Below are 72,089 nucleotides of genomic sequence, written 5' to 3'. Positions count from 1 at the left end.
AATTCACAATATACATGGCCAATGAGCAGCTATTTAAATTTCACTAGAACCTAACAATAAGAAGAGAATAATTACTTATCAAAGATGGCATCACTTTGATGCCCAAAACTCTAGGGATCTCTGCTGTGATTCTGCCAAAAGTGATTTACAAAAAAAAAAAAAAAAAAAAAAATTCCATATACTACATACTTTGAATATCACTGGGTTCACATAGTCATAAGAACCAAATGGTAATAAACTATACTAGAGCTTGATGCTACTGGAAAGATTTCCTTTGATCTGGCAGTCTCTTGCATGATAGAGTGATTATTCTGAGCCTCACTTTGAAATAGCATAGCCATTTCTCCTACATCTGATTAAATCTACCCAACTTGTTCCTTTTTATTAGTCGTATGGTGCATGGAGAGAACAGATGTCTTTTACTTTGAAAGAAATCTTTACAAGATTCCTTCCTACATCCACTAAAAGGTAAATGGAGTTGGAGGTCCCCATATCTCATAAATTTTATCTGTCTTCCTCTACCCCACACACAAAGGTACCAGAACATCTACTGATTCCCCAGTCCTTTCAACAGGGTGTTAGAAAACTAGTTTTTGTCTTGAATCTAAAGAGTTAACATGGCCCTAAGACAAGATGAGGAAAATGTATTGCTCTCCCTGTAAGGCAAAAGAAAATTGCTTCCCTTGTTCTCTTTATATTGGAATCAATAAAAATCAAGAGCTATATAGTAGATGCACATACTGTGTTAATTTGTTCCAATAAAGAGATAACATCTGGAACAGCAACTGAAAATTAGTCATTATCTGAATAAGCTGATGAAATCATGTCACATTTTTCAAGACCAATATGCCTTCTGAATGACCAAACAGGTAAGTTAAATGAGGATTCCACTGATTAGTATTGGCTTAAAGTGTTCAAGATATTGGACACAGTTACCCTATAAGTGAATGTAAATTTGGGGAAGGTTAATAAAAGATTTAAGTAAAGTCTTACATTATCACACCCTCCCTTCTTATTCAGCATTCCTGGTGCTCTGAAATGATTTTATTCTTGGAATTGAAGAATTCCTATGACTCTCCACTATGGTGGCCCTAGACAAGTCTCTTTTACCAGATCTAAAATCTGCACTGCATTTTTTTTAACCAAATAGTTCTTTTCAACTTTCTCATTTTGCTCATTTATATTTGACATTTCTGTATTTTAGGTTATTGCTTTATTTTCTTTTAAAGGGATTTGGAAATTTAGTTCACTATGTTGTTGTCACTCTTTTTTACTTATTAATATGGACACTTACAGTGATAAGTTCTCTTTAAATACTGTATTGTGGTACTTCATGTTTTATCAAATTCTCCGTGTTTTTATTTAAAAACTCCATTAGAAATAATATTATTAAATAAAAGTTCCACATGAGGGGGTGTGTTCATTTGTGTGTGTGTGTGTGTTTGTGTGTATAACCCCTAAGCTTTTTCAAGACACATAGTTAGAAAGCAGGCAAGCAAGGTATATTTGAAAAGATAACTTCAACATTTCTACTTATTTGATTTCTTTTATTCTACTTATTTGAATTTCTTTTCCTACATTATATCAAAGAATTTCTGTCATTTCAACTTCATTGAGCATAATTCACCAGTCCTGTGTTTCCTTCAACTAAGAAAGTAATTAGAGCTGTTCTCAAATGCTCACATTGTTCATTAAACCTAGAGCATATACGATAAGAGTTCAAGTGCAATAAATTCAACTTTATCTAAAATTGTTTTCTTTGCCTACTGCACCTCACACCTCCAGATTCCATTTCCACATATATTCTCCAGGGTTTTACTGTTATAGATTAGAAAAGATTCTAATTTTTTTTTTGGTGTGGAAGTTTTCTTTTTCTATGTTTAACATTAAAGATTATTCAGTGGGGCATACTGGGATAAATTCTAGCCATAACTGGAGGACTAAGATGGAGTGGCACAGGAAAGTGGACCTGACAAGGACACTGCTTTAGGTGAAGAGGTTCAATGTATTCAAGCAAAGGAAGAGAGCATTCTCATATAGAAGAGGGAGAACTGCTTCCACTCTCAAAAGAACATGGGTAGGATTAAGGATAAAAAATGCCCTGAACTGTCCAAAGCTCTCATATAGTCCAATTCCAACTCTCAAGTTCCCCTATGTCCAGTTCAAGACTGTAATTTTAATAAAAGAGAGACCTGATGAGGTCTCTGAACCTGATGAGGCTATGAATTCAATTATAATTCAGCAACCAAAATTGTTATTTTATAGTAAACTACTTCAGCCCTAGAATTCTAAGAGTTAAGATACTCTATTCATGCATTCATAGAAAGTAAATTGAGGTCTGACCACGATTCAACTGAAAATGTAGGACTTTGAGGAATGTTATTCTTTTCTTCAAATGCTGCAGCAGTCAGAACTCATCTCCATCATGTTAATATTCCATATACTCTTCATATTACTATTCAATATTAAGGCTCCAAAGCCTTGCTTTTAGTGGTTATTTTACTCAGAGAATCTTAAGTTCTAATTGTTTCACTGCTGCCAAAATATTGGATATTAAGTACTTGCTACCTGCCTTCTAGTTTAATCTTGTCAGATGTCCATTTACTTGATGACCTACTGTTTGTAACCACTCTTGAAACCAAATTTTGTATCACTCTACTTTCTTAATAGAAAATAATAGCATATACTCCATCTTGTTTAATCAGAACAGAATCAATCAAAGAATATCAGAGAGCTCACAAAATATTTGAAAAGTCCAATGTATTGCAGACTAAGGCAAGAGATTCGGCAGATAGGAAAAAAATCTTAATGATACTACCATAATGTTCTCAGACATAACACCAGCACTTCTGAACTCAGACTGCACATTTTGCACCAAAGTCATAGAGCCCAGGATCTATACCACTGTTGCTTCTAAAAGCTGGATATCGCTCCACCATAATCCACCATCAGCAGCAGCAGCAAGATGCATTACATGCTGAGCCATTTTTACATTCACTTTTTATTCAACTACACATAATAATCATAATACTCTCAGCTTATACTTGCCAGAGTCCCCAAGTACTACCTCCACTGTATAGCACTAAATGTACTGTTTGAGGCTCATTTGTAAGAAAAAGAATACAAAATTAGAAATACACAAGAGATATGAAAGTAACTAGCACTGGGAAAAGGAAGTAATTATGTCATGTACATTTTTAGGTTGGTTTAAATTACCTCTGGCAAGTTCCTTTCAAATACAAGATGTAGTCAATCTAGTCCTGCTTGTCTTGGTATCAGAAATACATGCTGTCTATTTGCTTATTTCTGAGGCAATGTAGAATACTAGTATTATATGTATTAACAATGTAATGATACTGATTGATTTGGAGGTAGGGGAAATTGAGATGGAGTAGTAACTTATTAATTAAAGGAAAATAATTTGTTCACAAAGACATTGATAAAGGGACACAAGGGAGACGAGGAAAGATAAAAGCCTAACTGCAGAGAGGCCAAGTCCAACTTAAAATTAATAGGCAATGCTGATAACACACTTCCGGGAGCAGTATAAATATAGAAGCCAAATTAAACCAATCTGAGACTCTGGACTCCATGTCTGTGAGTTCTCTGATGCCTTCTCCAGATTTGGCATCTGTTACCAGAGGCTCTGCTTGTACATGCATTCCTCTCTGCCATGAACTGATGTCAAAAGGGCAGTTCCAGACCCTGAAGTTCAACTCATGTGGGTCTCCCAAGCCACACCTAAGTGGTTCCTAGTCTTCCCCCTCTTAACTGCCAATGGAATTGTTATGCTTATATTATTGTAATGTGGATTTCCCTTAATAAAATCAATTGTGAATATATGTGATAGCATGAATCATAAAGTGAAACCTCTCCATCCATGTAGAAGTTAACATTTTTGAGATTCAAATCTGTTATTACAGAAAGCTAAAATGGTGAGCTGTAGGACTTGAAGGCTTGCATGCATTCTTTGCTGACCACTTAGACATCTGATTTAAGCCCTTTGTTAGAATTATTGGTATTTCTGTGGTTGCTATTTCTTGCACTTGCTACTTCCATGATTCCATGGTTACCAACAGATAAATTAGTTGAAGCATGTTAAGTAATTAGAACAGTACTGGAATAAGGTTAAGAATTCAATGTCAAATATTATTACTATATGTGTCCTTTGCTGCTTCTTCGTTTTCTCTTGATTTTTCATAATGATTTAAATACATGATTGTACATGGTACCCTATAAAAAGTGCCTTCAGAAATTTTATCTATCTTATTTAGTATCGCTGAATTATTTTCTTAATAAAAACGTGTGTTTTGTCCAACTTGAAATTATGGAGGCCCTGGAACACCAGAAGTCCTGTATTTCTAACTTACTCAATGTTTATATGTATAGTCAGAGTAAACAGCCAATTCTTCCAGAATTCATTGTTTTCCACTAAAATAGAGTTGTCTCTAAGAGATACACTAAAGAAGTCAATAAAGATAGTAGCTTTGAATAAAACCAATAGAATTCTAATCCTGGCTCACCCCTTGCTAACCACCATTCATTTAGCAATTTCCTTCCTTCCATCCTTCACACAGCAGCTTTATTCGTAATTATCAAAACTGGGAACAACCAAGATATCTTTAATAGGTGAAAGGATAAACATACTGAGGTATATCCATTCAATGGAAAATTATTTGTACCTAAAAAGAAATATTTTATTAAATCAGAAAAAGGCAGGATAGACCTGAAATACATACTGGAAGTGAAGGAATCAAGTCTGAAAATGATACATGCTTTATGATTCCAATGGTATGATATTCTGGAAAAGGTAGTGTCTTAGAACACACTCCAGGGAGTCTCCAAGTCCTACCTCCACTGTAGAGCAGCAAACTTATTTCTGCTTGATATTCAGCACCTATCACTAGAGACACCATAAGCCCTTTTCAGATTTCCATAAAAAGTCCCCACAGGAAAATTTTGCTCTGCACTCGGGTCTTTCCAGTAACCAATTTTATCAATTCACCACCACATGATAGCTAAAAGTTCTGTTATTTCTTTTATTTTTAGCATCAGCCCTCATTTGAATCAAACCAATGTCCACAGCTCTGCCCTTAATAGATAGATACCTTCAGGGGAAAAAATTACTTGCAGAGAGGCAAATTCCTTGAACCCTTTCAAATTTATCCTGTGAGGACTGAACCTTATTATATGTAAAATGTCTGGCAAAGAACTACTCAATAAATAGTAACTCTTAACACTATTAGTAGCAGTATTACTGATTTCAAAACAAAATCATTTTTGTTATTTATTACGCATGCAGTTATATTCAATGTCCTTAAAATGAATGATAAATAACCATAAGGGGAAGGTGAGACTAACAGCTTCAGAGTATTACATCCGATAGTTTTAGATCACAAATAAATGTGTTTTACTCCATAGCAGTAATTGATGAACTGTTTTTCACAAAGGCAGAAAACACATATTTCACTCACACTCTCTAACTCTGAGCTATACAAGCATTCGTTATTTTATGGGACTACCTCCCACTCCTCACTACCATTCATAAAGTGTTTTCTCACCTTATCCCCTGGACAATGTGAAAAGTGCAAATGCAGCTACTAAGTGTCACACAGAAATTAGAATAATGAGCTTTCTATGTCCAGACCACTGGATGGCTCCCCACACAGTCCCACTTTAGCTAGATAGAAGGTTTGACATAGGTGCTGCTTTTAAAAAGTCTCTTCGCTATGAAAGCTTCAGAAAGGAACTGCCTGTTGAAAAACACCGCTAGAAATTGAGCTTGCATCTATTTTACCAAAATTGTTAAATTCTCTCAGCAGTTTTTTGAATTCTATTCCAAAGTAATATTAAACCATTTAAAACAACACTGCATAATTCAAAAGAAAAGAATGTATATGCCGCAGGAAGGAAAATTGTATAATACTGTGGTTTAATGTAATGGAAGTCAGCATTATCTGAATCTTTCTAATCATAATTTCAGCCATTAAATCACCAGGGATTCCATCAGTACAGACACTATATTCTGACTCAATTACATAGTGCATTAAAAGTAGTGGTTTACAGCATCTATTAGACTTGCCATTACCCTTGTGCCATACTCGACTGACCAAAGGGGTGGGGGAAACCCTTTCTCTTAAGAGAGAAGAAAACTAAAAAGCAAATTCAATGGAAGGCATAATAGTTGCTCCCAGGGAGAATGCTTTAGGTTTCAGTTCATTTCATCTTAAGATGAACGTTTCCACCAAAAACATCAGGGTAAACATCACGCCTCATTACGTCTTCCATTGCTCATACAGCACGCACATAGGTGTGACGCTGATTAATGGGGGAAAATTACAATATTCAATGACTTTGAAGAAGCAATGGGGGAAGAAAACATTTGCTAGACTCCATGAATGAAAAAACTCTATTAACGCTTATACTGGAAGACAATGGCTTCAGCCAGCCCGGCAGGGGAGGGGCTGGGGGGACTTAATGGGTGTTGTTAGAAAGAACTCAACCCATACATCACTCTGAAATGACAACAAATGGAAAATGAGAAAATAAGCTCCTCACATACATAACACTTGATGGGTATTTAATAATCTCACAAAATATACATAAGAGCTCTAAGAGTAATTTTTATGGTCTGAAACTAAATACAGCCTTGATAAAAACTTTTCCTCTAGAAACCAAACTCACCATATTTCTGACAGAATAATTCCCTAATAGAATCAGTCTTGGTTTTTCAGCAATGCTTTTTCTAAACTAACAGTTATTATCATAGATTAAGTAATCATGAATGTTATAAACTAAATAGGTAAATTGCTCATGTGGATATTTTGCCAAAAACTGAATCTTAAAGAAAAAGGTGTCCTTCTGAGAGAGTAGGAAACAGAAGAAGGTTCATGTGAAAACATGGAACAGCCACCTAGGACCAAGAACAAAAGCCTCAGAAGGTGTCAAGCCCGTTAACACCTTGATCTCAAACTTCTGACTTCTAGAATCACAAGAAAAATGCCCAAATATAGATGACTGGATCAAAAAGATGTGGTACACATACACCATGGAATATTACTCAGCATTCAAAAAAGATAAACACATGCAATTTGCAGCAACATGGATGGAGCTGGAAGGGATCATGCTCAGCGAAATAAGCCAGAAAGAAAAAGAAAAATACCGGATGGTCTCACTCATAGCAGGAATTTAGAAAGCCTAAATAAGGGACCAGGAAAATGAATAACTATAAGAAAGTGAAAATCAAAATCAACAAAAAACTAGAGACACACTATGGGGGATGGGGGGCAGGAAGGGGAGGGATTGGGGTCAAAATAAGGGGGTTGCAATTGTATGGGGAATATAAAAATTTTTTTAAAAAATAAATAAATAAATAAATAAACTACACAGTCTATGGTGCCTTGTATGGTTGCCCAATACCTTAGCAGACTAATACAAGTACAGACAACCACCAATAGTTCAGTTACATTCTACACACCTATCAAAGGAGAATACAGACTGTACTTGAACATGTCCTGTAATATAAACTGACTCAAAGCACTAAATCCACTCTATCAACATTTTGTACTTACCATAAAAGAAAAACAGAAAATAGCCAGAACTCCCACAAATAACTGAATTCATTTGGAGTTCTATGATATTTGGATTCCAAACAAGAATCAATCTAATTTCTAATTCTATTAATAGAATCTACACATTCATTTAGTGGAAATGGATCACAAGTCTTGAGAACAAGAATATAACAGTCCTCTCTGCATTAAGAATGTTCTAGGTCAAGGGCTTAATGTTATATGAATATTGTTTCTGTCAGAATTCTTTTAAAGTGAGAAAAAAAATCTATTCCAATAATTTTAAGTACCAAAGAATTCTTTCAAAAATTCAGAAATTATAACTAGTCCAGCTCCTCTGGAAAATAATATGGAGCTTTCTCAATATGTTAAAAATAAACCTACTATATTTTCTAGCAATTCCATTCCTACAGATCTGCCCAATGAAAACAAAAGAACTAATTCAAAGGGATATATGCACTCCTATGTTCACTATAACACTATTTATAACAGTCAAGTTATAGAAACAATCTAAGTGCCCAAAGAGAGATGAGTGTAAAAGGAAGATGTGGTATATTTATGCAATGGATTGCTACTCAATATATATTGAAAAAAATGTACTCTTGCTATTTGTAAACATTATGGGTAGGACTGGAGGGGATAATCCTAAGGAAATAAGTCAGAAATAGTAAGACAAATATCAGATAGTATCACTACTATGGAATATAGAGAAATAAAATGAAGGGTCAGACAGAACTAAACCAAGAGCCAACCTTAGAAGTCTGACTGTAGAATTGGGCTATGCAAGGGATAGGGCTGAGGGTGAGGAAGAAAGGAAAGAGGCGGATCAATGGACTATGGCGGACTAAGGACGCCCTGGTGGTGGGTGTGGTAACACACATGTGAAGAGTTAGGATACTATGCCTCTGAATCATATAGTGTTGTAAACCAAAGTTACTTCCATAAAGTTTTCAAAAGGCATGGGGGTTGGGAAGTGCAATGTGGATTAGAAAAGCTGCAAGTAATCTAAATCTAGTGTGGGCGAAAGACTGAAGATGCAAGGGAATAGGAATGATTTGAAATGAAGCTAAGAAAGACATTTTGGATCAAAGACATATTTTAGAAAAATAACTATTTGGCAGATTGCTTGCAACAGAATTACTTTAGTTGGTAAAGAAAAAAAATACAGATATCTTAGCGTTCCAGTGTTTTGTTAGTCAGTTTACACCACTCACATGAGATGCCTGCTAAATTTTCATAAATTGTGTAAGCTGGTTGTTAAAGTCATTATTCAAAATTAAATTATTAAACTTACAATTATTATATTAAAATATAATAATGAAATATAAATATGTACAATTTAATGTATAGTATACACATCTCAACAGAGCTGCTTTTTAAAATTTATTTATAGAATTTGACTTTAAGTGGTGAAATTAACGTAGCATATACATGTTGAGTTTCAGTGACGTACACTTGAAGCTTATAAATGATCATAATTCAATGTTACTTTGCTAAAACTGAGCAATCTAGCAGTCTGAAAATTTTACATAAAGATACATGATTTAAAAATCATAAAACCATAACAATATTTGAAAAAACTACCAAAGACATTCAAAGTACCCCATATGATAAATCAATATGTAAGTAACAATACAGATTTAGAACTGCCTACATGAACAGTAGGAGTCTAACATTTTTGGTAAATTTGGGGCAGCCAAACATGCTTTAAAATTGCCTCAGGCTTGCATCAAAGGAACCAAAGTAAATCTGGAGGCTAAAAGAAGGGGTGTTAAGGGCCTCCCTGGTGGCGCAGCGGTTGAGCGCTGGGTTGCGAAGCTGCCGGTGACCTCTGCGGCGCCGGTTCGATTCCTGGCTGCTCTCCGGCCACCAGAGGAGGGTCCCACGTGGCGCGCAGACCTCTCCTGCTGCCCGCTGCTCCCCTCAGCGGTGTACTTCGGTCCTTCTGCCTGCTCTGCTCCCTGCTCTGGCTCTGGTGAATTCTCTCACCCTCCCGTGCTTCTGACTGTACCCAGTGCATGTACAAACAAAACAAACAAACAAATAAATAAATAAAACATGCCTCTATTAAAAAAAAAAAAAAAAAAGAGGTAGCCTGCTTTTAAAAAAAAAAAAAAAGAAGGGGTGTTAAGATCGAAGGGATCCCTTAAGGCTGACTGCTATGTAACCTCTCTGCTGTACAAGGAGCAGCATAATTAAACCATTAAGTCAGGATAGAGAAGTTTGAGTTCCATAATGGATGCATGGTGGTTCATTCCACAGTTCTATGTTGAAATTTTCCATAATAACAAGTATTTAAAAATAAATATATTTTAGTTGAGTCATTCATACAGTAGACTATTGTGTGACTTCCAATGTCATCTTTTCAGAGAGATTTAATAACCTGCAGTATAGCTCAAAATAAAATGTAAGGGCAAAATAAAATGAAGGATGTTATCATGACCCCAATTATTTGTAAATATGTCCATAAATAAGGAGTAAATCAAAATGTCTACAGTGGTGACCTCTGTGTGAGGGGATTATGAGTGATAATTGTTTTCTTCTTTTTACCTCTATTTTTAAAATTATCTCCAATAAGCAGATATTAAATCTGTATAACAAAATGTTTATGTATGTTTATAAAGTTTTGCTATTAATTGGCTGAGCAGTACTAGGTGTTTCTACCCAAAAAGTAAAAGTAGAGAATTTGAAATATGCCTATAATTTTATACTGTGCCTCAAATCTGGCCACATATTAGAATGACTTAAATTATGTTTTTTTTTAATTGGAGTAACACCGTTTTACAACATCAAATGATTTAGAGGTCTAAACAGCCATTCAGGGGCTGTTCCCACACCACACTCATCACCAGAACACCCTTAAGCCTCAGTCATAGCCCACAATGCTCCCCTCCTCATTTGTTCACTTCTTGTCCCTCCTCTTTGGCAGCTTCAGTTCTACAGTCAGATTTCTAGAATTTGTTGTTGGTTTGGCTTTATCTGACCTTTGATTGTTTCTCTACATCCCCCCATATCAGTGACACCAACAAGCATTTGTCTTTCTCTCTGACTTACTTCACTTAGCATAATTCCCTCTAGTTCCATCAATGTGGTTGCAAATGGTTAAGACTTTATCTTTTGTTATATCAGAGTTGTGAGTGTGTGTGTGTGTGTATGTGTGTGTGTATCACATTCTTGAGCCACACATCTGTCTTTGGACACTTAGGTGTTTCCATAGCTTAGCTATTAGAAACAGTACTGCAATGAAGACAAGAGTAAACACATCCTTCGAAGGAATGTTTTTGCATTCCAACACTTATTGCTTCTAGTCTTTTTGATAAGGGTCATTCTCATAGGTGTGAGGTGGTATCTCATTTTGTTTTTGATTTTCATTTCCCTGATGATAAATGATGATGAGCATTTTTTTTCATGTGCCTAGTGGCCAATTAATGTCTTCTTTGGAGAAGTGATTGTTTAGTTCTTCTGCCTAGTTATTTATTATCTTCTGTTGATTTGTAAGAGTTCTTCAAAAATCTTGGATGTCAGTCCCTTGTAGATGTATGATGTGCAAATATTTTCTTCCATTCAGTAGTGTGCCTTTTCATTTTAGTGATAGTTTCTTTTGCCGTGCAGAAGCTGGTCAGTTTGATGTAGACCCAATTATTTATCTTCACTTTTGTTTTTCTTGCTATTGGAGATGAATCCACAAAGACATCACTGAAGCCTATGCTGTGGAGTGTTTATTCTATGTCTTTCATGTTTTCAGGACTTACATCCAAGAATTTTATCCATTTTTAGTTAACTTTTGTGTATGGTATAAGACAGTGGTCTAGTTTCATTCTTCTGCATATGTTCAGTTTTCCCAACATGATTTATTGAAGAAGTTTTCCTTTCTCCAGTGTATATCATTGGCTCTTTTGTCATAAATTAACTGTCCATATAGGTATGGTCTTTGTGTCTGTTTTTGTTCCAGCATCATTGTTTTTATCATTACAGTTTCATAATATAGTTTGAGTGACTTAGGGTTTTTTTTTAATATTAATCTCTAGACTCTATTCAAAAAGCTTCTGGTATGTTAGAAGTGTGTGGTTCTATTAGCAATTGTGCCATTGTTAGTGACATACTATGAATATCCCTTTATGGAATGAAAATATCACATAACACAGAAGAAAGAAATAAGAAAAACAAGTCAAATTAAGTCTGTGTTGCTACTTCTATTCAACTAATATTTTACCAATGAGCAAAAAAAAAAAAACAGTTCACTTTGTTCTTGATTACTCAATCTAAAGAAACTATATTTTAACAAGCATTGCCTCATTTACTTCTTTATAATCCTCTGCTAATCTTTCAGTTTGGATTAATGACACTACCCACAAAGAACAACTCCAATTTTTGAGCCACAGTCATCCAACCCAATTCAAATCTTTGAAACCTTTTTCCTCTCAGCTGCTTCTGATTCAAAGTAGTTTCTCTAATTCTCAGATTAATCCTCATTAATGGAAGACTCCTCTTTAGGGAAACTAAAGTCCCTTTCCTAATCACGATGACACATTTAAGTGTGGCTAGTCTGTTTTCTTTAAAGAATTTTACAGAACTTTGCTAAGCTGAAATGATTTGCCAGTGACATTGCTGACACATCAGTGTTTTCATCTCTATAATCAATGCATATGTCTATGTGATAAATTTAGCTACAGGAGTTGTTGCAAATCAAAAAAAGATCAAAATTAATCACATGTGGCATTACATGCCAACACATGTTCGACTTTCTTTTCTTGTAAATATAAAATAATGGGTCTAGACCTAGCATATTGACATTGGAAAAATCAAGTCATTTGTGTCCTCATAAAAATTACCTCCATCACATTTTCAATGATTATTAACTGCAAAGTTTTCATTATAGTTTTTTAACTATAATGGGTTTGAGGTAAAGAAAGTCTGCATTATTTTCAAGTCTCTTACTATGGAGGAAGAGTCACTGAAATCATGACTTGGCTATAGCCAAACATTAGTCCCCAAATTCTGTACCAACTTTGCACACCAAGATATATAGACATGGTCCCAGATACCTTCAATTAGGGCAATCCCAATAAATACATTAGGTGCTCTAGATATATTTCCAGGCACATGGTCTCTGACAATGAAGTTCAAGATGCAGCAAGGTGAAGCAGCCCAGGTAGTTACCTTTCGTCAGTTTCCTCAGACTCTACCTTTGGGAAATCACGTTATCCTGTAAGTGAGAACGAAAGTACCCAAGTGCCCACTAGAATCCTAAAATCCTTATCACTTATCACTTTGCAATTTCCATAAAATATGTCTTCCTCTGCTTTTGATGCTTCAAAATTTACACACCACCATCATCAAACTTTATAATGGCATTCAATCTGTTCAGCATTTTCTTTTCTTTTTAAAGCTGTGGTGATTATGTGCATTTATACTGTGCCGTAATTTATTTACAGTGTTTCTCTCATAATAATCATATCATGAAATGATTGTTAAATCCTTTTAAAAAATGAGGAAAATAGGCTCAGATTGGTTGCCTCAAACAACCTTGTTCATAACTGACCCAGCCAAGATTCTAGACAGGTCTGTCAAATCCTGAATCTTCCACTATTCACATTGTGTCTTACGTGGATGTTGTAACATGCAAGCGCTCAAGCATTATAACAGAGCCTTAATTATCCATTAGTACATCTCCACCTGCACTGATAAAGTTCAAGGATCCACATTTGGGGCCAGTTGTTGCTTTCCCTGTGGCATCTGTCACCTCATCCCCACTTCTTCACGTGCTTAAAGTAGTAAAAATAAAAACCCTGAGATACGCTCTCAATTCACTGGAAATTAGAATCTATCAAGAGCCATTGTGGTGGGCCACTTAAAAATTAACTAGTTGCTGGCTGTCTAGTTCCTTCATAGTTCCCTGATCACTTTGGTGATCTTTAATCAGAAAAGTCACTGTCTTTTGCATTTAAAAATGATTTTGTCATTACTTTTTTAGCACTACTGAGCTTTGTAAATTGCATAGTGTATGGACACTACCAAAGAGTAATTTTTCAGGAATGTATTCAATGCTGGCAAGGAGATTGTAAGAAAGGCATTCTCATACACTTCAGGAAGCAACGCAACTTTTCTTTAAAAATTTGTCAATACATATCAGGACTTAAAACCTTAAAATATTTTTAACATAATCTTACTTCTATAAATTCATCATAAGGAAATCATCAGAAATATAAAGGAAAACACTGCTGAGTGGTATTTTTAACAGTGATAAAGTGGGGAAAATGAGGAAATGGTTAAATTATGACATTCATGCAACTGAATTTTATACAACCATTAAATATTACACTTGTGGTGAATTTTAAATGTTTTTAATTTTAAAAGTAGAGAGTAAAATTGCACAGCTATATGTATGTAGCAGTTTGGAAACACCAAAGTGGTAAGATTGAAAAATTAAAAAGAAAAAAATAAATTTTACCTTCTAAAGTTTACCACAGATGGCAAAAAATGTGATTATATAATGAATAGAAATTATGTTGAAAATTCCTCATGAACAATTTATGTACCAGAAAGCCTCTGAATGGTAGAAAGCTTTAAAATTCCTCATGATCGAGCTCAGGACTTAGTATAAGTGGGACATTATAAAATGTCACTTAGGACTTTTTTTCCCAGAGTACACTCAGATTTATTGTAATCAGATTTTACTGCATTCCATTAGCAAAAATATATGCCTAAGTATGTGTTCTCTGGTAATTAATAATCTGAACGTGGCCTAACACTTCTCCTTGCACCTAAGGTATGCACTAGTGGCTCTAAAACACATGCCCTAATGATCCTTACCATTAAGCAGGCAATAATAATCCAATCATTGGCCAAATTATAAGGACTCCAATAGTGGAATCATCAATATGGAAAGCTGTGTGAAGGTTCTTCAAACTGCTAAAAATGGAGCTTCCATATGATCCAGCAATTCCACTCCTAGGAATCTACCCAAATGACACAAAAACATTAATTCAAAAGGACACCTGCACCCCTATGGAAACAACCCAAATGCCCAAAAATAGAAGATGACTGGATCAAGAAGATGTGGTTGTTATCTCCTTTTAAAAAAAAATTACTGTTATCTCCTTCTAAAAATGAGGAAAATAAGGCTCAGATTGGTTGCCTCAAACAAGCTTGTTCATAAATGACCCAGCCAAGAGTCTAGACAGGTCTGTCAAATCCTGAATCTTCCACACAATGCAGCCACATGGATGGAACTAGAAGGGATCATGCTCAGTGAAATAAGCCAGAAGGAAAAAGAAAAATAACAGGTGGTTTCACTTATAGAAGGAATGTAGAGGGTCCAAATAAGGGATCATGGGGAAAAAAGTAATTATAATAAAGTCAAAATCAAAATTAACAGGCAACTATAAACAAGAGACATTCTTCAGGGTGGGGGAGAAGATAGTAGTATCAAAACGGGTGGGAAGAGCACAAGGGATTATGGTGATGGTACACGGGTGAATTGGTGGTGGGAATTTCACGGGGACTGTAACCCAAATGAGAAAGCATACATTGGACAAAAATGAAGAATGATATAAAAAATATATATAATTAAATTAAAAAAAGAAAAAGATAGTGTCCCTAAAACTATCAGTCAGGAATCCTCACCTCTCCCCAAAACAGAAACAATTTTTGAATGAGCTTTGTATCAGTTATGTTGGCCACAATAATACTATTAATAAACGAGCCCCTCCCACAAAAAAACCATTATTTAGCTCAGAGTCTGTGCATAGACAAGGGGGTCCTGCTGGTGCAGTTGGGCTAACTGGCCTCTATCAGTGGGGGAGCTCACCTACTTCACAAGTCTTTGTACTCTCAGGCATGTTCCCAGGGGAAAGGCAGAAGGTTCAAGAGTAGAAGCAATGTAGGTAGCACCCATTTAAGTGTCTATCTATAACATATCTGCAAATCACATGGCCAAACTCAGAATCTGGGAGTGGACAGAAACTTTGCCTCTTTAGTGAGAGGAAGTACAATGCCTCAAAACAAAGGTCATGGGTAAAATGAGGACACAGAATCGGAGTCATTGATGCAGTTAATCTACCGTGAAGGTGTATTTAGATTCCCATTATACTCAACTAATCTCCTTTTCAGCAAGAAACCTACATCAATGCCACCGTGGTTCACAAATGCCCCAGAGTTAGTGTCTTGAAAAAACCTAAAGTAAGTAAAATTGAGCAAAACATATTTGAAAATAAAATTCCTGCTACTCTTATCACATTGGACGCTGTTATACATCCCTCTGACAACCACTCACAGGTGAAGTCGGGTATGCTAACAGTTAATACTAACATACACACACACACACACATACACACACACACATATATATGCATATATAAAACCACATATACTATAAAAATTAAATAAAATTTAGACAAAAATTAGCTGATTAATTGATTACAATTAAAATAATTATATGAGGAAAATACATTAGTTTGTCAATTATTTTTGAGAGGAAAGAAAATTAAGTATATTAATAAAATGAAAGATTTTTCAACAGAATTTGCTAATCATTTACTTAAATAATCTTTTCCCCCTTACCCTGACTTAGTGCTAGACTTTTTGTGGTCCCCAAGCCACTAAGCCTCTATACTGATTGATTACCTGTCTTTACTTGTAGACCTGACTCAGGTATAAGAAATTCTCTGCTCCACTGCAAAAGAGCTATTGGAGGACATATAAACCTCCAGAACTGCAAAAATGTGAGAGCACCAGCTACAGACCCTCTGAAGGCTTAGACCCCGAAGTAACAGCATCATTCCCACTGCATTCTATTGCTCAGTTCAAGAAACGGGGCCAACCGATATTCAAGGGGTACAGAAACAAACTTGTCCATTGATTAGAGGGTGGTGAAGTTGCAATGCAAAAGGGATAAGAGGAATTGTTGAGGTCAGTTTTGCAAAGAACCTAACACAAATGGTGATAATCATATCTATTTCATAGTGTTAGCATGAGGATCTGAGAAATGAAATATTTTAAATATAAGTTATATATAATTATAATCAATATATTTTAAAAAATAAAAAGTCCATGAGAATTGAATCTGCAAATGATCTAAGAATAATCAGACTGATTAGGTCTGAGCTAGCAACCCTGAAACACATGTCCTAGTGATCTTCCCAATTCTTTCTCTCCAGAATTACCTTCTAAAGTACATGGGTGGTTGATAAGTTGGTTAAAATATATATCCAACTGTGAGGTATATATGTGTACATGTGTGATATATATATATGATATAAGAACATATATATGATATAAGAACCTTTCTCTATATTATAGTCAGAGATTCAGAAAATTTCCCTCCTGAAATGATAGCTGTGTATCTACTTGACTCCTGGAGTTTCTCTCCCGCATTTATCCTTTACCTTTTTTGAAATGAAGTAACACTCTTATTTCCTTCATTAAGTCTATGGAAAATATATACAATATATATAACTTCCCCCAAATGTGAGACATGGCTCATTGTTGTAGCTGCTGCAGCTCACCTAACTGAATGTCTCTCATCGAGCTGACAGCCCAGCGAAGAGCAGGATTTCAAGTCCCTGGGGAATCATCTAACCAGTCTGTGGAGAAATCTCATGCTTGCTTTATATGGTAAGTTAATGGTGGTGTCAAAAAACATATCCAGGGCCTCCCTGATGGCACAGGCGGTTGAGCACAGTGCTATGAAGCTGTCTGCAGCCTCTGCAGCGCCGGTTTGATCCCCGCTGGCCTTGGAGCAACCCACATGGTGAAAAGACCTCTCCTGTCTCGCCCGCTGCTCCCCTCAGCAATGTATTTCATCAGTCTGCCTGTTCTGTTCCCTACTCTGTCTCTGGTGAATCCTCTCACCCTCCCACGCATCTGTATAAATAAAATAAATATATTTGTTTCTTGTATAAAGAAAATAAATCTTTAAAAAAAAACATATCCAAGCCCTAACTCCAGTATCTATAAAAGTGACCTTATTTGGAAAAAGAGTCTGTACCTGTGACTAACCTAGGGATCCAGAGGTGAGATCCTTTTAGATTCAAGACAGGCGGTAAGTCCTTTGACAGGTATCAATGCATTTAAAAAAAAAAAAAAAAGAAAAAAGAAAACAAAAAGAGGATACAGAAAGACCAAGGAAAGAGGCATGTGAGAACAGAAACAGGCAGAATTTATGCTGCCATGAGCCCAGGAATGTCTGGAGCCACGCAAAGGTGGAAGAGACAAGAAAAGGTTCTTCCCTCAAGCATTCGGAGGGAGCAAGCCCTGCAGATACTTTGGTTTTGGACTTTTTAAAAACTAGGAGATAATATATAGCTCTGGTTTTAAGCCATTCTTGTTGCACCTGCCATCAGAGTCTTAGAAACTAAAACACTTTACTTGACCATTCCCAAGATCAATATAGAGACCAAGAGAAGGGTATTTGGACTAGAGCTATTTGCCCTTGATTGAGAAGACAACTTCTATATTCTAACTGAATGCCCCAGTTTCAAAACTCCGAATCATTCAACAATCTATTCCATTCCTCTAGGCAGGATATATCCTAAAGGAAGATTAGCATCTGGAGAGGAAGAGGAGGGGAGGGGCAGGAGAAAGGGAGAAAGAGGGGGCGATCTCATTGCTGTTATACAATTTCTACTTCATGGCTCTACTTCCTAAGCTGTTAACCCACAATTGTTTATCATGAATTAACTCTATTCCCCCTTCCTATCAGGAATGGAAAGTTAGGCATTCCCAAGGTTTACAAATGTAAGCAGTTAAGGATGTTGCATATATTTATGAATGTATGAGCATGTAAAGCTGCATGTAACTAAGATTCCAGATAGTTTTTATATTGGCGATTTACTGCTGTGTAACCAATTACTCCAAAACTTGGTGGTTATAACCAAAATTTATTATCTCACATTATCTGTAGATCAGGAATTCCAAACTAGTTTAAGTGACTAGTTCTAGTTCAAAGACTCTTATGAGTTTGCAACTGTGACTTCAAAACATAGTAATCAACAGTCATGACTCTCCAAAGGAAAATGGCTGGGTATATCAACCCCTTCCTTAAAACTAACTTCAGGGCCTCCCTGGTGGCGCAACAGTTGAGCGCTGGGTTGCAAAGCTGCCCGCAGCCTCTGCAGCACCAGTTTGATCCCTGGCTGCTGGGTGAGGGTCCCACATGGCGCGCAGGCCTCTCCTGCTGCCCGCTGCTCCCCTCAGCAGTGTATTTCGTCGGTCTGCCTGTTCTTCTCCCCACTCTGGCTCTGGTGAATTCTCCCACCCTCCCTTGCTTCTGACTGTACCCAATGCTTGTATAAATAAATAAATCTTTAAAAAAAAAATAGCTTCATAGTGCCTCCCTGGAGGCACAAGGGGTTAAGATGCAACCTATGAAGCTGTCTGCAGCCTCTGCAGCATGAGTTCTGCAGCAAATGGCGCAGCAGACCTCTCCTGACTCACCCCCTGCTCCCCTCAGCAGTCTATTTTAGTCAGTCTGCCTGTTCTGTTTCCCACTCTGTCTCTGGTGAATCCTCTCACCGCCGTCCTCCTACACCTCTGGCCTGTATCCCAGTTCTTGTATGCATAAATAAATAAATCTTAAAAAAAAACTACTTTTATAAAGGTATTCAGCATAATTTCACATATAGTGATGTAACTTCTGTGTTAGTTCACTTCTTCCAGCAATAATTTGCTCACAAAATTAAATATAAAAAGGAAGAAATGTTATTTGGTATGCATATTCAACCTCAAATTTTTTTTTCCAAATATAGAACTACAAAGTAATTGGTAACATCTGTCGTCATTGACTATTTTCATGATTTGTGTGGTACCTGAAAATTTATTATAACTTTAAAAAGAGCACATTAGCTTTATTCCTGCTCAGATAGTCATTCTAAGAATGCAGCAACAGCATCTGTGACTGTCACTAATCAGGAAGTCACTCTGCAGAAATATGGTACAATCACATGTGGCTGATACATTGAAAATTACAGCTAACCATAAAATGCTAATTGTTTTGTTTACAAGTCTCCAGGCCATAGCCAACTGGATTGCTGCAGAAACTAGAAATCTTGGATGGTCCATTGCAAAATTTCAAAAGAAATCAAATAAAAGAACTAGTTTCCACCCATGGAAATGGTCTGGAGTCAGGGCTTCCTTTAATATCAGACTCTGAAAGTAAATCCTCCTGCTGTAAAAAACTAGCCACTGTTGTTGAAATATGGTATCTTGAAATTATTTCATCGTGTATTGTAAGATAAATCTTTTATCTATGCAGGAGATGGTATTGTTTTGTATGAAAACAGAAAATTTGACTATTGTTTTGAGATTACTCATTCAGATCAACAATTATAAATATTTCTAATAAGGCCACAAGTACCCTTTTTTCATTGGTACCCTTGGTTATAGTTCGATAAAGGAGATAGTGACTTAACCCCTCTAGTGATGAAGAATGAATTAGATAAGGTCAATAAACTGATAAAACTAGCAAAAATTCTACTAAAGTTGTGTTAGATTCCTTAGTACTTTCAACAACATAGATTTATCCTTATAAGTATGCAATTTTTGTATGATCAGAATATAGTGTTGATATCTCAACGTCATTGCCTGAACTTCAATTTTTTTTCTCATATATATATGTATTCAGCACCTTCTATGAGCCTCTCCAACAGTGAACAAGACATTATCACTATTCTCAAGAAGATGAACGTTTCAGAGAGATAACAGGCAAGGAAACAGGTATTTACAATAGAGTATGATAAGCACGACAGGAGATATATACACAGTCGTGGTGGGAACACAAACAAGGAACTCACCCTGAGTTCAAAGCAGGAAAAGCTTCCCATAGAAGTCCATCTCAGAAGTAGACGCAGAACAATTCTAGTTTCAGGCAAAAATATTTGAGGGTTAGAGACAATCCATGTGTGCTAGGGGGTTGTTTGTACCTCTGTATGAACTGGAGCAGAGTAAAGATGGGTGTCCATGAAAGAATGGTGTCTAATAAGCAAGGTAAAAAAGGAAGAATCCAATTAGGCAACTAAAATATCTGTTGAACCAACCCTGCAGCAGAAATTAGCTGTAACTAATTAAAGGAGTAAACAGTTCCATCAATCAAAATCAAGGGGAGAAAAGCAGAAAGGCAAAAAAAAAATTAAAAAGGCAAAGATATATACAATATACATGCCATAGACACAAAGAAAGTAGAGCTGGAAAAACTTGGAAAAGGAATGGGGGTTCAGGGATGCTCAGCATATTTATCTGTGGCTTTCACTAAATCATTTCTGAGTCTCTATTCCACCTACAGTCAGACACAGGTGAATAGTTTGCAACTTCAGAAAGATGAGGATTAATTCTTGGAAGCACTATAAGGTTTGTAGTTTTCTTTTCCAAACCAATCTGGAACACAAATGTTTTCCATGCTGTAATTCTCAACTTCCTCTGGGAGTAAATTCCATAAATTCCCACTTTTTTAAAATGCTTATAAACAATTTTCTAATGAACTTTATAAAGATGAAGGCTTACTGTACCAGTAACTAACCAATTCTTACCACATTGTTGGTTGTCAGATACTTTTAACCAGACATTGGGGGTTGGGGGGGAGGTAATCTAATTTACTAAAGCATAAATTTTTTAAACTAAGAGCATAACTCTCATAAAAACAAAATTATACTGCTAGAGATTTTTACTCATGGATTAATGAGGAAATCAAAAAAGGTGTTCATGCTGGTTCAAAGGAGTATCGGAAACATATATAGGAAATCTGGACTGAGAAAATGAATTTCCTAATAAATGGAACTGTGTTAATAACTTAAAATACAATGTTTGAGGTGATCATTTCTATAGAATAAAAACAAAATGTAACTCAAAAGGACATAATTCACTTGTATTGTCGTGAATGAGAATCATTTGAGAACTATCAGTTTTTTACAACTGAATTTCTACCCTGACAGAGTTGTAAAATTATCACAAAAAGACAACCAAAGGTTCACAGACCTATAACATGCCTGTAATCCCTGAAGAAATTCCCCAGCACCTCTTTGAAAAGACAATCATCTCTTTTTTCCATTTCTAAAACTTTGACTTTTTTCTTGACAAATCTGATATTGATTATGTAACTATTCCCTTTTCCTGTTTAATTTCCCTACTGAAAATGAATATTTAATGGCCTACGAGGACCATTTCTTATGCATAAAGTTGGTAATAAAACCTTGACACATTCTTATAGCTAAATTGTCTGAAACATTTTCTTTGACATTATTTTTAGGAGTTCCAAATGTCTAAGGGGATCTGACCTAATAGCCTTGCAATTTTACACTGAATATCTAATTGATATTTTTAGTTTAAGGTAAAAAATAGAAGTAAATTAAGTCTGTGGACAGCCTATGAATTTCTAGACCCTATTTACAACATTTATAAGTTTGATTTGTCATATTTACAAAATCTGCTTAAAAATATTATTTTGAAAGTTTTAGGTAAAAGACATTTGCACAATGACATGAATATTTAATGTGACTGAATTATACACTTAATGGTACAAACGGTGATCTTTATTATACATATATATATAGCCATAATAAAAAACTTGTTTGTTGTCTAAAAGTATCTGAGATTGAGAAATTAAGAATCTTAATGTTATTTGAAACACTTAGGAGAATTTAAAATAATTTGTAAATAGAGTGAAGTTCTGGGAAAACACTAACCCACTAATTTCTGTATTGGTTAATAATTAAAAAAATTACTTGACAGTAATGATTCTTGCTAAAGAATATGATTAATGAAGTAGTAATTACAACCAATTTCTGTTGAGCACCTACTATGTGTCAGGAACTTAAAGTGCTTAATCTGTACTAACTCACTTTATCCTTCTATCAATGTGTTGAAATAAATTTCTACACCCAATTCAGAGTGGTTCTTGTCCAGGGTACTACATCAGCAAAACAAAACTTAAACTTTCCTGTCCCTATAAATGTTCCACTTGACCAGGAATGCAATATATTCCATTAACAAATCCCCACACACCAAGTCAATTCTGGGCCTCTGCACCCCAACTAAATGTCTGCTTCTGTGACCCCAACCAATTCAATATTTTCTATTTGTTTCTTTCTTGTTCCTTATTCTTTATCCTACAAAAGCTCCTGTCTCCCACCCCATTTTGCAATTCTCCAAAAGGCAAGTGGCTATGTCATTAAGTATTAAATAAAGTTTGTATGTATCACTTAAACTGCATCCTTTAATCATTTTATAACAAATGTTATAAGGTAGATACTATTATCTCACAGCAGAAGAATTTATCTTCTACACAGTATCACAGTCATGAGAAAATTCTAGTAATACATGATTTAGCAAATCCCTTATCGATTTGAGCAGGAAATCAGTTAATAATGTTAAAAGGTAGAGACAAATCCAAAAGTATAAGAGTCTAAACAAAAATTGATTCAAATTGGGTGATGCCAAATTGGAAGTGATTAGAGCATCTTCCCATAACCCCCTCAAAAGGTTAGGAAGAGTCTTTTATAGAGAAAAGGTAGAGGCAGAGTGAGGAAATTATTGATGACGATAGCTTAAAGTCACGTTGGCTGTTTGTGACTGTCCTTAGGTTTTAATTTCATAACCTTGAGGTATTTACAGACTTAGATTTTGGTTTGCTCATGGATGTCAATACAGCACTAAAGCCATACTGATTTAATGGTCTCCTTGTTTAGACAATTCAACAAAAACAAAACACAAAGCAAAATCAACTGTTTTACTGATGTGAAGTTCCAACTTCAAAAGAGAATGGGTATAATATGGTAATGATTTTTTCAAAATAGCAATTAGTTCTGTTTTAAACAACCAATTATTAACTTGCAAAGAAATCAAGTTCCAAACATACAAATAATTGATTTGGAATGGATGACTTTCTTGTGATAAGGTATTTGAGGGTAGAGTTAGTTATTGATTTATTTGTTTGTGCATGTGGCTGTTGTGGTGTTTTATCTCCCAAGAAATCTTGTTTCACTAAATGACTAAACAAATGAGAGTAACTTAAAAAATGGGAAAGGTTTTATATATGCCAAGAAACCTCACAGGTCATATTTTCAGTCTCAATGATAGCTTCAAATTGCTGACGATAAAACAAGAGCTAAATGGCTTATCTCTTGCAAAATGTGAGATCTTAAAATCTGCATCTGTAAAATGCTCAGCTGTTCAGATGCTTTATCTAAGCTTAAAAACTTGCAGGAGTCCAAGATTTTGCTGTCTTTAAGTACACTCATTGGACAACCTATCCCAAAACTTGCCTTGTTTAGTTGCATTTAAAAATGCCAGATAGAACCAAAAAGGCTTAATTTTCATGGGGGATGAGAGGGGAGAAGAGAAAGAGGGAGAGAGGGAATATGCCTGCCTTGGGGTGCTGCTTTGTCATTGGCAGTTTTAAAGAAACAGAAGATAAATGCAAATACAATGAATTGAAGTAAGAAAGAAATGTCTCTAAAAGGGCCTGAATAATGCCTTGAGCAACACACAACTGATCTGACTCCCTCTAGGTATGACTTTAAAAGAATGCTATTGTAAATCTCTACCAGGTTTTCCTTTAGTAATCTGCAAATTAGGCAGAAAGCCTTAAATGTGCAAGCCAAAAGCAATAACTGCTGCCTCATTACCAGTTGAACAGTCTGTTCCACAGACCAGTTCATGCCTTACAAACAGTCCCAATGATGGTCTATTATCTTGTGTTCATTTTCACCCATCCCTACAGTAGGGTTTGCATCAATTGATTTAAAGTGCTCATCTCCTTCCCTTAATTGAAATTCCCTAAAATATTCTCACTGGGAATAAATTATCAAACATTTTATGTATCCCCAGTGAGCATAATTTTAGAACATCCCATTTTACCATGTCCTCTTTAACAACGAAAATTAAAAAAAAAAATCCTTGAGGAAACAAGATCATGAATGTGATTTTAGAGTTTGGACATGATGCTGGCCCATGTGTTTGTTCTCTTAAGTAACTTTACTTCCAATTAACATCAGTGCTTACTACCTGATATTAAAGATAAATCAATTGTACTCTACAACAAAGTCTTAAAATATTCCAACCCATTAAAAATAAGGCAATAATCATCACAATAACCAAACTGCTCTAAAGGGACTAAGTAGTGAAAGTCTAATATGAAATGGAAAGCAGTATTATGTAAGGAAAACAACACAATTTTATTATTAACAGACTAAGAAGCTAACTTAAATCTCTGGGTCTTTTATCATTAACCAAAAGTGAACTATAATAACTACTTTGAAAGTCATCATGAAGTTTATTAACATATGTAAAATACCTGGCACATGACATGCAAATTGACATTCCCAGTATCAGGTTGCAAACCTGCAAGCCATGTAGAAGACACATTTGAGATACAACAGGAAACAAAAGAAAATTATCTTGTGCACTTCCCTTAAGAAATGAGTTGACTCCATTTAGCAAAGACTGCTGTACAATTAACTGTAGAAAAACAAATGTTTTCAGTGACTAATTACAGCTGCAAATGAAAAGTCATTCTTCCAGTAACAAAATGTGGACATAAAGAAAGCTGCCAGCCATGTTCATAGCAACATCATTTTTAGTTAGAAGAAACTATAAGATATATTATCTATGTGATATCAAGTGATAAACACATGAATAGTCAAATAATATCCATGATTTTGCAAAACATGTCCTTTTTCCAAGCACTTATTAAAGCTACCAAGTGATCCTAAAGATTCATGGGAAACCCTACATATTACTAAAACCTTTCCTAAAAATGCAAGCATATTCCCTTTAAGTCTTCAGTGAATGATGGCATGTCTATATGATAGTAGCAAGCTAAGATGTATTCAGTATTCATGCTATTTTCCCTATTCTAGACGTTTGTATTCATGCCATCATAATGCATAATTCAATGTGTTATATATAATTAGTATTCTGCAATTATAGAAAATAGCCACAGTGAACATAAATGCAATTCTTTAATCAAACAATGGTGATTTCACTTTGTAGAGCATGATACTATTGAAACATCCATATTGTACATGAGTTTTGATTTGGAGAGGATTATATAATACATGTGAGTCAAATAATCATAGGTTTCATGTTTTGCATATTTATTTCCAAGTCTATTTTACACCTTTTAACTGCAAAAATGTGGACTCATTTGACCACCTAATGACCCTTGAATTTCTCATATCAGTTACCCTCTAAAATGAAAAAAATTAGTATTTTATCACTGAAGTCATGATGCCATGAAACAGCTGTCACACAAACTTTCAATGACCTTATGTATGTATAAACACTAATGAATTGCAAAAGTTGAAACTGGCATTCCTTATTTTGGCACATAATGAACGACAGTGGGTCCCATGATGCATCACCCAGGAATGTGCACTGGAACCAACAGGGAATCAGAAGAGGCAGCTGCTTTCTTGGCAGCAGCAGTGATAGCATCTGGAGCATCTGTGTAGGCAGGCTGCACGGAGGTGCTGTGATTCTCCCCTGTGATGCTACTAAAACAACTTATCCTTGACTATCACATGAGAAGTGCCATGATTATTTCTACAAATAACAAAGGAATGGATAATGACATCCATTTATCAGCACACTCAAAGACCACCTTCCTAAAGATCTAACAACGAGGCCCTCCACGAAATCACTTAGCTTCAACAAACAGAAGTGTCCTCCTCACTTGAAGTCAGGAGGAGCAAGCAAGAGCTGATATGGTGGCTTCGTCATCCTTGAGGACTTGGACTGCTTTGAGTTCTACTTCATGATTACTTACTCGTAATCCAACATGGTGCTCCAACCATCCACCACCTCTGAGTTCTAACAGAAACCGAACAAAGGATCAAGAAAAAGACAAAACTTGCAAACTGACCACAGATCTGAGGCATTCTGAGGGGCAAGGGGAGGGAAAGGGGTCAAAACAGGGAAGGGAAGAGCATGTGGAACAGTGATGAGGGATCACAGGTGCTGTGGTAGTGGGAAAACTACAGGGACTACACCTGAAAGGAGAAGTAAAATATTGTTCAAAACTGAATAATGATGTCAGAAAATAAACTCAATTATTAAAAAAAAAAAAGAAATGCTATGGTGTTTGGTTGGCTAATGATCCATGAATCAATATAGCTTGAGTCTGGAGAGTTCTCCTACTACACCTCTGTAGTCCTCACATACTAGGAATTATTCTTAATGCCTAAAGTTTCACAACTCTACAATAGTCTCCACTCTACCACAGTAGCCAGAATCTCTTGTAGGACTCATTTTGGTCAGATATTCTTCTACTTGGTCAAAAAAAAAATGTTTACCTATCAGAATACCTTTGATAACCCACATTAAGGTTTATATATCAGGCTGTTGTCAAGAAGCAGAAAGTAGAGAAGGTTTGGACATGGAGACCTGGATGAGAAATTTTGAGGTAGGGACTGCCAGTAGTGGGTTGACACCTTGTCACCTCTCACTACTACTCCCCCCGCAAATCTCCATCATCCAAGTTCAGGTAAATTTTCATTGTACACTAGAATATCAACCAGCCAAGGAAAAGCTAACCTAAAAAAGCTAAACTCTGATCGCACCATGAGGAGAAACAAATGACTCTGTTTAGCAGCAGATGACAGTTTCAGTAATATAATAAACCAAATGAGAAGTACAGTTGACTCGCTGGGGTACTTGGCAAAAAACAGAAGAAACCCTGTAGGCAATTACTTATGTCATGTTTTTGAATGTTCACAGGCTACAGGCTTCTCCTTTTCTCTTTGAGGTAGGAGGTAATATGTTTTTGGAGGACAGGGTTTTCACATTGGAATCCCATACAAAAAGTTGGCAATGATTTTTACAGAGACATCTTTGTTGTCTTTTGTTTGCTTATAATTGATTTTGCTTTTTTAGTGAAAGGATATGATTGGTGGGTTGGTTTTTTTATCCCCTTTTTTAGCAATATTTGAGAGTTATTCCAACATAAAGTTACCCTACAGAGTAATCACAATGCATTCCTGCCTCCGTCTGCACTTCTTCATGTAATATAGTGATTCAACACCACAACCCAACAGCAAGTGTTCATGAGGACTTTCTAGTGAAAATATATTCTACCCATAGTTTACAAAATGAAAAGAAACTTCTCTTAATAGACTGTGGTAACCAGACTCCAAGATGGTTCCTAACAACAGAAATTACATGGCCTTTCCGAACACTTAATGAAGATACCAGTGGCCCAAAATATTCACCAGAAATCCTACACATTACTGATAACTGGTGCTAAAGTCCAGTATACTTCCTTCAAATCTTCAGTGATTTATGGCATATATGCTGAGATAGATCAGTGCTCTTTACTTAGACATTTGCCATCATAATGCATAATTCAAGTTTAGCAGATGTGCCTATCTGCCTTCACATGATAGGTTGTCAGTAGTATTGAAGTTTTGAGGTTTTTTAGATGGCTCATCATGGTGGAAACTGGGTAGTCAACCAGTCCTACAGAGAGAGGCCTGCATGGGGAGGAACTGACACAATATTTGGGGTATAGGTTGTTTTTAAGCCTTTAAATATGGGGCCACTGTGTTACACACTGTTATACACATGATCACAAATAACCTTCTTCTTTGTAGCTTTTAACCACTCACTAATTGCCTTAGGTGACTACAAAGGCCAGCAACTCCCTTCCAATGGTCCTTAAAAACACACATACACACACGCTCTCTCTCCCACACACACCTGTGTAATAAGACTCACCATTTGACAACAATATTGAATCATTCCAGTAAGGCTAGTATGAAGCTATTTTGGCCTGACTAATCCTATTCACAAGTCTTTCCCCTTTCTCAGCCATCTCAGAAAATACCCTATGATGTCATATTTTAAAATAGTCATGTTGGTTCCAATGAATCATGAAGACAATATAGGGTTTGCAGAGATGTAGCCTCCTCCAGCTGACTTTAGAGTTATCAGTCTGTGAAAAATGCCTCTCATTTGTTTAGATGTCTTCATGTGTCTGCCACATCTGAGCCACTTAGCTCCCTCTTATTTTGGAAAAGGTAATCAATCTTTTTAGCCAGGGATGTGCCCAGACTCTTAACTGTTGCTCACTACTGTCACCTCCTGGACATTTAAATATTTGGGGGGTCTTTTGGGTTTTTTTGGTTTTTGTTTTTTTGTTTTTTGTTTTTTTTTTTTTCAGTTTTTGAAGGTGTCCTTATTAAAGTCATGTTGGAAAGGCTTTCATTGCAATACAGTTCCGATTGCTTTGGATTATTTAAGCAATAAGCACTTAGCCTAACATATCATTAACCATGAGATTACAATATGACTCCACAAATAACAGCAGCAACAGAATGGAATTTCTACTCAAAATTTCTCTCAAAGTCCAATATTCTTTCTGGAACCAGAAAACTATGTGCCTTGGAACAGACCATCCAACTCTCCATGCCACCATTTCAAATATGTGCAGTGGTACTGATCCACTGACCTAAATTTTGGAGAAAATAGACAAAATTATTTTAATACAGCTAAATTATGTTAGCGTAAAAAATGCTCACCATGGTAGTTCAAGAGAAGTACACACACACCTTTGTGCTTTATATCCTGAAAGTTAAAAGCTCAACTAATAAAAATTATTCTTCATGAATTACAATCTTGATGTCATACTCCCATTCCATCTCTGAACTAACACTGTAACTCCTTTTCTTATCAAATGCATATCTAATTCAGAATACCTTTCTTAATGTGACTTCTCTCACTTTCAAATCTGTATATCCAATTATATTTGTAATTTACCTATGCCTTTTTTTATTTATGCATATAAGAACTGGGGTACAGGCCAGAGTTTTGGGGGATAAAAAGACTCACCAGAGGGAGTGAAAACTGATCCAACCACTATGGAAAGCTGTGTGGAGATTCCTCAACCTGCTAACGACAGAGCTTCCATATGACCCAGCAATTCCACTCCTAGGTATTTACCCAAAGGACACAGAAACATCAATTCCAAAGAGCACCTGCACCCCTATGTTTATAGAGCACAATTTACAATAGCTAAGCTTTGGAAACAACCCAAATGCCCAAAAATAGATGACTGGATCAAGAAGATGTGGTACATATATACCATGGAATATTACTCAGCAATCAAAAAAGATAAACTCATGCAATTTGCAGCAACATGGATGGCGCTGGAAGGGATCATGCTCAGCAAAATAAGCCAGAAAGAAAAAGAAAAATACCGGATGGTCTCACTCATAACAGGAATCTAGAAAACCTAAATAAGGGACCAGGAAAAAGAATAACTATAAGAAAGAAAAAAAATCAAAATCAACAAACAACTATGAACCAGAGACACTCTTTGTGGGGAGGTGGAGGAGGGATTGGGGTCAAAATCGGGGTTGCAATTGTATGGGGAATATAAAAAGAGGAAAAAAAGACTCATCAGAGACAGAGTGGGGAACAGACAGGCAGACTAACCGAAATACACTGCTGAGGGGAGGAGCCAGCGAGCCAGGAGAGGTCTTCTATGCCATGTGTGTTGCCTCCCTGGCCAGGGATCGAACTTGTGCTGCAGTGGCTGCAAATTGCTTCCTAGGTTGTGTATTAATCCCTTGCGCCACCAGGGAGGCCCAACCTATACTTTTGTTATACCTGAATCACTTCTCAAATGCATACTACAAATTTATTTATTTGTGACGGAACCCTTATCTGTGGATTCTAAAACAATTCCTAGAAATGGGGAGAGGGCTGATCTTGAGTTGTATTCCTCTCTAACAAGAATTTGTAAAAACTGCAATGGTATATTCAAAACTTCAATGAATGTCACTTGACTTCAGACTAGTGGATGATCCCTCTTCTCCTGCATACAGACCCTGAGTAAATGACAAAAGCCATGTTTCAAAAATGTCTGAATCTGGATTTTATATTTCTGAGTGACGATGCTGCCAGCTCTCTATTAAACATTTGTACAACCATTATCCTTTCAACAAACAGTCCGCCATCATGAATACCCTATTTATTTGGCATACTTTCTCCTCTGTCATAGCACAAAACAAATACACATGCACATACACACAAAGACATGTACAGAGAGAATTTTCCAAGTACGAGTTTTTGTAGTATGCAAATATTGGTAGTTGTTTAACTAGTCCTGTTGGAACAGTATTTTTCATTCTTCTGCTACTCATCAAATCTTCAAGAAAATCTGGTAGTTTGGACTATGTGATAGGGGAAATAGCATTCCTAGTGATTCCAGAGTTTGGCAATAGCTCTCAAAAACAATCTTTAGGGCTTCCCTGGTTGCACAAGGGATTAAGTCTCAGCACTATGAAGCCTCCAGCAGCCACTGCAACCAGAGTTTGATCCCCCTCCAGGGAGCTAACACACAGGGCACTGCAGACCTCTCCTGTCTTACCCACCACTCCCCTCAGCAGTATATTTCAGTAGATCTGCCTGTTCTGCTCCCCAATCTGTGGTAAATCCTCTCATATCCTGTACCTCTGGTCTACAGCCCAGCTCTTGTATGCATAAATAAATAAAATAAAACTTTAAAAAAAAAGATCTTTAACAAACTACCTCACAAACAATTGGGCTAAAAGGGATTGTGTATATAAATTTTCTGACACACATTTAAATCCCCAACTTCTCCTTAAATTCATTCTTATCTACCCTAGCATGCCCCTTCCTTGCCTGACCTGCAGGGTGAGTTTCACTGCTATAAAACTAAAATACAGTATGTGAACAAAGGAAAATCTCCAGAGTACTACATCCTTCATTCTATTTTTTTGTTTTGTTTTGTTTTGTTTTGGCTGCTATCCTTAGAACAAATTCTGCCTGAGCAAGTCAAATAGGCAATGTCCAGGCTTGGTTGACAGACAACATCTGAACAGACGCTCACCCAGGGTAAGGAGGGGCGTGTGGGCAGGACTGACAGGGAGCCAGATTGTGGGCCATATGCAGATGAAACAGCTTGAAGTCAAGTCTGCTGTTCCTCCCACTTGCCCATCCTCTTCAACTTGCAGCCAGGCTGTCAGCGCTGCCCAACTGCCTCAACCATGCCAACTCCAAAACACCAGCTAGATGGTCTGCACTATTTTTTTTCTTTCTGCCTCCCAGGGAGCCTTCACCTCTCCACTGTGCAAGCAGTAGGCACCCCGGGCATTTCACATTTAAAGTCATTATTCTGCCTTTTGCCATCCCATGCTGCTCATTTAATTTTAGCAGTGTGCATGTGAATTGTCCGTTTATATCCTTAAAAGACAAGCGAGGCCGTTCAGGGTTGTTCACATATTCGAATGTTCCTTTCCAGTAACAGTGTGAGCTGTCTGGGGTGATGGATTTTTGGAGCTTCGATCTTTGACATATAAAATGTCATAGAGAGCCTTTAAATCTTAGAACTGAATTATTTGGGAGTGAAAAAAAAAAAGAACCCCTTCTCAGTAGTTGTATTTCTTGATGATTAATGCTTATGAAAAATAATAGGTACTATGATATAGAAAAATCTTAGGTGACAAGAATGTAACTCTTCATAAGTATTGCAGGAATTTCATTTTTATCCTACCTGCCCCTCCTCTGATTTCTCCTCACTATTTCCCTACTCTACCAAGAAAACCTTGAGATGGTGAAAGGGGAGAAACCAAAATGAATCTTTCCTTTATTCAGTCCTGATATTCCCTATTTTCCACAATAGGGGATCAACACACAATAGGGGATCCACTCACAGAAAGATGCTTTCCTTTCTTGTTAAGGATGTATGTGAATAGCAGAGGAGAAGGAGAGCAGAAGAGAAAGGCATCTGAGGGCAGAGAGATGATGTTCTGCATCATTTCCAAAGAACACCCACTTCCTCTTGCTATTTTTCACTGCATTTTAAAAAAATAGGTTTTATTTTCACAGCAGTTTTAACTTCACAGCAAAAGTGAAGGGAAGATACAGAGAGTTCCCATGTCTCTCCTGTCCCCACATATGCAGAACCTCCCCAATATCAACACCCCTCATCAGAGTGGTGCATTTGTTAAAAGTGATGAACCTACATTGTCACATCACTATCATTAAAAGTCCATAATTTCCAGAAGGTACAAATCTTGGTGTTGTACCTTCTATGGGTTTTAACAATGTGTAATGATGTGATCAACCTCTATGTTATCATACAGATCAGACTCACTGCCACAGGAATCCTCTGTGCACCACCTGTTCAGACCTTACTCCCCCACCCCCTGGCAACACCAAGAGCTTTACCGTCTCCACAACTTTGTTTTTTCCAGAATGCCATGTGGTTGCAATCCTATGGGCATGTAGCCTTTTCCAGATGGCCCTCATTCACCTTAGGAATATGCACTTAAGTTTCTTTTATGTCTTCCATGGTTTTTCCACTGCTGTTCCATTGATTGTAGACATGGATACCAATCAAATCCAAGGGCACAGTTAAAGAGAACATAGGGACCAAGCAATAGATGACAAGAATTTCCCAAGAAAGAATAGTGTAAGCAGTGTCTTCCTCCAGCTTTGAAACCATTCTCTGTTTTAACAATTTCAAACAAAACATTAAAAACCAAGTATGAGAGGCTGAGCAGCTCCATGAAAAGAGCCAGAAAGACCCAGCTCTGAATCCTGACTCACTCCTGGGTATCTGAAGTTTCTGTTAAGTTTCTTAAGACTTCTGATCTTTGGTTTCTTCACCTATAAAAAATAAGGTGCATTTAGGATTTCCTTGAATACCAGTTCAGTATCAGCACATCGTACACATTCCAAAATCAACATAATAGCATAATGCAGACTTGTGGCAGCATAAGATGGTTAACATGACGTGTTCTCTTCCAGTGAACTTAAAACCAAAGAACCTCATTTTCTGAAAAAGAAAAATGCATACATGATGATACTATTAACCACTTGTGGCTTTTAACTAATAGAACTAAAGAATCTGAAAAGCTTAAAACTGAAATCAAAATGATTTGGTAAGCAAGAGCCATTTCGGTTGAATTGCAGCCTATCTAAAGAAGGACCAAAGAAACCAAAAGGGCTTTGAAGGTACATGAAAAAAAAAAAAAAAAACATTCTAAAGACTAGCTTCCAGCCTTCCCTGGGGAGGGGATGGGGAATCTGGAGCATATGGACTCCCCAGATCGCTCACCTGCTTATAGAACAGGTGTGATTCACTGTGCATCCCCTTGCTGGCATGAAATATCCCTTAAAATTTTCCCACCTTTCTTGCACTGATTAGATGCTTACTGAACAACTCTCTGATTATTTGTTTGTCTTCTAGGTATATTGATTCCAAAAGTGTAGAGTGTCCTGAATAGCAAGCAACATCATCCCATGCTAGATAACTGCATCGCCCATTGTATATTCATAAATTGTCAGTCTGGGTTAACTACTTCTCTTGAGTTTTATTGAAATCCTTTCTCCAAGCCCTGTAATGATGCTGGGATGCTGAATGTTTCAGAGGGGGTCTGAATCACAGTAAATTCACCAGTCACTGAGATCTTTGGTAGTCAACCCATCTCTCGGTAGCATAATCTCCCCCTCCCTACCTCCATGCCCTACCCCTTTTTACCTAGAATATTAATTGTTGTCAATTAAATAAAATAATTTTCAATTGAAGGTAGAAGGAATCTTTCAAGTGAAGACAATCCTCTCGCAAGAAGTGAAATGAAGGTTACTTTTCAGGTCAATGGTATAGAAAAGAAATTGCTCCAGTTGTTATTTCAGAGAGTGGCAGGGCATAAATCTCAAAGCAAAAAGCCTCAAACAAAATAAAAGGCAACAAACTTTAAAACAGGAAGATAAATGTCACAAAATGAACAATTTATGAGACAATGTCAATGATCTCAGAGGTGTGGGTAATTGTTCTCAAAGCAAAATAAAATGTGAACATTTTAAAAATAAGAGCGTAAATGATATGCACCCCAAAAAGGGATAAACCCTTTTCAGTGGGGTTTTTATGAAACAAAAATAAAGATCACCTTGGAACTGTGCTTGTCAATTGGAAATTTACTGATTTTAAGATAAATGGTCTTGAAAATTGAACCAAATTGAATCCATTTTAGTGGACTATTCAAGATAGAGAATTATCTCTCAGGTCCTTGGAAAAATAATGGAATTCGAGTGCAGTACTAATCCAATAAGAATTTTTTCAAGAGTCAATATCAGGTACTTAGCATGGTGATAGCGGTAAAGCCATGGCTGTTGACTCCACTTCTGTTACACAGAAGTATCGCTTTGCTTTTAAACTATGGCTTTAGGGGATATTTAGACCTTTTCCCCCTAAGCATCCCTGGTAATTTATTCCATCTGGAAGATCTGCATCAAGCATAATTTTAAATCTCCAGGCTCTATTCTCTCCTGGTGCAGAAGCAGAAGTCCCATTAGCACTAATGAAAGCTATCTGCACATCTCAAGCAGTGTACCTCTCATCAGTGTTCAAGAACCAAAATGTTTTATGTCCTGTGAGAGAAACAGCACTAGAAAGAAAACAATTCAACAAGTTTATAATGCAAAATGTGGATTCTTTGCCAGATGATAGTATTCCTTTAAAAGAATGTCATGTTTCTGTCAAAAGAAAAAAAAAAGGCAGGATTCTTACTGGGAATAAGGGATTCTTAACTATAAAGAAAACACATGGTTCTGAGCTGGAGGGATCTACTTATACGCAAATGTTAGTTGGTTAAATCGAAGAAACAGAATGCTTAGAGAGAGCAGGGCTATGTATAATTTAAACACAGACTTTCAACTCAGCAGGAGGTCAGCACCCTTAATCCCCAAGTTGTTCGAGTTGTACTTCTATTTTTAAAACGGAAGTTTGAAGTATGGGGTTGCTATTTTTGCCCATTTTCCCTTCTTTGGAAGAAAAGGGGTATTTTTGACTTCAGAGCACAATACTTAACCTATGGATTTCTCTTTGCCTAAGGTCAGAAGCTCAAGTCTTGTGCAGTCCCTAAACTTCCATTAGCAATAGATTGCTGGAGTTATTTTTGATAAATTTATGACTAATAGTCTGTGGTTTCACAACTCTGTTGCAATGAACTGTTGATGTATTTTCCTGCCCCATTTGCTGCTGGGTTTCTGTACAGAAATTTTCCCAAATCACACCCCCAGCAGCCTACAATCATTTCTTCCTACATACAGCATGTCCAACTTTTCTCTTGCAGGTTCCAGCACATCAAAATGTTCTTCTGGCCAACTTGTGAGCTTGTTTGGATTATCAGAACCTCTGGACTACTGCAAGACTGATCTGTTCCAAGCCCCCACCACCACCCTTCAATGAAACAAAGGGGATATTGAATGCTTCCTGAAAACACAGAAATAATCATTTGGAAGATTAAAGGATTTCATCTTATTTTGGAATCAAATGGCTGTTCAAGAAACTGGGATAGTCTCCAAGTTTTCCTGTGAGGGGAAATTGGTTATCACAACATTATCACTGAGTCTGTGTGCCACACAAAACATTGATATAAAGCAGCATCACTGCTGATTAAACACTATTAGCATATTCACTTGGAAACACAAATGTAAACACAGATTTCCAATGTTTGTATCACGTGCAATTGCAATATTCATCTTTGTGTAGGAGTGAGTAAATAGAGACCCGGCAAGAGGAGAAAAGCTACCATGTACATTCAAACAATGTGTAATTGCAAGCTTAAAGTGGCTTTGGAATTTTTTTTTTTTTGTAAAAATTGGTTATGTTCTCTTTTTTTCTTTTTTACAGCTTGTAGCTATTATACTTGTGATCTTGCCAAATGGAATGTGGCTGGTAACATATGTTTAATAAAAGTGTCTGAGGGCACACACAGAGACACAACATTAAAGCATGACCATGACTTCCCCTTAAACTGACAATGGCAAGGCACTTTGGGAATGGAGACACTCCCTTATTTTAACTCTCCGCATTATGTTCAGGCACTTAGAGCCTGGGTATGTTAGAGCAAAGGAAAATAAATAGTCTTATACACATCAAGAGTAGTAGGTGCTGACAGGCAGGCTGAAGTAGTTATTTTTGTTTGTCCAGAATTTTTTTTTAGTCTTTTTCCCCCAGCTTTTGATTTCACACATTTTCAAGATGCCAGAAACTCAATCTAAGCTATATATAATTGGTTTGCCCAGCAATGACCTCCACCAAGCTCACAGTCCAGTTGTAGCCCACCTCCACATACTAACCCTTAGTTTAGATTTTCTGTGACTCTAGCTCTGGCTAACTCTCCCTGCCTGCTTACTGTTATTCCATTGTATTTATTGTTGTAAGTCATGCCTATAAATAAATAAATTTCAAATATGCATTTGTATTCATAGAGAAACAGTAGGAATTTAAAGTCATGTTTACATTGTGCTGTAGCAGCTCTTTGCCCTACCATCTGTGGACATCAAGGATGGAGCACTCGCAAAACAAAATACAAAGAGTCAAAAACCTGAATTCATATCCAAATTTTGCTACTACTTGATGAGAATAACTTAATTGGTGCGGTTTTCTCATAGACTCTTAGCTTTTGTAAGCTTCTTAATTTGTAAAATGGGAAGTTGCAATACATAATTGGTTTTCCTTTATTTTCTGTGCAAAGACTTATCCAGAACCAATATTCAAAAGAATTAAAATCAGAGCAGTTCAAGTAGAAGCTAGAGGAGACATGGTGCTCTTTCTCTATACCTTCTCTTTCACCCCCACTTCACCTTCACCTTTATCAACACCTCCTCTTCAATGAGACCTTCCGGGTTCTACTGAAACTCTGTGAAATACATTGTCTCCGTGGTCTCATTCAGACTGAAATGATTTTATTCTAAGTGTACTTAGAACACGTGTACTGAACATTTTAAGTGTGGGCACCAACCAGTCAGAAGAAACTTCAATAAAAAACTGTTACCCTCTCTGTTTACCCCATGAAAATCTGCCCTGACTTTCAGTAATTATACTAAGCCTATTTAGATCAATAATGAGTAACTGTAGTTCACTGACAAGGTGAAGCAATATCCATTTAACAGGGTGACTGGGAGAATGCATTTAGAGAGTTTATGACATACTAGTTTCCAATGAATGGGCAGAAAGAGGTGAAGATGTTAACAAGAGTCACAAGAACAAGTTGCTAGTCTCGATAAGTAAGCTATTATAGTTGATTCAGAGCCTTCACTTCCAGGAGCAAATAATTTTTGAAGTGAGTAGCTAAGTTACTTTTACCTATTTTCAGTTTGCAACAGAGAAGTATCTCCAATCCTATGATTTAATACATGGGCATTAAGTATCTTCAGTCATAGTATGATTTAACACAGGGATAGAAAATCATGAATTGGTTTCAATTCTCATCCCCTGGGATTTTGTAAGGTAATCTCAATGATCCCTAATTCCCGATATTCATGCTTTATAGGCTCCCTTCCCCTTGAGAGTGGGCATGAATTATGACTTCCTCCTAATCAAATTAATATTACAAAGGTAATAGGATATATGTGATTATGTTTGCTTCATCACAGATGTTTAATTTATATGATTAAAATTACTATATCCCTCTCACTAGATTTTCCTCCTTTCTATCACTAAGGAAGCAGACAGGCATGTTGAGAAGTCCAACCTGACAAGGACCTGAAAGAAAGACCTTTAGCTGACAGGCAGCAACAAATTGGTGTCTTAAATTCAACTATCCACAAGGAACTGAATGCCATGATCATGTGTGCATATATATTCAGATCCTTCCACAGTTGAACCTCAGATGAGATTGCAGCCCCAGATGAAACCTGACTACAATGTTGTGAGACCCTGAAGCATACTTACATTCCTTTCCCATAGAAACTGTGAGATAGTATGTTGTTTTAAGCCCTAGATTTGTGGTAATAATTGTTACACAGCAATAGAAAACTAATACAGTCCTCAGTCATTATCCCCCCTAAGATAGAAGGGTAGACCATAATCAGCCAAACAGATGATTAATACAATTCTACACTCCCAATTACATTTTCATTGTGTGTAGAGCTTCTGATGGTAGTCATTTCTACAATTATCAGTGTTAGCTTACCTAATTCTTTTTTTATTATTTTATATATTTCTACATCATTTTTCTTTTTTGCACAATGTACATATATTCATCTTGGTTATAGTCCCCATACAATTCCTACCCCCCCCTTGTTTTGATCCTATTCCCTCCTCCCCCACCCTGTAGTGTGTCTCTGGTTTATAGTTGCTTGTTGATTTTGATTTTGATTTTATTACAATTAGTCTTTTTCCTGGTCCCTTATTTAGGTTTCCTAAATTCCTGCTATGAGTGAGATCATCTGGTATTTTTCTTTCTCTTTCTGGCTTATTTCGCTGAGCATGACCCTCCAGCTCCATCCATTCTTTTAATGAAAAATTTATTAATTGACTCATTTGATGGCACAATGACTTCTCTACAGCATTCAAAACTCTAAAATCCAGACATCTGAGCAATGAAAAACAGACGAATACTAACTGCAGGATAGTAATCAAAATATGTAGCCCACCCATAATAGAGGAGCCAAGACTTTCCAAATTAAACCAAGACAAAAGATCCTATCACCCAACAAAAGAGTCTGCAAAAGAGACCAGATATTCAGGTATCAGCCAAATTACCCAATGTCATCATATCTTTGTTTCTTGGATACTTTTAATGATAGAAAAGATCCTAGAAAGGTATTTAAGGATGTCAGTATAGTGCCCACCCTGGTGATGCAAGTCTCAGCACTATGGAGCTATCCATAGCCACTGCAGCACGAGTTTGATCCCCAGCCAGGGAGGTGAGATCCATATGGTGCAGGAAACCTCTCCTTTCTTGCCCATTGCTCCCTTCAGCAATGTTATTTTAGTAGATATGCCTGTTCTGCTCCCCACTCTGTCTCTGGTGAATCCTCTCTCACACACACACCCCACACCTCTGACCTGCACTCCAGCTCCTGCATTTATAAATAAACAAATCTTCAAAAAAAAATCGTTAAAAAAAAAAACAGCATGCATTCTACATCCAGATACTAGTATCCTAAGCATTTTCTACCACCACTTAACTTCAGGAATCTCTCCTGCAATTTCCACAGCTTCATTGAGACTCCCAGCTCTCCTGTTATACCTTATCAAATTATCTATGTTTAGGGGGCTTTTTTAAAGTATAATTAGAAAAACACTGAGGGCAAAAGAAAGTTGTCCAAAATTGTCTGTCAATGATTTACAGTTTGAATGCAAATTGAGACTCAATTTTTCTGATTCCTCAGTTTAGCTATTTATAAAAAATATCTTTTTTTTTTTGAGAAAAGAAATTGATGTTCCAAAATGAACGGGTTTAATTGTCAGGAACTATTCTGGAAGCAGTCACCAGGCTACCAAGATAAGATATCTCTAAAAAGTTTATAGGTATACTCATCAAGCTTTTGTGATCTAAGCCCAATCCCAGTCATTTGGGATCAATTTTTGGCCACAATACTTTATGAGGTTGTCATATTGTATGGTGATGTTTTAGTCCCACTTGTCAAAGAATGGTCCTGTACCAGGTGATAAAGTTGTTATTCAGAGATCATCAGGTAGTCCTAAAGCAAAAAGGCCTAGGGTCAAGCTTAAGTGACACAACTTTCTTATAAGGTCTGAAAAAGTGGAACCATTTCTAAATATATCCCATCTGTTTTCTAACTCTTTCCTAAGCTCCAATTCAAAAAAGGTTCTATCACAAAGTCTAGCTCCTATGAAAGGACTCCAAATATAGTTCCTTTGGAAAGATTAACCTCCCTTTGGAATTAATGGGACATAGAGGTTTAGATTTTTATCTGATATGTTGTAATTTTTGTCATATATAAAGTTTCTTAGTAGGTTGAATCCTCATACTCAGGAAACTAATTGGAACTGACATCAAAAAGATGGGTGGCGAGCAAAGGCAAGTGAACACAAAGGCTCTTAAGGATAATACACCCTGAGCACCAAATATTTTTTCAGTCTGGGATAAAACCATAGGGTTTCTATAATTAATTTTCCATCCCATATGCTATTTGTAGGCCAAGCTCATAGGTTGGAAAATTCCCCAAAAATCTTAGTAGGTTTCTGATCTATTTGCTTCCACTTAATTCCTAGTGTCGTTACTACCCACCAAGTCTGTAAATCCAAGTCCTTTATAATTTGCTGATTCTTAAAGCTATTCTCTTTCTACCAAAATGGGCACTACCTTGAGGCAGTATTAAACAACAATTTGAATGAGAAGGTAATACCCTTAATGTGATATTTGCTGTAGGAATGAGTCATTTGTTTTAGAGAACTCTTAATGGGTTTTTGCCATCAGAGTCTCTTTCTGTCTTTATTTTCTACAGTCTAGTGTCTAGCAGTAGTTGGCTTTTCCAACCCTGGAAGGCCACAAATTTCTTAACTTTCTCTAATCTCTTTAATTCTTTTAGTACAGAACTCATTTTAAATAACTTGCTAAATAACTTCTTTTTAAAAACTTTCTTTTAAATAACATCACTAAGCAGTCAATGTCACGAACATTCTTGCTCTCCCCAGACATTTTCACGAGAGTTATGGGCTCAGCAGAACTTCATTGGCCTGCCTTCCTTGTTATCACAAACAAGAATTTTACTATATCTTATGCCCATTTTTCATAGCTTCTCATATGTTTCCTCTCCATCATGATTCATTCCCCGAATCAATATCACTATTTTAAGTTTTGTTATGGTATAGTCCCACTTAAATTTTCTACTAGCTAACAAAATTTTAGTGAATAAAAAACACAAATTTCATTGCTTTCACACAATGGAAGTTTGTTTTTTCCCTTGCTCATGTAACAGCAGTAAGTGCATAAACAGCAGAGAGGATAGTTTGTTCCATCATAATCAGAATAATGACCTTCTAAACAGCTCCACATTCTAGTCCTCAAAACCTATGAACAAATATCACCTTTGGATATTTTTGTGTAAGATTTATATTGCTTTTAACTTATTTTCTTAGAATCTAGATTTTTTCAATGCAATTAGATCTGGGGACAGTTGAGTAAATAAAAGTTACAATTGTATTTATAGACTGATAAGACAATGACATATAATGAGATAATCTCCAAATTTTAAAATATTTAGCTGCATTTCATATTTAGGAAAAGTTTATTGGAAAATAGAAATCAAATTGTTAACAGCAGTAACCTCTACAAAGGCAGACTAGAGGGAAAGCTGAGGATGTGGCCATAGTTTTTTTATAATAAAAAAACTTGTATTATATGACAGATAACATGTTCATTCTTCACTTGAAATCCCTTTCTAGTTAACAGAGACTGTGTATATACATATACGGGTCACAATAACCCTTCAACCAAAACACTGAAGTATTTGAGGCAAAGATGTTTCTTAGGTTTAAAATAACATGTAACTACTCAATTTCCCTACTCAATTTTCAAGTGTAGAAACATATCAAAAGTTCAATTTTCACTCAAAATTTTTTTCTGGAAATCTCCTTGAGGACATATTCAGTCTTCTACTCTCAAAGCATGAATATTCAAAGAAGACATTTTCATATTGTATTGTCAGAATTTTCATGTAAAGGCTAGAGGAAAATGACATTCTGAATGATCTTAGGCAAGGTAACATTATGTAGATACTTAATAATATGTTATGGTAGTAAGCTTTTAAATCCAGCAATGGTGACTAAAAATAAGGCACTGCTCTCTAAATATATCTAGCAGGGATATGTGGAGACTAATCTAGATAAGAGATGATGAACTTTAGTGTCATCTACCAAATTTGCTGGGTAATTTGCAGGATAAAAACCCTAACATTCTCTACTACAGATCTAGCAAAGCCAGGTTGAAGGCCCTTGAATTCTAAGCTGGTTGTCAACCATAGAAGTCCTACTGGAGCATTCCTTAGATTTTCTAGATTTCTGAACTTGGTATATAGCTCGTTAAAAATTTGTGGTGGGAGTGGGAGTTGTTAGGGGGGAAAGGTGGTAGGCAGCACTTTTTTAATTTCATCCATCCTGGTACAGAAAACTATCTTAGCAAAAAAAAAAAAAAAAACAGATAACTGTAAGTTTGATAGTATATAAATATCTTAATCTTCATAGTAACACCATTTTATTTATTACTAAGCATATAGCATTGATAAATCCACTAATTTGTAATCTGGGCTATTTTTAGCATTGAAATAATGAAAAAAGGAAACATTTCCTTTTGCCAAACTCCCATCTCTCTCACACACTCACACACACACACACACACACACACACGCACATACACACACTGATATTTCTAATACATATGCCTTTGTAACACTTATCACTCTATCCAACTCAACTACACAATAATTTTTTAAACAAAAGTACATATTTAAGCACAAGTCTGTGAACAAAATGAAATAAGCCCAAAAGCCTCTTGGTTTTCCAAGACGTTGAAGTCTAAATAAATGTCTTCAGACATGCAAATACAGTACCTGACACTTTGCTGCTAAAATTCTTAAAGTAGGTGCTATAAATTTACTTTAATGATGAAATTCCAAGTGTCATATACCAGATGGATCCCAACTGTCACTTTATATCAGAGATGACTTGGCTGAATGACTAGGACTAATAAATAAAATTTCTAACCATTTACCCACCCCATTATTAACCACAGAAGATTCTACTTTATTTATTGCTTTCTACTTAAAAAGAACTTCCTCCAGAAATTCATTGTTTTCACAGTCTTCAAAAAGTTTATATGACTTTGCTTTTAATGCCACTGAACAACAATATATATGTATGTATGTATGTATGTATGTATGTACATACATAATAACATGCCCTTATTGGGCACTTCAAGTATAGAGAGATGTGGTAGATATGTGTTAATGATGGATGTCAAACAAAATTAGATATCTTTTATATCATCGTGGTCTGATGAGAAGAGAGTAATAAAGGAATTTAACCAGGGAATGTTAATAGGAGTATTTATTAAAGCCAACAGAATTTGGCAAGTAAAAATCAAAGAAAACACTAAGGAATATAGAAAAAGCAGATAACAACATCAGCCACTACCCTTAAGGCTCAACTGGCACTGGATAAAGGAGTCTCCTCCTAAGTCTGACCCATTCCTCACTGGAGAAGGCACAGTCGTGGCTCATTGGCTGGGAGAGAAAGTGCTATGGTGCAATGTCAGCAGAAGTTGATGAAATTTTGCCTGTGGGGTATTGGGAAAGCCATCCACAGGGTGACCTGTCACCAGCATTCTGCTGTGGTGCCACCTGAAGCAATATCAGGAGATGCCACAGAACAGGTGCTAGCGAAGTTGCACAGGTAACAAATGCCTTACCCTGGAGAAGCCATGTGCGCTGACAGTCTGGAAAGAAGAGCAGACCAGGACCAGGCAAAAAGCCTCCTCCATCAAGCACCCTTCACTGACAAAAATCTTAGCAACTTGTCAGCTGGCAAACAGAGCCCAGCTCCACTGTCACGGAGCAGGCACTGAAGTGTAGATTTGGAGCTGAGAGGCAATAAATTCACAGTCGGGACACCATTCTTTCCTTGAGCCCACTGTCACACATCACACCATGCTTTAGGAATTGCTTATTCTCAGCTCACTGGTCTTCTCATATTTAATTTCCACAAGAGGTTTTTTATTGGTTTAACTGCCTTTAGTCTCCACTGTTAAATCTACAGAACTCTATCAGATTAATTTCCTTAAACTGTCATTTCACTTTGTCTTTATGCTGCTTAGAAGCCTTCAATAAACTCACATTGCCCAGACTGGTGACTCTAAACCTCTGAAGTATGAAAACCCTTTTACAATCTCAACAATTTAGTACAGATCACTACATGAGAGTAGTTTTACTAAACAACTGAGAGAAAAGTCCATAATAAATTTAGACATATGCAATTTATTGCATGTTTTACTAAGTCACATCATTTATAGACAAGTTCAAATAGTTGAGGGCCATCTCTGTTAAGTTTTTGGTCTATGATTAGTATGCATATGCATCTAAGAGTCCCCTATAATAGCTCCAGGGTCCCCAAGGGTCTGACACCCAAGTTGGGATACATTAACCTAAAATTAATTCTATATACTAGAACTGAACTTTCCATAATTCAATTCAAACTATCATTGTAATTTTATCATTCACTGACTTCCTACATCTTCCAAAATATTTACTTATAATCACTGTACCCTCAACACATTTGGGGATACCCTAACCCCTAGCTCTACCTACAACACATGCCTTCCTTCATCCTTCTTTTTCTACCAAATCTTACCTTTCTCCAAGGTCCATATTATATCCCTCTTCCAAGTTGCTTTTCTCGACCACAACAGAATATTCAGAACCATGACTGTCCTTCCAAGCCCTCTCCTGTAAAGAGGATGAAATCCTGGAAATTACACTTTCGAGGATCTTTTCAGCAGGACCTGCTGGATTCTACCAATAAGGGTCACATATTCAAAAACCAGAAAGCAGAAGTGAACATCACCATTGCCCTGAAGCATCTGTGGTAGATGGGGCACCCAAATAGCCAACGTGAGGCCTGGGCAGCAGCATTCCCTCTCAGTGCCCCTTTTGTAGTCAAGTATTTACCACATTGGGCTTTGCATCATATTTTGATTATTTGTTCAACCAGGCATTTCCTTCACAGTGTGTGGATTTCCTAAGCATGAAAATAATCCTCCTAAAATCAGCTGCTTCCATGCTGCAAACAACTGAGCTCATCAGCACTACCTTTCCTCTGGCCCCTGCTCCTCCAGGTCTCCTAAAAGCCAGCACTCATTCGCCCTGTCCTTCCCATATTTGTATAAGCCTCCAAGCCCCTGCATTCAGCCCCTTTCTACTCAAAATACCTAAACTAGCTTTCTGCTCTGAACTACCGGAGGCCTTAACATAGTTGTCCACTGCTTATACTGTTTGTTATCTTTTCACAGTATTTACAGCCTTCCACAACTAAGCTTCTTAAAGGATTATGTTTTTATTCCTTCGTGTATGATATAGGATCTCCTCTTGTCAATAAATAATGATTTAATCTGATTTGATTAAACATAGGTATAAATAAGACCAAGCTGATGGCATACTAGACTTATATATTAGAAAAAATTGGGCTAACTTTCAAACAGGCTAGGTCACTATTTAGAGTTTGTGTTTTAAGACTGTTTTAGGATTGTTACCTCGGTCACATCCTTCAGTAAACTCACTTGCCTTTTTGAATCATTGCTGACTATGATTCTAAAACATTTTTGTATAGATAGCTTTAGGTAAGTGGGGCCATCACAGTATTTCCTGCTTTATATTTTAAGCCTAAGCATTTTATGTCACTGCATGTGTTGATTCCTAGACTCTATCCAATCCTCCCTAACTGCCCTTAAAATCTCTCTTTCCCCCACTTCTTTTGCCTTCTACCACCAGGTCTAAAATAACCTATCTTTTTTAAAATGTAAAGAAAAATAAAACTGTTATCCTTGATAATATATCAAGGATATGATAAGTTACTACAAACATATCTTTTGCTATTTCTGTCAGTCTAGCTATAGTTAATTAAACAGTGTTCCTCAAAATTCATGTCTACTGGTAACCCAGAAAGTCATCTTCTTTGGAAACAGGGGCTTTGCAGATGTAATTTGCTAATGATCACAAGATAAAATCCTCCTGAATTTGGAGTAGGCTTAAATCCAATGACCAGTGTCTTTATAATAAATAGAGAGAACAGAGATCCCAGAGACAAGGCCCTGGAAGAGACAGAGGCAGACATTAGACTGACGCTACTATCAAGCAGGGAACACCTGGGGCCATCAGATGCTGGAACAAGCAAGGAAGAAATATGGGCTAGAAACTTCAGAGAAGTATGTGCTGCGGACACCTTGCTTTAAGCCCCCCAGTTTGTGCTACTTTGTATAGTGGCCCTAGAAAACCAATATACCAGGATAGCTGACATTTTTCATGAAAGTCAACATAAACTTTATCAGCATAAACAGGTGTATTAAATTGGGAAGAAGCTGGCATCACTGTACACACTACTAAGCACAAAGAATCCCTAACACATACCCTCTACTCTCTGACAGGACCATTTTCAAAGACATAAATGAAGCACCTCCTGGAGAAAGGACTTCCTGGCTACTAGTTCATTAGGAAAGTCAATTTGACATTTGACACTTTGAAGTTGGTTTCAAAGACACACACACTTACCATGGTAAAAATTAAACAATTTTCTACCTTTTAGAGATAATACTCTAGTGAAACTTGAAAATTCAGAGCAGAATGTAATTCTCTTTTCCTTCTGGGGACAGCGTAGCTGAGAAAACACTGCACAGACTATAGTATAGCTGCTTCTCCTCCCAAACATGCTACACATTCGGAGGTTTTGAGTCTCAGGATATCACAGAACACAAATTCCTGGGCAGAATAAGTCTCACCTCTCTCGATGATACTTTTCACTCCATGTGCAGCTGCATTTTATCACATTATGTTGTTATGATTGGTCTACACCATTGTCCTCCCAATAGACCCAGAATTCCACAAGGGCAGAAATGGGTATAAGTCATCCTCATTCTCCCGCATCCTGGCACTAGGTTTCGCAACACTTGGTACTTGATAAATGTTGAACTAATTAAACACTGACCTTGCTCTATTCATAACAGAGTAGACAAATTTAAAACACATTGCCAAATTGCAGTTCTGAAATTGAACATTTATTCTCAAAGCAGATGCAGCAGGCATATTTTTATTTACAAAATACATTTTATAAGTCATCCCCTTCTCAAAAGAAAGCAGCAAGATGTAGCAATTAATTACCCAAACCTAATAAGGAAAATGTTTGCAAGTTAGTGCAGGCTGGTATTTATCGGAAGATAAACAGCCTGGATGGTGACAAGTTCAAGACATTATTCCTTTTCCTGTGCCACCCTCCCATAATGCAGGTTTCTAGAACACCGCTAAAGAATGGCTGAAGAATGATGTTTTGCCTAGAAGTCAAACACCGCCTGCTAGAGATTAAATATTTCAAATTTTCTAAGCTCTAGTTTTAATCACGTTCCACATCCCCTATACTTAAAAACAATAAAGAATGTTAAACATTCTAAGATGGTTCTAAAGTTTTTTCTAAATTCTCAAAATTGCAAGGTCAAGAGAACAAAGGCTATATGTGGTATACTAATCTCTGAGATCAAACCACCACACTCATTTTAAGCCACTGCTAATGGCTTTAAGGAGCAGATACTAAATAGTTCCAGAAAAAAAAAAATGCCCGAAAAATAAAGAAATTTGCCTAAGAGAGGGCTTAAAAAAGAACTCACACTTGCCAGGTTTTCCAATTTGCAGTTAGGCAGCCTCTAAGACAGTCCCAAAGAGATCCATCTCCTGGAATCCATTCCCTGTAGTTCCCTCCTCTTCAGAGTGAGCTCGGCCTACTAGCTGGTTTCTAACAACTAGGACCCAGGAGAAGAAATGGGACATCGTTTCTGGAATTAGGTTACAAAGAGGTTATACTTCTTCCTTGGGCCATTCTCCCCTGCTCTCACTCACTGGCTTGAAGAAAGCTGGTGGCCATCTTGTTAGCTGCCCAATGTGTGGAGGCACTCAGCCCTCAGTCCAGTGACGCAGGATGAACAGTCCAGTCAACAACTACTTGCAGGACCTTGGAAGATCCACTGTGGTTGAACTTTGAGATAACTACAAATTGGCTGTCTTGATTTCAGCTCTGAGATACTCTGCGCCAAAGACGCCAAGCTAAGACACACCCAAACTCTCGGCTTACAGAAACTATAAGGTGATAATGTTTGTTGTGGTACGTCACTAAGTTTGAGGGTAATTTTTTACACAATAATGGGTAATTCATACACAGTTCAACTCCCATTTCTAGGATTAAGTATATCCTCACTTTTCAAAGCACATATTCTGATTTTGGTGTGAGGTCATGTGAGCCCTTTCAGAAACTAATATTTTTGGTACATAAACTCAGGTAGAAAATCATTATAATCAAGGACTAAGCTATCTCCCATCCAGAAAGGCTAATCAAACAGATTGTGGCAAAACTGACTAAGGCTGTCCTCCCTGCCATAGCAGGCAAAAGACCATTCACTCATCGTCGTGTGACCAATAGTGAAATAAAATCATTTTATTCTTTAAATAGCCTTATGTTTATTAATCTTTTCAATGTGATGGTATATGGAAACTAGAAAGTAATAAGAACTGTCTCTCTCTGCTCTGAATCCTTAGAGATGCCATATACATGCACAAAAATTGATACTGAGCACTCATTCTGTGAAGGAACATAATTGCCTGCTGCTAGAGACAACATTTTATTTTAGATTCTATTCATTGTTTACTCATTTCCCTAAACAATTTCCCTTTTCCTCAAACTTTCCTATACAATAGAGTACTTTATTAGATAATGTTTGTTAATAAACTGAAAGCAAGGTTAACTATTAAAAAAAAGGTATTCAATTAGAACAATTTAATTACAATGTGACTTTGTAAAGAGTTCTAGCTTGTAATTTTATCTGATAGCAGGATCAAATGTTCATTAAAAATAAGACATGGCATTATTTGGTTCTTTCCAAATAAACTAGATGAGGCGGGCAACACAGCACTTATACATAGATCTTTGTCTCCAGGCCTTCACAAATAATGCTGGTATTTTCTATGATTTATTATAAGAAATATCATTATTAGGATACACATTCAGAATCTACATGCTTTTAGGCCTCTCCACTTAAGCTATCATCAAAAAAATTTGTATTGGACCTCCCTGGTGGCCTAGGGGTTAAGTCAATACTGTCACCTCTACAACCTGAGCTCAATTCCCAGCCAGGGAGCTAATTCACATATAGCACAGCAGACCTCTCCTGTCTTGCCTGTGCTCCCCTTAACAGTGCATTTCAGTAGATGCCTGTTCTGCTCCCTACTCTGTCTCTAGCGAATCCTCTCACCCCTCTGCACCTGTGGCCGACAGCCCAGTTCTTCTAAGCAAAAATAAATAAAATCTTCAAAAAACAGAATTACAAAAAAAAAGAAATTTTGTTAATGGTTCTTAAATGGGGAAAATGAACAGGTTTGTTCTACATTTCCTTTTCTACTTTTTTTCTTTTCAATATATCAAAATATTGAAAGCTGAAAACACACACGAATCTTTTTTCAAGGCTCCTTTTTTAATAGAATGTTCTGAAAATTCACTTGACTCCTCACACTCTACATCAATCCTATGTGAACCAGTGACATTATCAAATGATGGTGTTCTTCAGCCAGAAGACTGATTGGATGCTTGCTATAATCTACAACATTGCTGTTAACCCATCTCTTGGACAAATTTGAACAAATCCCTTGCTACAAAATATTGATGGCTGTTTAAACAATGTTTAGACTATCATAAGACCTCACCTTTTCTTATTGATAATAAATGTAAGTCAGGCCTTTCTTGACATTGTATTATTCTTGTTATAGCTTACATCATTGCTAAAATATTATAGATTTTTTTCTTTGAAATCGTCTATCCAATTCAAAAGTGGAGTAAATGCTTCATTCATATAAACTCTACTAAATTATCTACTTTACTACCTTTATAAAGATCTTTGGCCATATACAGGCTAGACAGATTGAGGTGGCAATAATCTGGAAATTTTTCAAAGTAAAATTTAAACTACATAGATATTTGGGATAGAATTAGCCCTTCACTTCTAGGTTATTTAATTTATTTGGGTTAGTGCTTTAACTTTGCCACTGAACAGATGGCTTTATCCCCAGAACACCCTATCTTTACCCTACAATCCTTCAAATTAACACAAATTAACATGAGCAAGATTGGTCTGAAGTACAAACATTTTCACACTTCTCTACTTTAAATTATTTAATGACTCTCCATTATCTTCAGGTTAATATTCCTTAGAATGATATGTAAGGCCCTTCACTGACTTGATTACCTAAATTCTACCCACCTCTTTAGTCTAACTCTCAGTCCATTTATTTCACAGCCTACTTTTTTTCAGTGACACCAAACTACAGTTGGCCTTCAACAATGCAGGGAGGCAGAAACAGAGACTCCCCTCAAGTCCCTACCAAGCAATGGAAAATCTGCATGTTGCTTTGGACTCTCCCAAACTTAATGGCTAATAGCAAGAAGCGTTACAGGTAATATTTGTTTTTAGTTCTCCGACTGAAGACAGAGACAAGGATGGTCTGGAAGCATTTGTGTGGTTAAGTTTTGATAAATTTTAACTTTTTTATGATAGATTTGTGAATATTTTATAGTAGTAAATGACAGATTATTATGTACCTATATATCATGTATTCATTATATACTTTTTAATTTTGTCAACACTTCTAGGCTAATTGGTTCATCCGTGTTTTTTCAAATAGTCACAAATCTCGTTTACCAATAAATCCAGTAAAAATCCAGTAAATACAACAAAAAGTGAACTTGTGCAGTTCAAACCCATGTTGTGCAAGAGTCAAGTGTACTTGCACTTCTGACTGTATGATGTCCCATTCTCCGTGCCTTATGCTTTTTGCCCCTTCAATCTAGGTCATAGATACTCTAATCTGTTCATTTCCCTGTCTATCCTTTGTTGGTACCACATGGTATAAATTAATATAGATATATATTAATTGAGCTATTCTTCATTCTTTGTAGTACCATATAAATTTTTGGATCAACTTTTTACATATTTTTCCACAAAAAATATCCTAATGGATTTTTTATTGGCATTGAATTAAATCTATAGATAATTTTTACAAAAAGTGACATTTTGGCAAATTCAAGCCTTCCAAACTATGATCAATGTCTCTCTCTCCATTTATTTTAATCTTTTTAGCTTATTTTAATAATGTTTTATAGCTTTCTTTGCAATTTATTTCTAGATACTTGATATTTTAATCCTACATAGTGGTCTGACTCAAATTTGGTTTTCCCTTATCCTAGCATATGCAATTACTTTTGCATATTGGTTTTCTGGAGTTATTGTGCTGAACTACCTTATGAACTCTAATCATTAATCTGTATATTGTCTTATACTTTCAACACATAATATTATATCATCCAAGATAATTTGAATTATTTTTCCTTTCAAATGCAAGGTTTTGTTTTGTTTTGTTTTTGTTTTGATTAGTTGTTTGTTTTCAATTTTTTTCCTTATTGTTACAGATAAGCCTCGGGGTAAACTGCCATATTGAGATAGTGTTGGTGCAAACTCATTCTCCTTATCTCACAGGAAAATCCTACAAAGCCTCAGCATTAAACTTGGTTAAACATTAAAAATGCTATGCTGTCTGTGTTTATTAAATACTTTTTATTAAATAAAGGAAGTTCCATTCCTACTTTGCTGAGTTACTTTCTTTTAAGATTTAGTGAAGATATTGAATTTTGACAAATCTCTGTTATTAAAATTAGGATTTTTCTGAGTTTTTAGATATTTTCTGATTTTTACTCTGAAAATACAATGTTTCATTAATTTCTATATCAACCTCATACTCAATCCAATGTGGTCATAACTTTCTATCCTTAGATTTACTAATATTTTGTTTAGGATATTTTATTTCTATTTATAGGATATATTTGCCTATACTTATTTTATGATGCCCTTTGGGGAATTTGTTACTAAAGTCAGGATAAGTTCATAAATTGGAAGACTAGTCTTTCAATTCTTCAGAGAAATTTGTAGGAGTTAGAAGTTCTCTTGTGTGCCAGAATTTTGATAGGACTCAATAATTAAATCATTCAGGCATGGTATTTTCTCTATGGAAAGTTTTAATTATCTCTTCAACTTATTAGATATATAACCACTGAATTTTCTATTTATTTTTATGTCCATTTTGGTAAATTATTTCTGGAGTGTCTCCATTTCATTCAAATTTTCAGATTTTATTCATAAATATCCTGTTATCTTTTCCTTGGTCATTCTTGCGGGGGGATGGGGAGCTAGACAAAGAATGAAATTCTTCAATTTGACTTTTTTTAAGTAACAGCTATAATACACAATGTCTAATGGATCTGCTAGACCTCCATTGTGTACTTCCAATTTGCTATGCCTTACCTTGTGTATGTAAGACATTTGTGCCATAGACTTTAACATATGGTTAAAGTAGAGAGACAGCCAGCATTAACCCCATTCCTTTTTTTCTAGTTCTCTCTTGATACAAAACAGAACTATTTTCTTTTCAAGGAAAACATGCAGAGGATTACTAATAAAATAACAGCACTCAAACAAAAAGGCTGCTGCCCTTGGCAACCATCGGGTCCACCAGCTAACTGAGCCATGCCTTGTCCTGTGAAATGCATGAAGCCACACCTGCCAATCATCAAAATGGATAGAAAATGGGAAATTATAGGTTAGGTCTATGATGAAATATGTGTGGAAAATAAATGATAAGCAATCTTATTGCAAAGCAAAAAGGTAGTCTTAACACACTTGCTACTGTGGTTTTGTCATTATTTTCCATGTAAACTGTAAAGGTGTCACTATTCTTTTCAATTTGCAATAAACCCTATTGGCAGTAATGAGTTCAGAAGAATATAACTATGTTTAATGAAGTAAAAGTACTACGTATCTATTGCTAAGGAAGTTAATGATTATTACCATTCACAATGGAGGTTGTAGTGATATCACTAAACACATAAAAGGACACAATATGCTGAAGAATTTTCAGCATTTATTTCAAAAGTAGTTAAGAAGACTGAGTTGAAAAATGATTCATACGTGCACTGTAGAAAATGCATTTACACAAGACTTCACGAAGCTTAGCTTTTAATTTAGAAAACAAATGCCTATTCTTCTAATTAACTTTACCAATTTCAATTCCGTGCTTTCTTGTGCATATTCAAAAAGTAAAGCAATAATTGTAAATGTGTTGACTCCATTATTAGTAACAGAACTTTGCAGTTAAAGAATGTCATTTTTACAGTAGTATTCCAGATACTTTAAAAAGAAAGCCAGTTAATCCCAATAATGATTTGATTTTTCTCATCCAATTCAAGAAATTATAAGTTTTCTGAAGATTATTATATCACAGAAGATATAATCATGGTTTAAGAATGATCTGACATTACTGTGAATGTTACTGCAAACTCTTTCAAATTAATGATCATTAAAATAACATATTAATACAAATACAAATTTTGCTGTAGCATACCATCGTGGTAAAAAATGGTTTCATAAAATTAAGAAATATTATATAATATTATATACATTATACATCTGCTTTTAAACCTTATAAGGATTTTATTATTGCTTTATTCAGTCAGTACACATTCAGATTTTTTAATATTTGCCTTTTGTTATTTTTTAACTCTTCTCTTCATAGCTGGCCTTCTATCTACAATTGTTTTCTTCTACCTAATAAACACTAGTATTTCCTTTATTGTAAGTAAGCTTGCAGCAAATTATATCAATTTTATCAATTGTGAATGTGTTTATTTCAAATCATTATTAAAGGATATTTTGTCCTTGTTGTTTAAATAGGAGAATTTCAGTATTTCTCGTGGATGCATAATTTTCCATTGTGATATATATCTTTTTTTTTTTTAAAGATTTACTTATTTTTATACAAGAGCTGGAGTACAGGCCAGAGGCAAGTGAGGGTGAGAGGATTCACGGAGACAGAGCCAGGAACAGAACAGGCAGACGACAGAAATACACTGCTGTGGGGAGCAGCAGGCGAGACAGGAGAGGTCTGCTCGCCATGTGGGGTTCTCGCGGGCCAGCCGGGATCGAACCCGCACTGCAGAGGCTATGGACAGCTTCACAGCACTGCGCTCAACCCGCTGCGCCACAGAGGAAGCCCCCAAGAAGAATTTTCAAACCATTATTTTAATCATACATTTATGATATGAAATTTTTTCAGACCATGTTTCATAACTTGCAATTTTCATTACACTGCTTGCAAGATTATGTGTGATATGTATGTATCTTTACCTCACACCTCTCTCCATTCATCCACCCATGGACTTGGATTTTTTTCATGTTGGCCATTACATTGTGAATAATGCTGCAATGAACACAGAAGTGCAAATATCTTCAAGATACCATTTGAATTTCCTTGCATAAACACCCAGGAGTGGGATTGCTGGATCATATAGTTATGTTTTTAATTTCTTCAGGAACCTCCACACTTTTCCATAGTACTGTACTAATTTACTTCCCTACCAACAGTGCAAAAGGGTTTGCTTTTCTCCACATCCTAACACGTAGCACTTCCTGTCTTTTTGGTAATAACCACTGTAACAAGGGTGAAATCATATCTTATTGTGCTCCTGATTTGCATCTCCTGCTATTGAGATTTTCATATATCTTTTGGCCATTTGTATGCCTTCTCTTGAGAAAGATATATTTTTTGGCCCATTTTAAAATCATGTTTGCTTTCTTGCTTTTAAACTGCTTATTTAAATATTTTGGATAGAAAAATAAATAAATAAATAAATATTTTGGATAGTAACTACCAATATTTTAATATCTAATATTACAAGTGTTATTTTCGCATGCCATAGATTGTCTCTTCACTCACTTGATTGCTGTCTTTGCTGTGTGGAAGCTTTTTGATTTAATATAATTCATTTGTTTATTTTGTCTTGTTGCTTGTGCTTTTGGGGTCATATCTAAAAAAATCACTGCTCAGACCAGTGTCGAAAAGCTTCTTTCCTATGGTTTCTTCTAATACTATTATAGTTTTAGCCCTTACTTTAACTCTAATCCATTTTGAATTTGTTCATGTAGTATGAATAAATGTAGAGATGTGATATACAGGCATGATGACTATAGTTAATAATACTGAATTAAATATGAAGTATGCTAAGAGAATACATTTCAGGGACTCTCATCCCTCTCAAACCCTCACACACATAATTATACCAGGAGATGATAGGTTGATTAGCTGGACTATGGTAATCATTTCACTATATGTGTATACCAAATCATCATGTTGCATACCTTAAATATACACAAGTTTTATTTTCAAATATGTTTTAAAACTACCCAGCTCCAAGAGTCTAGAAGTAGTGTCAGATCCTTCACAGGAAATCCAACAGCAATGTCCTTTGCTTCTCTTCTGATTTGTCTCCTCTCTATTATCACAAAATCGATTCATCTAGATATCAGGAAAATTGCCTCAACACACAAAATAGTCTTCCAAATCAATCAGGGCATAAGTCTTTATGCCCTAGAATTAAGGACTCTGATTCCAGATACTTGTATCTCAAAAACCAAGAGCATCATTCTTGTTACCAGAGCTATGCTCTAAAAACACTCCCCTGAGCTAATGACTGACCTTGAGTAAATGGGACAAGGTCAAGAAATCAACATAGGAACATTTAGGAAGACACACACATCAAATCACTTTAATATATTTACTGGGATATGTTAAGCCTCTGCTTGTAAGACTGTGCTCTACAAAGCTCTAAAAAATAATTGTCTACATAAAAATGACTTTAAATTGCCATATCTTCTGCAAGTATAAACTTACCATATGTGATTTACTGACAGAAATAAACTACACTACAATCTTTGTGTTGATAGGATGAACAATCTCCAATCACTGAACCAATGAAACCTCAAAAAAGCAAATAGTTGGAGATGTGTCATGTTTTCTCTGAGACTCTCTGGGGCTGCAACAAAGTGCTTTCCCCCTGGGGAGCCAATCATCGGGGAGTATTGTGACAATAATGGATGAGGGACAGGAATGGCCACCAGATTTCAATCCCAATCACATAAGAAACCAGTAAGAAACCAAGAAAGAGTCACAATTTCTCAGAGCTTGTTTTTCACATTACAAAAAAAAGTGGGGATACAAATTGCTGCTTTTCTCTGAGTTATTTAAGGATTATTGACATAATGTGTGCAGTAGAACAAGGCAAAGCTCTACACAAAGGTCTTAACATGAATGTCAGTCACCTGTCCTTGTCTTTCTTTTAATTGGTCCCCAAATCTCATAGAAAGGACTCACACATACTGAATCACATGCCCCACAGAAGTCACTCTAGCTACCGCCACACCTGGAGGACTATGGGAAAGGTATTTCTTGGGCATGTGTTTGATGCCCTTAATTACATTCTCTTCCAGATTCTCATTCTCTTCCCCAACCTTCTAAGCTGGCAGTACTTCACAGGGTTTGAGTTGGCTCTAACCCTAAAAAAAACTTCCTTTCACTTCTGATAGTGCAGAACAAGAAACATTTTTATGGAATGTAATGGAGATGCTGGCAGCGGGTTGAGAATCTAGCACAAGACTTAAAATACTGCAGTTATCCATCAGTCACACCACGGAGAGAGCATGTCATGCATAATAAACAGCTGCTTTATTAGCTTGATGGAGCATGCAGCAAATACGAAATGATAGAATGCAGCTACAGACCAGTTGCAGGAAAATATGCTGGAGTGGGCCAAATTGTGGATGCCACTGACAATAATGCTAGAGATCCATTCTGACCAGCACACATTTCTTTATCAGGAAACTTCTGGGAGATGACAAAGCACAGAAGTCACCCAGCCCTGCAGGGAAGACAACCAGGGTCCAGAGTGAACTGTTCTGTCAGCTGGTAACAAATCCACTCTGGGATGCTACTAACCAAACATGGAGCATGGATAAAAATAAACTATTGAAAGTCTATTTTTCATGTTAAATTAGCAGGGATAGTTGGGATTTGTTTCTTGGCTTTAATCCAGATATATTCTACCCTCATGTTTTTCTGAAACAGACTGAAATTCTGTTTGTGACATCATCTATCTTTTTTTTTTTAAAGATTTATTTTTTTTATTTATTTATACAAGCACTGGGTACAGTCAGAAGCGCGGGAGGGTGAGAGAATTCACCAGAGCCAGAGAGGGGAGCAGAGCAGGCAGAAGGACCGAAGTACACTGCTGAGGGGAGCAGCGGGCGGCAGGAGAGGTCTGCGCGCCATGTGGGACCCTCCTCCGGTGGCCGGGGAGCAGCCGGGGATTGAACCGGCATCACAGAGGCTGCAGGAAGCCTCGCAACCCAGCGCTCAACCACTGCGCCACCGGGGAGGTCCAACATCATCTATCTTAAGAGCATGTGTTTGTGGGTGTGGAAAATGGGAATTGGTTAGCCAGCAGGCCCAAAAGGTAGATGATGGAAACCTCAGGAGGCAAAAGTGAATGTGGAGGAGAATCAGATCATTCAAACTCCTCATTGCTGCATTTCCTGAAAAACAATCAAAAAGCATCATCTATGCTGTTTTCAGGGTATGCAGTAATCCCCATATTCAAGTTGAAGAACCCAAGTCTACAAGTACATGCCAATTTCAAACGTCTTTCCTATTATTATTTTGACCTTCCCTTTTTAGAATATGATGCACATGTAATTTCATTTTGTCCTATTCCATAATGACTTTATGATGCATACGGATGTCATAGAATAATGTATTGTTGAAATCATCAAATTACAGGAGTATGTTCCCAAGACTATGCCCAACCAAATTAAAGTTAAATGTTTCATAGGGGGGAAAGCCTTGCTCACTGACCTAGGTAGTTCACATTTTAAAATTCTTTATGTCAATTTTTATTTCCCTGAACAATCCAAGTTGTAACCACAATTTTACATTTTATGTTGCTAGCATTCACACAACATTAGGCATAACATTTTACAATAATCCACTGCAATTAGTTAAGGCTGGCTTACAGAAATCGTATTTTCTGAACAACAACCAAAAACAAAAGGAGACATGGACTGCCAGAAGAGCAAAGTGTTTTTATCTAACCTGTAACCCTGAATCAGTCCCTCCTCATCAAATGAGTCCTCAAGAATACCATGCACATTATCTTCCCAAAATTGGAATCAAATCATGTGACTCCTACATGTCAACCTTTTGAAATCTCCTCTCTCCCTCCAGGATAAAATTTAAACTTCTTGGTTGGCAAGCGAAGTTCCAAATAGCATGAATCACACCGTCTATCTCTTTCATCATTCCACCTCATAAACCACTTCTGAACTTCTCACCATGTCTTAACACAGCCTCTGCTGGGTTCCACATCTGTGCACCACCTATCTGGGGAAACATTCTTCCTTCAAAACACACACAGACAGACAGACAGACAGACACACACACACACCCCTAATTATCTTTAAAGACAAATTCAAATGTCCCTTCTGAGAATATTAGATTCACCCACACAGTTTGTAGCTTCTAAATGACTTATTTGTGCCTCAAAGCATTCACCATTTTTATATCAATTTATCTATATATTTATGTCCTCTCCTAAGCTGAAGTTCATTATAGTTTTAAATAAACTCTATCAAGGGATAACTTCAAATGATAATTGTCTGCTGGATGCTGGGTCTTTCATGCTCACTGTCATCAGATGACCACTAGGGGGAGATGTTGTAAAGATGGTACATTGGGTGGGTGAGGGGACAAATTAGTGGCCTTTAATAACTATTTAGTAACTTTAATAGCTTTAATTACTCATCCAAACCTAAAATGATGAATGTAAAAACAAAGAAATAATCAGCATAAAAACATTCCAGTTGTTTGACCAATAACCAGCAGTGGTAAAAACGGGTCTTCCATGAAGTTTCACTGTACAGAAAGGCAGCATATTTATAGCTCACTCACGGGGTTGAAACAAAATATTAGATATAAGGTGGGCATATATTTTTCCCTTTCTTGAGGTACCATTGGTTGATAACACTGTATAAGATTTAGGAGAATAGGTTTATATCTCCTGAGATGTATGTCACACCACTCAAGCATAGCCAGGGTTTAATAGCTTTGATTTTATTTGATCTCTAGAAAGCAGATTATAAAGGACTATAATTGATATATTTGCTGGTAACAAAAGAAGTTCAAGAGCTGTACCTACAAGTATGAGAAGTTAGAGAGGATTCATTTGAACAGGTGTTTGTTCCAAAGAAGTGGCCACAAATAACAAAAATGCTATCTTTCCTTTACACCAAAGTTCGCTTTGAACACAAATACTATATGCAAAATACTTTGGCCCAAATGCTGAGAGAACTACTGATAATCAGAATCATCGGAGGACCACTGTCACACTAAAGAACTTGCATGTGAACTTGAACTTCAAGTTCCAGGGCCAGCTAGATAGAAGCATTATGCCATGCCACCGCCTGTATTAGAGTCTGATTTGAACTACAAATTAATGATAGATCAGGTCACATCTTTGGACATGATCTAAGACAAAGAACAAAATATCTTTAAAAGAATTCCTGAAGAGGAGAAGAAGATTCAGCCTGAATTGCCCTTTCACAAACATCTGTAAAGAGGGTTATTCAATAAGCTAATCATTTTCATTTTGGGTTTTGGTTTGTTTTTGTTTTTTTTTTTTTTGCATAGAACTGGGTGTAAGACAGAGGTGCAGTGGATGAGCGGATTCACCAGCAACAGAGTAGGGAGCAGAACAGGCGGATTGACTCAAACACACTGCTGAGGGAAGCAGTGGGTGAGAAAGGAGAGGTCTGCTGCACCACTGGGTTAGCTCCCTGGCAGACTGAGCATCGAACTTAGGCCTGTAGAGGTGATAGCACTGAGACTTAACCCATAGGCCACCAGGGAGGCTCTCATTTCTCAGTTTACATGCAACTTATTTATGTTATTTTTCTCTCTTTTCCTGGTAGTAAAACAATAAAAACATAAGTGTCCTCTGATGCACTTCTAGTATGAAGCAGCACAGTACCAGTCCTCGTTCCCAGAGCCTAACCCCATACCAGGCACGGGAAATCTGCACATCACTCTCCAACAACCGCAGGCTGCAGAAACTAGGGGAAGGTGCATTCTGCTCACTGAGGCTGTTCTCAGCCTTGTTCACATGCTGAGAACAGTTCTGTCTGTATTGTCTGTTCTCACACTGAGGATACTTATTCCATTTGGTTCAAAGCCCCAGTTTCCCATCAGCTATAACTTACACTAGAACCCTGTTCTACTTCTCCTTCTTGAAGCGCCTCCAAATCAGTTTTTCCTGCAGGGACTCTAACACAGTTTTCCCAGAAGCAATCATAAAAAACTAACCTAGGTCAACAAGAAGGCAGAGGTGAGCGATAGAAAATAAGCTTCTAGGAGAAGTATTGGAGAACACTAATCACAGAATTTAAAGAAAATTTTTTAACATCTCCTGACACTCAAAATTACCAAAATAACAACAGGCCCATTACAAAGTTGTTGTCTTTTCCTATCAGGACATTTAAAGAAAATAACAGGACTTGGGGCCTCCCCGGGGGAACAGTGGTTGAGCACTGGGTTGTGAAGCTGCCCACAGCCTCTGCAGTGCCAGTTCAATCCCCGGCCACTGGTAGGGTCCCACACGGCCCGACAGACCTCTCCTGCTGCCCGCTGCTCCCCTCAGCAGTGTATTTCTTTTCTTTTTTTTTTTTAAGATTTATTTATTTATACAAGCACTGGGTACAGTCAGAAGCGCAGGAGGGTGAGAGAATTCACCAGAGCCAGAGCGGGGAGCAGAGCAGGCAGAAGGACCGAAGTACACTGCTGAGGGGAGCAGCGGGCGGCAGGAGAGGTCTGCGCGCCATGCAGGACCCTCGCCCAGGGGCCGGGGATTGAACCGGCGCTGCAAAGGCTACGGGCAGCTTCGCAACCCAACGCTCAACCGCTGAGCCACCAGGGAGGCCCAGCAGTGTATTTCTTTGTCAGTCTGCCTGTTCTGTTCCCCACTCTAGCTCTGGTGAATTCTCTCACCCTCCCATGCTTCTGACTGTACCCAGTGCTTATATAAATAAATAAATAAATAAATAAATAAATAAATAAATCTTTTTAAAAAAGAAAAGAACAGGTTTTGGTCCTAAGGTAGTCATTCAGCTACGGAATTCAGTTCACCAGAAGCTCCACAGAGTGTGCTTTCTAACCACCTCTTTCTGAAATCATTGAAATTCATTTAGTGCTGATATGTTAATAATGACAACTTTTCAAAAATGTCCCCACGGAGAGCTCACAGAGTTTTAAATCTAAACTGTCCTTAGCAAATAAACAACTGTCCTTTGGCCCATTTTTCTGCTGAAACAATGGAAACGCGAATACCACATTCAGAGAAAGCAGCAGAGCCCTCAGCTTGCTCACCTCATACCCAGCGAATTTCACTTCCTTCTCACAATTATGCTTCTGCTTTGCCTTTATCCTAGTGATAAAAGGCCAAAATGAAACCTCAAAACCATATATTAAAACCCAAGATTATTTATAGCTGCTCAATTTCTTATGACACAGCCACATCGAATTTGATCCAGTTCTGCATGACTCAGAAAATTAAGCGTGAAGCTTCTTAGTCAACCTGTTCTCCTGTATCTGGAGAGCTTCACCACAAATCAACATGTGTGTGCTTTCTCTTTGGTGGGGAAAAAAAAATTAGAAAGATAGATGGCATCACCTGAAAAGCAAAAGAAGTGAGGGCTAAGCCTATGGAGACAGTTTAATCACCTGCTAGCAGTTTATCATTCAACATAATAACACAGGGCCTTAAAAAGCCTGCTCTGACAACTCTCATTTGTCCTGTGACAGAGTGCTCACTGCATGGGAATTTAATATCCCCAATGCAATCAAACTTTGCAGTGCCCAGAACACACCTATCCCCTGTAAGCTGGAAGTCCCAGAGCAACCTCAATCACTGACCAGGGCAGAGTCAGAGTCTGTTTCCCAAGGAAGGTTCTTGATCCCAGTTCACACATGACTTATTTCTGGATGCCGAGGGAACGGGCATTTTTTTTTTTCTTCAAAGCAATACAGGTGATTCTGTTGCTTTGACAATCACTGGGATGCAGACTTGACCTTTCAGCACCATTACTGGGCATTGTTTGGAAATTCAGTCCAAGGGCTGGTATACGCTACCTTCCAGAAAAACTAAAGGCAGCCTCATTTGTGAAGGCTACATAATAGTTTTCCCTTTAGGTGAGCAGCCCTTAGGAAGTTTTCTGATGGGGTGTAAATCTCCCCTTCCATAGAAATAACCAAATCTCCTGGCTGTTCTGCTGCTGATTAGTCTGGGACAAAGTTTCTTTTTCCAGGCAAAGTAGGTGTTATTACCATCATTTTATAAATAAAGAAATGGAAAATTTAAGAGCTAGAATGACTTGCCCAGTTTCATATTACTGGCTTAAACAGCAGCTGGCTCAAAGCAAGGATTAAGATTTTCTATCTCTAGGCTGTTTTCTGATAATAAAATGTATTTTCTGTTGTGTTACCTTCACATACGAATAAGGTTTCAAGTTTAGGAAAGCAGGATGTCCTCTTTTAAATTTTTTTTTAAATAGTTTATTTTACAGCAGTGGTTTTCAAAGTATGAGCCCTGAATGTATAGCATGAGAACACCTGAGAATTTGCTAGAAATGCAAGTTCTCAGTGGCTGCTCTAGATTTAGGGAATCAGAAACTCTGGGGATGGGGCCAGCCTTCCAGGTGATTCTGAACATTTTAAGAACCACTGATTAAGATAACAGTCAAACAATAAACCCATTCCCAAAAATCTTGTTGAAACAGAACCCCATAAAAATTTTTACAAAAAAAGTCAAAAATAAAGTCAAAGAGAAGTAATGGTTTTAGAGACATAAGCCAGCTTGATTACCAAAGATGGGATCTTCTTAACTAAAAAATAATCAACAGACAACTGTGGAAGTCATATTTTTCTCTCTGGGGAGAAGGCATGTGGGTAAAAGTTATGACAGGTGAGCAGAAACAGTGTAAAGAAAATGCGTTGAGGGTCTCCCTGGTGGCACCAGGGGTTAAGACGCAACCTATGAAGTTATCCACAGCCACTGCAGCACAAGTTTGATCTCCAGCCTGGCAGATAACTGACATGGCACAGTAGACCTCTCCTGACTCGCCCGCTGCTCCCCGCAGCAGTGTATTTCAGTCAATCTGCCTGTTCTGTTCCCCACTCTCTCTGGTGAATCCTCTCAGCCCCCACATCTCTGGCCTGTACACCAATTCTTGTATGCATAAATAAATAAATCTTTTTTAAAAAGAAAGAAAATGTGTTGAATAAAGAAAGATAATTCTCTGGCAAGAAAGACCCTCAAACTAAAGAATAAATGAAAAAAAAGACCTCCTGGAGAGAGTAGGATGGGTTTTTCTCTCTTTTTTTTTTTTTTTTTTTTTGTTTAAGACTTTCTAGTTTCTTAAACTTCTGTCTATTGGTTATTTTGGTTATTGGTGAATGAGTTGTGGAAGGAGGTATGAGAATAACCTAGTTTAATTTTCTTTTTTTTTTTAATTTAAATTTTATTTTTTATATTTCCCATACAATTACAATCCCCTTATTTTGACCCCAATCCCTCCTTTCCCCGCCCCCCGTCCCCCATAGAGTGTCTCTGGTTCATAGTTTTGTTGATTTTGATATTTTCTTTCTTATAGTTATTCTTTTTCCTGGTCCCTTATTTAAGTTTTCTAGATTCCTGCTATGAGTGAGAACATAGGATGGGCTTTTCAAGCCTGCTTTCCCTTCCACTTAAACACACAGCAAGACCACTCCCCCTAAACCCCAGTAAAGTGTTGTGTCAGAACTGAGTAAAACCAGGGAAAGTGGGGCAAAGGGATGGACATGATTTCTAGTCATGTCCATGCCCCATAATGCTTCCTATTCTTGCTTCTGCCTAGAAGCAGAGGATTCAGCAGAGGTGATCACAGCTCTAGGACACAGGGAGAGCCACAAGACAGAGGGTTCTGAGTTCATAAATCACTGTAGGAAGGTCTCCCCCCACATATTAGCATAGAAATGCTTTGTAGTTAATGTAACAGGGTGGTCCCCAGGAAAGGGAGAGGTGCCCTGCCCCACCCAAGGGAGGGTGGAGCTGAGCAGGAAGAGGAGAAGCTGAAGAAGAGACTGAGGAAGGAAGCAGGATGGAGCCAGGAGACCTGGAGGAGGCGCATGGAGCCTAGAGACACGTAAAGAAACTGTGCTTGTCTTTTGGTCGTGGACTGGGTGACACAGATGTGGGTGAGACCCGTGGAGAGGTGACCATGGCAGCTTTTATCTTGATGTTGATTTTGCTCTTTTCCTTCCGGGCTTGTCTGGTTGTTTCTGACTCTTTTCTGTGGGTCCCCACTGGAAGATGCTTTAGACTTGTGGCAGGCTTTGGGGCCTTGCTCTGGGCCGATCCCATATGGATGGAGTTTTACCCACGAGGGGACGGGTAACTTTGGGTGCTTCACTTAGAAACTAGACTCTTTGCCTTACCTGTATTGTTTCCTAGTTTTATTAAAGTTCCTTCCCATTAAAGTCTCCTATGTTTTGTGTTGATGCGGCGGATGGCAGAACCCACTTAGAATAGACAGGTTTGCGGGGTTTGGGCTGCCCCTCTTCCTGTCCTATAACAGTTAAGACTTTAATTCCACTGAGTTAAATCAATGAAGTTTGGGAGTTAAGACAGAAACTACCATATGTAACTGAAGTTATCATATCACTAGAGTAATTTTCATTACTCTAAATAAATGCATATTTAGCCAAATCACCAACATTTCAGACCATGGTCTAAAAACTACATCTTAAAATGGCTAGAGTGTAGCTACAGAATTCACTCATAACCAAAGTCAACGAGTGCTGGTAGTTATCCCCCAAGCACAGGAGTGCCTTGTTTTCTCCCTCCCCCATGACACAGGATTACACTGCCTGTCTTGACCAGGGTATCTCTTCTGGAATTTGCTATCGTATCCACAATGCTCAGAAATTGGAAGGGTGATCCATTTAGGGTCTTTAAGTCAAACATTAGTAGCTGACTTCAAACATCATGATGAATGTTTTCGGAAAGCTGCACTATTCTCCTCCATCCCACCTTTTATGAGGGCTCCCCCATTTTCCATTAATACCTTGTATCTATCTTCCTTAAAGATTTCATACCTCTTGCGCAATATTCATTCATTGTTTCAAAAATAATTTGTCTACCATGGGCTGAAGTGTTTAATTGCTTTGGGGACAACAAGAACATAAAGAATTTTAATGATAGTGGTAGAAAGACAATTTTTTTTTAGTTCCTTCCCACTTTTGACATGCATGAATCTTCTCAGCCTCTATCACATAGTTCTCTCCTTGACACTTCCTTCTCTCTCTGATTTGCATGATCATTTTCTCTCTCCAATAACTATATGATATAAAATGATGGAACATCCTCAAGTCTAACTTAGGCTGCCCTACCGATTTCCCTCCCTCCCTTGCTGCCTTCCTTCCTGTTTCTATATTAAGGCTATTATATCCACATCAGTAACTTCAATATTCACCTATTTGCATGTGACTTACTAATATTTTAATATGTCTCAGGTACAGATCTTTCTTGGAGTTCCATATTTAACTAATTACCTACTAAACATCCTACCTGGATATCTCAAAGCACTTCAAGTATAATGTAGTACAGGGCCTCCCTGCTGGTGCAAGGGGTTAAGCACCGCACTATGAAGCAATCCGCAGTCTCTGCAGCATGAGTTAGATCCCTGGCCGGCCAGGGAGCAACTCACATGGCACAGCAGACCTCTCCTGTCTCATCCGCTGCTGCCCTCAGCAGTGTATTTCAGTCAATCTGCCTGTTCTGTTCCCCACTCTGTCTCTGGTGAATCCTCTCACACCCTCCCCCACACCTCTGCCCTGTACCCAAGTTCTTGCATACATAAATAAATAAATCTTTAAAAAAAGAACAATGTAGGGCCTCCCCTGGTGGCGCAGCGGTTGAGTGCTGGGTTGCAATGCTGCTCGCAGCCTCTGCAGTGCCAGTTCGATCCCCGACCACAGGCAAGGGTCCCCCCCACCAAAAAAAAAAGAACAATGTAGTAAAAAATTGAATTCATTCTTTTCATTCTTTTCAACCCATGGATTCCACCTCTATGGTATTCTTGCAGTGGAACTATTAACAGCGAATGACATAAGCTTCTGTTCTGGAAAGCAAGCCAGAAATCTAAGAATTATTCTTGACATTTCCCTCTCACTTACCCCTGACAGCTACTCCAAAACTGTATCTTAGCGATTTGACTTCTGAAATCTCTCTCAAATCTGTTGGCTGCATTACATCTTCTCCACAGTATCCTGATCCAAACTGCACAATCTGCTTGAAGTATCGGCACTTCTCCCATTTACACCACCACAGTCATTCTGTATAATGCAGAGTAATCTTGTTCACATTGCAAATCTGATCACATCATTCCACTACCGCTTAATGGTTTACTTCTTAAATTTTAAGCTAATAATTGCCCATTAGATCCTGTCTTGGCCTGGATCCCACCTGCCTGCTCAGCCTCAACTCAAAATCATCCTCCCACTTTTTTATCCAAGTCAACCACACAGGCTTTTTCCTTTCATCAGCTGTTCCCTCTAGTCATAAACTGGAACATATAACTTCCTTGATCTTAAACAGTTTCCATATCCACCTCATTCCCCTTTTACCTGTTCTTTTAAATTTTATCTCACCCTTTTGTCCTTTCTCAGGGATTCAAGTGTGACCTCCATTTTGTGGTTAAATAGCTCATTCCTAAATCCACCTGCATGCTAATCATAGTTGTAAAATTTGTCTATCATTTCACCCTCACTAAACTACAAGTAGCCCAATGAAGTCAGGAACTATGTTCACATTTGTCCCACCTAAGATGTTTTTATTTAACAAATATTTATGTGTAAGGAAATATTCTAGATACCAAGGACAAAGTAATAATGTGCAGAGAAGGTTCTATCTGTTGTGGTACTTACACTATAGTGACAGGAGACAGACAATGACAAACACATTTCTGAAAATAAAAATAGATGATAATCAGTACTGTGCAGAGAATTAAAATAGGATGATAGGAAAGGCTGTGACTAGATGTTTAGTTCATATTGAAAGAAGACCTTTTTGGAATGGTCAAATTGACAATTTTAGTTACAATCTGAATGACAAGATGAAACCAGTTATGAGAACAACATTCTAGGCAGAAGGAATAACCACTACAAAGGCCGTAAGATAGTTGCCAACACCTGGAACAATGCCAGCATCATTATGAATGTTCAGTAAATATTCATTGACCATTGTTGCAGTAAATAGGCATATAGCACAGCCCACTGAGGGGCCACTAACCCAGGCCCCCCTTCTTGAGGCTGTGAGGAATGGAGAACACAAAGGAGAAAGGGGCAGAGGATATGAATCGTTTCTGTTGTGGTTGCTATTGACTGACAGATCCTCAGTACTGCATTCCAAGGAAGTGAGGTGTGACACATTGATTTTTGGAATTTCTATTGTCAGACAGGGATGACTGTTCTTATTGACAAGAGTGATTCAGTAACTTGCACACAGTTAAGACACTGGACAGGCCGAAGGAAGAGTTGCATGTTGCATAACTATTTCTGTTTTGCTCAAATTGTAACTGACTCCAAGACATTACTTTGAACTAGGCATAGCGTAGTTAAAACTATTTTCTTGATTTAAGGTTCTCCTTTCAAAGTGAAGCTAAGTGTGTAAACAAATTCATAATGTCTAGGGGACACTTTGAACATAAAATATAATTTTTAAGTCTAGAATCAACTCACATCTTCTTCCTAGCCCTTGGGTACTCTCTCAAATTGCAGTTGTCCTTGGTTATTTTTCTCTTCCTCTACCTCTAGAGGAACAATAAAACTTTACACATTAAATGATGAATAAGAAATGCTCTTCCCCAGGCAGAAAACAGGATCAAAGCTAAGTATGTTACTCAAACCATCAGACTTTGTAAAAAGTAAATGTTTCCTCACAGAATGAACTAAAATATTTAAGATTTAAAGAAATGTGTTCTGGAAAGTCCTTTAAAGTTATTATTCAATTATCTAAATAAATTGTACTACTGAATAAGAGTTTTAAAACAACCAGGTTTCAGATTCTTTTTTTAAGATACTGTGTGTGTTGACATTCTCTAAACAAAACTAAGTTTAAAAAGCCTGGGTGTTTTCTCATTTGTTGTGTTATTTTCATTGAGGTAACAATGATTTACAACAATGCATGTAATTTTGGGGTGTATCTTCATACTTCTTCAGATGTAGGGGTGATTTTTTAAAAAGATAATTTTTGATGATAGCACATGAAGATGTTTCAATTACTCCAAATCATTATCATTAATGAACAAGTTAGCAACTTTATGTTAACCAAATCAACTTATTCATGACAGTTCCCTTGGTAAAGTTAATTATTCTCCCTGTGCCTCAGCCTCAGCGTCTTTGTAAGACGGCAACCTACAACTTCCTTCAGCACTCAGAAAAGATGGCATCAGAGAAAGTGCCCTACATGGTCCACAGAGAACCAACTGAGAAGTCCAAACAGGTTTCTGGATTCAAAGGATTCTGTGATTTGAGACAAAACTAGAGTGCTTCACAATCACCAGGAACCAATGCTGACTACACACGACAGAGGAGACTCTCAAAAATTTCAACAGAAACTTAAGTCAGAGAGAGCTTTCCCAAGGCAGAAAGCACAGTTCATAACCACATCCAGGAGGGTAAAACTGTGAATCTACCTGGAGATACAGGTGTGAGTGCTGTGGAGTGTCAGGCGAACAGATCCCCAGTGAGGAAGACAAAGCTCAGAAAGTACAACACACCCCATCCCACCCCAATTTCCTCTGGTCGTAGGCAGATATGGGAACTAAGCAAATAAAGCAAAGCCACACTGGAATGCTTTGGGGCTGCACCAGAAGTCCAGCCACTGCCTGTGGAAATGAATGTCTTCCACTCATAGAAGGGGCTGGAGCAGTAAGACACACAGGCAGGAGCCATGCCCACATTCACCACTTCCACCAGCAACAGCCTCCTCCAGGGGCCTCCCCCACCATCATAAGACTTGACACACAGTGTTACCTATTGGAAAAATGACAACTCTACACCCTGTCCTGACTATCTTTATTAAATCATAAAGCTAAATAAAAATTTAGGCATTTGAAGGTAGAAGATACCTAAGTGTCTTTGCAGGGCTTATGTATTTATGACAATATTACAAATAAGTTAGGTCAAATGAGATTTTTAGGAGAAATTACCCTTTTTTGTCATATTATGTTTATTAAGGTAATGTGGCTTTACATCTTTGTTACTTCTTTTTTTACCTCCAAGGTTTCCAATCAGTTGAATGAACTCACATTGAGGGCTAACAGAAATATCTCAGTTTTATTTTTTTTTTTTTCCACAGCGTGCAGTTGGGGTCGCTCCTGTGTGCACTGTCAGAGGGTTGTACCTAGGCCTCATCACCTTCTCCCCAGAACTCTGTCACACAGAACACTTTCACTCCCTAAATCACCTGTTTCAACCTCATCTCCTTTCCTGAGCCCTGAATTTTGTGCTCCCTGTCTCTGTCTGATAGGATATTAATGTGCATGTCCTGTTAACAACAGAGAGTTGTGGTTTGTGTATTTATTACTTTTTGTTCTGCAGTCTGTCTTTGAATTCATTTATTTACACCATGATGAGTAACTGATTCTGGATATATTTAGATTCATATCTACTTTATTTGTTAAAGTTCCACCAGTTGTCCTGTCCTCTCTACTTTTTTTTGTCTAACGCTCTGTGCCTTGTCAAGTTTAGTTTGTGTGGAAGGTTCTTTCTGATACATATTTTCAGTCAAAAAATATAGAAGTTGGGTGAATATCTCAGTTTTAAATCTGAACTGTGAAATTAAATTTATCTTCTAGGAAAATATCGATATATTAAAGTATTGGAGAAAACTACTGTCATTCTTTAACTTTACACATTACATTGTGAACTATTCTTAGAGTGTTTATTAAAAAATCATTATGAGATTCTCACCCCTCCCCTATAAAATAATTTTGGGTTGGTTTTACTTTAATAGTTTCCATTCTTCTAAATCACCACCTAAATTAGATTTTATAGTAAATGGAAGCACTTACAAAAGAAAAGAATAAAATTAAAAAGTCATATTGTTTTTAATGCTATGCTACGAAAATGAATTTTTGTCTGTGGATACACAATCAGCTTTCACTTATGAGCCAACATTATGGGTTATAAGACAATTGCAATATTTAGGTGAAATGAACATGTAAGTATAATGCCAGCTTTAAGAAGGATGTATATTATACTTCACCTAGAGAATAGACAATGGCCACTTTCAGGTCCAAGAATAAAATGTCCTATTATTTTCTTAACACTGGATATTCAAAATTTTAAAACAGGTGGAAAGATCAGGGACATAAAAAGGACACACTCTAAAATACTACAAGTAATCCACACAAAATGAGTAATATTCATTGGCACCTAGAAAACATCCCAGAAGCATTTAGGAGACAGTCCATTGAAAAGGTAGTCACTGTAAAATTGGATGTTGCTATTGTAAAGATGTTTGGAAGGTACTGCAGTGAGGTAGAAAAAAAGAAAAAGGAGCTGAATTTCAAGCCAATGCAGGGACAGAGAAAGGAGAATTAAAAGAGTGTGGCTCAGCAATGCCCAATGGAACAATCTAGTAGTGTGTTTGTGTGTGTGTGTGTGCGCTTGTGTGTTATATAGTCGAAATTATGAAAGAAAAATATTCTAAAGAGCCTGGAGGGAGGGGACTTTTGAAGCTACTTGAAATCAGCCAAAGCTATTCCTAAAGAACATCCATTCTCTTTGCTGTAAGTGTGAAGTCAGCAAGCTCTGTTTTCTTATTCCACTTGGTTCCTAAGTGAAGCCAGTCATATAGAAACCTTGATTATAATGGGCTGAAAATATCTCCTTGTTGTAAGTCACTAGTAACTTTCTGAATTACAAAGAGGTCTCTTGAGAGTTTGGTTAATGTCATAAATCGCCCAGAGACTATTGAAATAAAAGATGAGGAAGACTACCAGAGAGAGAACTAAAATAAAATATAACAATTGAAAAGCACCAACATCCTTCAAATATATACACACACTAAATGCACTGAACCCTTAAATCTAGAAAGCCTTGAACATCAGGAAACATACTTATTATTAAACCAAGGAACCAGAGAATGGGAGACAAATGGTTAAAGCAATTAATTGTTTGACTAATTTATTCCCAGCAGGGTAGTTAAAAAGCTTGACTGATTTACTTTAAATTATGTCTCAATTTATCTTGCTAACGGGTTCCAACAACCACTATTTGGTTTGAGTACCCCATAACCTAGGTGGTGTCTACAGTTCCAACCCTAAGGGACCTGAAATAGCAACTTGTCCCATTAACATTAATAAAATCTCCATCCAGTAATGGAGTTGAGCCGCCATTTTCTAAACCATGAGATTTATGAGGATGCCCTCAGCACCTGCACAGACACCCCAGCTGGGTGCAGAATTTCAACACCCAATCATCCAAGCCTCTGTGGTTCTTTGTTCTTCCCCTTTTTAACAAACTTTTCAAATTTGCTACCCAGGGAAGCAATCTGGAGATCTAACTACATGTCTCCTTACTTGTCACAAGTAATATAACTGGTCTTTGAGGTCTAGTCAATTGGCTGACATATGCAAGTGACAAACCCTTTGCCTTGGATAACATACCCTCAAAATTAGAATTTTCCAGATGTAGCAAATAAAAATACAGAAGAATCAGTTAAATTTAAATTTCATATAAACAACAAAAAGTGATTAGTATAAATATATGCCATGCAATGTTTGGGACAAACATATTAAAAAGTGATTTTTGGCTTGCCTAAAATTCAAATATAACTGGGTCTCCAGTATTTTATCTGGCCATCCTACATAGCAGGCTACATACTCCAGTATCAAAACCACAGCAGAAATGAAATGGTGTGTCACTTCAGACACTAAACTGGTCCTGACAATCATTACCCAATCACAAATCTCATTA

Source organism: Talpa europaea (assembly GCF_964194135.1).
Source record: "Talpa europaea genome assembly, chromosome: 9".
NCBI classification, from domain to species: domain Eukaryota; kingdom Metazoa; phylum Chordata; class Mammalia; order Eulipotyphla; family Talpidae; genus Talpa; species Talpa europaea.
This window is presented reverse-complemented; position numbering follows the sequence as displayed.